The 72089-nt window shown below is 44.4% G+C and overlaps 1 protein-coding gene across 1 annotated transcript; it reads left to right on the top strand.

The window, feature by feature from the left end:
- Nucleotides 1–12399: 12399 nt before the first annotated feature.
- PRKCQ (protein kinase C theta) lies at nt 12400–58668 on the top strand (the record flags this gene model as incomplete). Its single annotated transcript, XM_082013466.1, has 17 exons — nt 12400–12517; nt 17837–18036; nt 19873–19933; nt 21672–21834; nt 22324–22355; nt 22448–22533; nt 23591–23720; nt 24422–24531; nt 26212–26335; nt 28348–28523; nt 30980–31153; nt 41134–41225; nt 43557–43619; nt 48259–48397; nt 54091–54279; nt 57033–57161; nt 58513–58668. 17 exons carry the CDS (start codon nt 12400–12402, stop codon nt 58666–58668), a joined length of 2142 nt encoding a protein of 713 aa, XP_081869592.1.
- Between the last annotated feature and the right edge of the window lie 13421 nt (nt 58669–72089).

Here is a 72089-nt window from a genome sequence, read left to right as displayed (position 1 = left end):
TGTTTACTTTCAGTGTGGAAGGTGAGGTCTCAAGAGATCCAGGTCAACTTAGTGAACCCAAATGTTCATCTTACGTAGCCCAAAACAAGTCCCGGTCCAAACTAAAACAATGATGCCTGGTCACACTCCCGCAGTGAATATTTCTTTTCCTTGCTGTCACATCTTTGGTGTTAAGCAAAGGACTGGGACCTGCTGCCTACTCTTTCCGGCTGCGCAGGAAAGCTCCACCTGATAATTGGTGTGAGCCACTGGACGTGCTTCTGAGAGCAAGCATGTCCCATTCTTCGTCGCATGTCCAGAGTGACTGGCTATGCTAACAAAATAACGGGGCTGAGCACTGTGCTGCAGTCAGCAAGACCATTTAAGTGTCAGCACAGTCCCATGTCTGGTTGTGACCTGTTTGAGCAGTGCTCTGGCAGGCACACTTTGAGCCATAACGTATGATAGGGACTGTTCTGTGTAGGCAGGATGGATGAGGATCTTTCAAGGAAGGGAAATACACCTAATGGATGGATGTCCATCCAAGGTATCTCGGTCCACTGGGTGTGGGACATGTGTGTCCATGCACTGCTGATCCCAACAGTATTGGCTTCACTTCACAAGATCAAAATGTCCAGTTTGGGTTTAGTAGGACTTTCATGACCTAGAATCACTTATAGCATATGTGCTGGTCACAGGACAGAAAGGAGATGGAAAGGATGTAGCCAGAAAGGGGTAATGAACCTAATGAATTGCCCTTGCATGCTGCGTATAGGAAGTTCTGGACCTCAGCAGAGAAGGTGAGAAGCAAGAACTCTCCCTGGTCACCAGCATGGACCTGCTCCTCACTGCTATGTCTGGGCCAAGTGTTGTGGACTAAATCATAGCCCTAAAAAGTCATCTATGAGGGCAAGGCTTTGATTCAATTCTTCTGTTTCTTACCTTGATAAAGGGATTTGAAAGATACAGTAACAGTACAGCAGACAACTTATAACCCAAACAATATTTCCAAGTCAAACATAGATACCTCTTCTGTTGTCACGCCTGGATATTTCCTTGCAGAGCAGCCACTCACCCAGGCCGGGAAGTGCAATTCCTCCCTCATCTGCCATTACAACACCTGTTTCCTGGAGAAGCAAATAAACCCAGTCCATCCCAATAAGCAGAAGGGCTGTCGCACTGCTATAAATGCAGGCATTTGCTGAGAGCGCGGATTTAATGTAGCTCATCTCGGGGCTGCAGGGACCCAGGGTGAAAGAGGATGTGTTCTCAAAGCAGACTGGCTGTAGGGCTTTGGCTGACTCGTTGTTTTGTGAAGTTATTCTGGTGTTTTGTGGGAAAAGAACCCCTCTAACAAATGTACTCATAACTTTGGACTGACAGTAAGGTTTTCTTGAGTTTGGTAGGTGTATACTTTGTCCCTGTCTGTCCTCACTGTTGCAGTAACCCAACACTTTGGACCCAGTTCTGTCCTTGGGACCAAACGTGCGGCAGCAGTACCCTCACTGTGAGCTAAATGTTTCTGTCTGAGAGGCCAAATTTAACTTGCAACCTAAATAAACTGGCCAGGTATGTGGCCCTAATTTTATTTTTTAATTAAAAAAAAAAAAAAAGAGAGAGAGAAATGCTAGTGGCAGCAGAATTATTTGCAAACACACACGTGTAGGGCTGGAGTAATTTTCCTGAAACCTACAGGCTTGTTGCAGCTTTGCCGTGCTACAAATGAAGTACTAATTCAGCTTGGTCTTTCAATGACCCCAGGATTTTGTGAAACAGAAGATAACAACCTACAGGGATACTCAGGGACACCACAGCCAGCAACAAGATGGCTGCCACATTAACGAAGAGGCCGACCTTTGGGGTCATCTAGCGCTGTAAATCCCCATGAACCTTGCTCCAGGCTTCTGCAAGTGCATTGGGAGCAGCAACTTACCTTCTATTTTGTTTCAAAACTAAACTTGCATATGATTAATTTTTCACTTGGATTCAAGCCTTTTCCTCTGAGGAGGTTTTTGATGTGGTCATCTGATTTTTCTGTGGAGTTTCTATGTGCCGGTGAGCGAGCTCCTCTTCTGATGTAAATCAGCAGTACAAGTCAGGAGTAGCTGTGGTGGGGGAAGAATCAGTCTGAGCGAAAGAGAAGGCATTTTGGGCCCGATGCGCTGGGAGCAGAAAGAACAGCTGAGGCTTATAGAGAGATTTGTTCTGGCTTGTGAATGGGATTTAGACAAGGTCGTACCCTACTTATCCACGGAAACCAGAGAGACAAACGCTGATGTGGGAGCCGCTGTTCTTTGTCTTGAAGGACTGTGTGCACGTTGAGAGCTGAATTTACCCAGGTTTTCCCCTCCCACCCTTGCAGTAACACTTGCTATTTATGTTTTGATTTAGAACATCGGTGAAATAGTAAAGAACGTGCATCCTCCAGCTTCCGTTTTCATCTCCCCTCCTCCCCCTCATACAAGGGGAGTGTGTTTGTCAGGGCAGCTACAGACTTTGTTATTAAAACATTTGAGCAAATTAGATAGAGAAAGTCTCTTGAAAACAGCTCTGTTTCTCCCTGTCCCCACCTCAACAAAGCAAGGTTGTTCTTTTTAACGTATTTTCTAGGGAAATCGGAAAGCATGGTGCTTTTACCAAACCTCATCATTAGAAAATTCAGTTATACAGCTTATGTCAGTTTTTCCAGTTCTTAGTTATTAGTATTGTCCTTCTACCTTATTTATAGAACAGATTCAAACCCCATAGAAAGTTAAATAAAGTTTTTAGTGAGATTTGGTTCAGAGTCTGTTGCACGTAGGCAAAACTGTAGACTATCATTGTGTCCTCAGCTTATTCGTCTCTCTGCACTACGTGTGTTCATTTGGGTTTCGATGCAGACAAACACCCATAAGCTGATAGCTGAATTTGCTTAACTGCTGGCTGGTGAGACACCACGGATGGGAGCCAGCCCCTCTCATCTCGGAAAACGAAATGTCAGACAGACATCTCCACCTGAACTAGCTGCCTGGTCTCTGTTTGTTGCCTGTGGGGAGAAAGAGGCATTTGAGGTCACCAGGCATTTGGCACATTTTAGTCAGCTACATGGGGATAATGGAAATTGAAAAGCCAGCAGGTCTCTTTCTGTCATTTATGAAGAGAGCCTGGGGTGAATAGTCCATATGCAGGTGTATACGAAATAGGTAGTAAAGTGAATTTCTAAAGTTAGGTGTCAGGAATCCCAGCTGTATATTGGTTTGTTTGGGCAAAGAGGGGAGGGAAGGGGACCTCCAGTACGCCAGGATCATAGATGGATGCATATCTATGTGGGAGAGGTGACCATAGGCTGGTTTCTGGGGACTGTGGACCCTTTTGGACAGAGAATCCCAATAGTGGAAGCATCACCAGCTACAGCCCCATCTGCTCAGGGGCCTCTCTTGCTAATGACACAGAGGGAGGCCACGGTGGTAGATGAGGAGTGAGCAGAGGACAGTCGCATGGTAGACAAGCGGGATGTGGTGCTAATTGAATGAGCTTACTGATGTAAGCCTCTGAGTTTGGTCCTTTCAGGGAATGCCATGTATGCCTGCTGAAGTCCTAGCAGCCACCAATATGCCTCTTCATGGTACAGCTCCCACTTGCACAACCCCTCTGAAAAAAACAGGCTGTGCGGTTCTACACTATAGAAAACAGCTATACCACCACCTCAGAAAAAGGGACTTTCTTCTTTTGGGGAGTGGTGAGGAAGGGGTGGTAACTGATTACAACCTTTGACATCTCTAGAGCAAAGTGCCGCCTTCATTTCTTTAGTCAACTCTTCCTTTTCTGATCATAGTAAAAGGGACCTCATTTGTCTAAAATAAACACTGTTGCGTCTTTGCACATGCTGCTATGGCTGTAACTCATACCATCGTTCAGAGGCGACACAACTTTTGAGCTAGTCCCTGTTTGGGATTTTGTGAGTGCACCAGAACTACCTGTGCTATTGCACCCGGATATCTGAGTGCATAACTGAGCTTTTCTCTGGCCAGTGGGGCGTGCAGGAGGTGCAGGCATCTTCCTTGCACCCTGTGCTGCTGAGCTGAGCCAGGAGAGTGATGCTGAGGTGAACCCTTCATGGTTCCTCGTGAGCCACAGTAGTCCCAGGATAGCTACTGTAGGATGGACTGAATATTTGTTTGCTTTGTGCGAGGCTACCTCCTGAACTCAGGGGACAGCATGAGCTCAGAGCTGAACCCATGGCTTGCTTAAGCAGCCAGAAGATGATTTAAAAAAACAAAAGCATCCCCCCCCCCCCCCCAAAAAAAAAAAAAAAAGGTTTCTCAGCACTTTGGGCTAAAATGAATTTTGACTGTGTTTTTACTTCATTATTCCACCCGCTCTGTGTCCTATATCCCCCCACTCAGGGAGATAACTAAGGGCAGAAACACAGAAAGCAGCTGGTGGACAAATGACCTCTCAGAGAATTGGTGTGAGCTAAATGGGAAGTGGGGTGGAAAGACATGAAGAGATAGAGATGGAAGGTCTCTCAGGAACTCACCTAGTAGGGCAAGCTCTGGACAAACATGGGACAATCGTAGATCAAAATCAGTTTCCTAAAATACATCTTCAAAGTCCTTTGTGTCACACAGAAGTAAGGTGTGGATGTCCAATGTGGACTCCAGTTACAATCTGAGGCTCCTTTGTGACAAGTTTGTTGATGTGTTTGAGGAGTATGTGGTAACACCAAGCACACAAGAAGCTTTGTTCCTGACAGATGGCTAGACAGATATGTCAAGGATGACGTAGACATAGTCTGCCAGGAGGCAGAGGGATGAGCAAAGCACTCTTTCCCAGCCCAATGTTTCCATGATTCTGGGTCCAAATACCTTTAGCAGATTTCCAGATTAAATAAAGACACCTCTACTGCTGAACAAGGTTAACCATAGGCATGAAACTGTGCCTGCAGAAGGAAGGATGTTAATATGTCCCATCATGGTCCTACCTGCCTCCCTGGGACTTTTTCTATTTTTCAAGGGAAAGTAAGTAAAAAATAGGTGCAGATGCTGGCACTGGCAGGAAGTTCATTGCATTAATGACGATCCTGATACAAGATGGTGAAGTATTTGAGGCAAACTCCACCTGTGTCATTTAAAAATAAACCACCAAAAAAAAAAAATAGAAGTCTGTGAACCAGTGCCAAAATCTTACAGAAATACAGGAACTGCTGGGCTAACGAACAAGAGGCCAAAGGAAAGGAGATACAGCAGCTATATCTCAGTTCAAGATATTTTTATTTCCCTTGTACATTGAAAAGCTCTTTGAAAATATTTTGTGTGCAGTGTTTGAAAAACTGGGCACTGTTGCTTCCAGTTTGTCCTCTGTTTTTTAGAAGGCAACTAAAACCTGAAAAGAGAAGCCAGTATCAAAACTTATAAATAAATACAATGGGGATAATTATATTGAAAACATTTCTTTTGAATTTGTGTGGCCCAAGTGTTGCAGAAATCGAATGATACAGAAAATCAAATTAACTAGAAGATCTCTAGGAAAAAAGAAAACAAAACCAACAAGTTGCCTTTAATAATCTGAACTCAAAGGGGAAAAAGTGCACAAAAAAGAAAAGATGTACGAAAGAGACTAAACTGAATAGTTGTGCTTTTTTCAGGTGGGACATGTAAGGGTGCAAGTTTGCTTTGTTTCAAGACCACAACATGACAAATGTTCATTAAATGTAAGGAAAAAAAGTTATGACGTATCTTCAGGGACAGGACCATATAGATTTGGTGGATCTGCCCTGCTTCCCATTCCAGTTTGCAGGAATAACAAGTGTTTTAGCTTTCAAACTTTTGCCATTCCAGAGGGAGGTAAATTCACATTGTTTACTGGAAAACAAAAGGCATTTCTGAAAGATTCTTCTTTGATGTGAGACTTTGGTTCCTTCTATATGAGCAAATTAAGAAGTGTCGAGGAGTGGCCCTGGGCACGGGACCCTCTTTCCATTTCCAGAGTGACTTTCAGAGCAGATGGCCCTGGGCAGGCAGGATGCGTGGGGTCCGCACCCAGCTATATTTCACTGTCTTTTCAAGCTATGGTAGCTGTCAGACATGAATGCATCTGCTCCAGATCAAACCCTGCACTCTGGGTCCTTTTCACTGGACATCAACAGCAGGACTGACTTACCTGATTTTGGCCACCTTTGGGGTAGGCGTAATCACCGTGGGGAAACAGCAATTCCAGAATGGGATTGGCTTAACCTGTTTTAGATGTCTTCTTCAGGATGGGGTGATGCACGCCCTACAAGTACTTAGATCTCTTTACTGGATATGACGGGAGCTGGGGTGACAGCTCATATGTGCTCTGCGGTTGTCTGCATTTATTCATCTGAATCCACCCTTAATCTCTTCACCGACAGCGAGGCCACAATTTCCCAGTCCCTTTATCCCAACCAAAATGCAGTTGCTGCATACCATCCCCCATGTCATCATTCCTGCTTAGTGCAGGCCCCCACATCCATGTCAGTCAAATCAGGAAATGGATGCGGCTGCAAACTTGCTTGTCCAGTAAAGGAAAGAAGAAGGGTTGCTTTTAGAGAACTCTGTTCCCTGATCCCATACCATACGCAGACATCAGACTCCTGGAAGAGGTTGGAAACCTGCAATCTGAGATGGGGTGGAAAGTTGAACCGTGTCTTTGGACGTAGCCTGAATTTAAATCAGCTTAAAGCAATTGTTATGTGGAGACCTAAGGCACAATTTCCCTGTTTTTAAGACCCAGCTACACATGTATCTGCTAGAATGGTTGTAGATCCCATCCTAGAGTCCATGATGACCACTGGCATTCTCAGCAGCAATTTTCTACAATTTCCTCAGTGGGATGGATACCAACCCTTTCACACCTGTAAGACTGTTCACCTGTGTTAATTCGACTGTAGCTGAATCCCTTACAAGATCTGAAAATAGACCTGAGGCTCTGGTCTTGTCTTGTGCACAACAAATGCAACAAGAAGAAACCTCGTGAACCCAGAAGAGATGAAACAGCCGTGTTTGTAGGCTATATATGAGACCAGGCCCTGTTACATGTGACTTGCTCTAAACACAGCATGGCAAGATGGCCCAGAGTCTTCTAAAGAGAAATGCCCATTCCTGTGCCTGCCATTGGCCCCAGAAAAGTCTGCAAGCCTCATTTCCACATGGCAGGAGAAATGCTTTGCCTGGCTCCACTGTGTCTGCAAGCAATGGGGAAGGGTTTGCATGGAGAGCATCACATATGTTTTGAAATCAAGTAGTTCCATGAAGTTTTGAGAGGCTCTTTAGTTGCACGGAGTCTGGTATTGTACCAATACCATGAGAGACTGCTGGTCCTGCCTTTCCTCTCCCTCTCCCTCCACTGCCTTTGTGAGATGCTGCAGATGGGGTGGGTGACCATGGAGAGACTCCTGTTTCCTACTGTATGGTTTGTGGGATATGAGGAGTCAGGGGGCAGAGATAGGGACCCCAGCCATCACTGATAGCGTTCAGTGTTGCTCTTGAAATCTGCAGGAAGACCTTGAGGTGTGTTGAGCTATGCTCACTATGCTCATGTGCAGGTCTCCACCAGCTATATAAACAGATCTTTGCAGGGTCAGGACCTGCCTTTTTGGCTGAGAGGTGCCTTTCAGGAGATGAAGGAAAGTTCATACCCTCCAGCTATAACTCCCAGTTCCTTTCCATCTTGGTGATGCTGATCCTCAGATTATGAATTCATTTTGTATGCACAGTTTTACCTCAAAAAGGGAAGAGCTGGAAATATTCCCTCTGACCTCTAGAAAATTAGTTTTGTGACATTAGGAAAGCAGGATCTCAAATCCAGAAATACTCCCCTTCCCCTCTGACTTGGCCTTCATTCAGGAAATTGCCATCTTCACTGCATCCTGCATGCATCCATTTTCTTTCAGCGAAACACAAAAGCATAAACCCCACTAAAGACGTCTGTCCTCAACACAGTTCTTCCACTGACTAGGAGCAGGAGCTCATTTCTTCCTCTCTCCCTAACCACAACTGATTAAGGCTATTAAAGAGTTTACTACTTCCTAGTATCATCCAAGAATGTTTTCCATATGTTGCATTATACTCCGGAGTGGGCAGAGCTCCCTTGTGCCAGCGAAGCAGGGTGAACTCCAATTACACTGTATTTGGAGTTTTATTGGAGGAGAGGTTGCAGGTGGCCCTTTATAGAAAGATGCATTTCATCCTCAGTTTTCAGATAGCTTATAGTATCCTTTCCACTGGGAAATTAAGCAGACACTCTGCATATCCATTGCAGCTGCTTCTAGTGTTAAATTAAACTGCTGCTATTACAGCGAGCTGTGGCTGGAGCCGATTTGTGTTGTTCCTTAATTGTTTATGGCTGTGGATTCAAGCCAAGTAGAAGCCTTGTAGTGGCAAACGCTGGAGATACGACCTGGAAAACAGATGTTTGGGACAAAGCCAAGGTGATTTCAGGAAAGACAGTGAGAGAGAAGCAGGAAACCAGTTATCTGTCTGATTTATTGGACAGGGTGAAGAAATTCATCCCAGGGTGGAGTGCTCACACAAGGCTGGTGCAAGAGAAAACTCTGATTTTAGCTAGCTTTTAGCCAGCCTTTGCAAGGCTTATATGAGCAGCTGTTGGTTTGCTAGTGCTAACACAAGGTATGCCAAACCTACATGCTTTGCAGCTGGGTAGAAAATTCTCGCCTGTTTGCTGGTGGCTGCAGAACATCTCACGCAATAGACTGCTTTAAGTGAAGTCCCAGCATAAGCCTTTTAGATCTGATACAATGCAGGGGATTTTTTGAAATTCAATGGCTTGGGGAATCTGATCAAAAATAGATCTCTACAGTGGAGGTGCGCCATGTGGACAGATCATCCCCAGGCATTCCCCTTTGCTCTCAAAGGAGAGAAACAAGTTCATCACATGCTAATAGAAGGGTCTAAAATGGGTCCAGTCCAGATCTGAGGGTGCCAGTTTCTCTCTGTTCCTTCTCTCAGGAGCCCAGGTAATTGCCTCACATGGAGACACCGATGCTGTAGACATCTAGAATTACATGAGATCTGTCCCACCCATGTTTTCACAGAATCACAGTCTGGTTGAGCTTGGAAGGGACCTCTAGAGGTCACAAGGACAGAGACTCCAAAACCTGCCTGGGAAACCTGCTTGATTGCACAGAGCCAAAATGGAGCATGGCACTGAGGGTGGGGAGGGCAGGGGATGTCCACCTTAGTTTTTCTCAGTCTTATATACCACTGTTTATGCAGCAGATCCACAGATCTGAACAGGTGTCTTTTAGCACATCAAACCACTGATTTTTGGAGCAGTGATTTAGCAGAACAAGATGCTTTCACAATTTTAACTATGTTGTAACTACATTGATTTCATTAAAATGTGATGAATGCCAGGCTCAAACTTTTAGCCCTGATTTTGTTTCGTTACAACTTGAGCCAATAGTGTTACAACATTTTAGTGCTGAGGAATCAGAAAACCTTTGGCTTCCTTTGGCAACACTCATGTTCTTAGATACCCAATATCTTGACTAGTAATTCTGGCTAGCACCCTGAGTTTTTCAAGGTGAGTTTTGAAAGTCCGGGTACGGGAGTCCTTACAGCCCTCTCTGTACTTCTTCTTCCTCCCGTCCATAGAACAAGGGTATGGGAACTGGGGATTTGGAAGAAGATGCATAATATTCTCTTGCCCAGCAGTCACCAGAGGTATTAGTGCAGTATGGCGGGGGCAGAAGGACTACATCTCCTTTCACACAGAAGTGCCTGATGCAGATGTTTTGACTGGGCCTTAGAGTTTGGGTCTTGTTAGCTTTCCATACTGATGCTACATTGCACAGACAGAACATGCAACTACTTGGATTTCCCTCCTGCCGTCAGAGACCCTTTGACTTGTTTCTCCTGTTGTCTTTAGACTAAGTAGGTTTCTTATTTTTTGAAACAAAGCAAATGTCTAAACAAATGTATATATAACAAACATATATAATATACATATATTTCTTCCTGTTAAAGAGATTTTTCATACCTAGTTTGATCAGATTTCTCTGCTTCTGTCAGTCCAGGCAGATATTTTAGCCTTTTTGTGCCACAGACCACGCATAAAACATTCACTGTACTATTGTGCAGTGCCACAAATCCCCCTCCTCACAGAGTTACCTGTGCTTGAATATCTAAAAGCAAGTGGCTTTCCAGAGCAAGTTCATCAGGCACTTGGCTATCATGTGTCTGAAACACCCTTCAAGAGAGATGTTGCTTTCACCCAGAGCAGCACAGGATTGTCCTAATCTCCTGCATCTAGCCCCAGGTTGTGCAATCCTTTCCCACTAGCTTCTGTAAAATTGCAAAAATGCTGATGTTTTCCCAGTTGAGGGCAATGCCACATGCAGAGGTCCTTGGACAGTCTTCAGAGGAGGTCTGGTAGCTGCTGGTGGCCCACAATCTGTGCATTCCTAGGGATACTGTAGACATGGATCACAGGATTTTTTTCTCTCTTTCTGTCCTATCCTGTCTTCCCCAGAAACCGGATGGTTTTCTTCTCTTTTAAGCACAGTATCCAAGAGGGTTTATGAGTCCTTGTTGTTTTCCTGAAAACTCAGCCCAGTTGTTAGGTAACGTACCCAGAGCTCAAATGGGAAGCAGAGTCTTTCCCTGCTGTCCGTTGTGTGGATTGGCCTTGTGTAAGGTAAGAAGTTTAGGGGAACCTCCTGGGAAGTCTCCCCTACCGAAATCTCTATCAGAGAGTAACTGCAGTTTGCTGCATGGCCAGCTGTTTGCGAAAGTGTCAGAAAGTGTCGCAGTATGAGCGCTCAGTACTTGTGGAATATTCGGGACAGAATAGTTAATGTTTCAGTCCCAGCGCTAACTATAGCTGTTTCTCTTCGTTTTATAAAACAGGAAGAAGGAGAAGATCTCACCATATCCAGGACACCAGCAAAACAACAATCTGCTGCGAGCTGGCCACGCGCTAACAGAAAGTTGTTCTGAATTTTACAGTCGCCCTAGACTTTTGCACAGGGGGCTGATGGAAACTCATTGCTCCACACTGCTGGGTAAGAGAGAAGACACTCGAGCAAGGGGCTGCGTCTTGGTTTCTCAAGTTTTCTTGTCTCCTTGACGGTCTTGCCTCCTGTCTCCTTGAACAGAGAGTCCAAGTTTTAAAGTCAGCCCAGCCAGAGGAGCAGTTATCCTCATTCTTTCAGCTGAGAAAATCCTTTCCATGTTGTCCACAACTGTGATGAAAAGAGAAGCCCCTCTAGCCAGAGACTGAACTTGTCTATCAGGAAAATACCATTTACAGGTAAGAAAATGCCATTCCCAGCAATGAATCTGGATCTTCTTGTGAAGCTGAAGAAGCTGCCCTTGGGATAGAGCATTTTATGTATAAAAAGGAGAAGAGACTTGGGATGCATCCCACACCACAAGTCATTCAAATTTTTGCTGTTGTAGTCGAACAATATATTGTCAATATATTTGACAAGTAACAGCTGGTGATAGGACTCATGTCGTTTAACTTTGGTGGTCCAAGACATAAACATCTGCAGCTGAGCTCGAAGTGCCTCTTGCTCCCCATTGACTAGATGGGGAGCCAGGAATGACAAGCTCAGAAGTTGCCACAAAATTTGGGTAGTAAATCCCAATCCTTGGGCTCAGATGGACGATGGGCATCAGCTACAGCAGTTAATAATTTCTGGCTTCACTAAATCTTCTCTCTGGAAGCTCTGAAAGATTCTACAGAGAAGACCAACCCAAAGGCTTTCTAGTGTTTCCTGGCATCCTGCTTTTATCTGTTTCTGCTTTCAGCTGTTTAAAATTATACTGAGATTTTTTTTTTTTTGATCCACTCTCAACACAGTGTGGTTCATATGAGCTGAATTTTCTCTTTATAGCTTCACTTATGAATACGGGTCAGCACCCAGGCAGTTGAATGCCCGAGATCATTTCCATGCTGTATATAAATAGGACGCAGTTATTTCACAGTTTCATGTTCAGCTTGCACGCTTCCAACAGCCTTGTATTCCCGAAACCCTTTCTATTCTCATAACATTCGAGTTCTTGAACGCGTGACTCGACATAAATTACAACAGAGGTTTTCGCAACCAAGAAAGTCCTGATTTGGCTGCTGTGTATTGTCATTCTCATTCCTGACGGCTGGCGTCGAGTCACTAGTACTCAAAGCTGCTGTTGCGGGTCTTCCAGCCCTGTGATGAGTTCAGCTACGCGGTTAAGCCGACAGCTGAGTTATGCTACCTTATGCACGTTAAGCGGTGCTTGGTCAGTCCATCATCTCGCTAGACACTGGAGGAAGTCAGAGAGTCCCCAGTCGGATGGATAACTAACGGCCGGCGTACCCCTGTCTGACGGAGATAAGAGGCTGGTTAAAACCAAGGGAATTTTTAGACTTTTCCCAAATATCGCCTGTCTTTTGTTTGACACAGGACTTGTCATGTCTCCCTTTCTGCGTATTGGTTTATCCAACTACGACAGTGGCCCTTACCTGCCATCCCAGGGGGAGGTGATTAACCCTTACTGTGCTGTGATGGTTAAAGAAGCCGTGGAGTCAGGTAAGCGGGGAGTTATTAAACATGCATGTGAGCTTTTTAAAGACACGTCCGTGTCTTACTGTGTCATTTCTGGTGTGTAGGAAGCACACTGGTAAATCTTCATAAGGGTCTGTGAAGTGCTTTTTGTGTCTCAGCACCGTGCAAGTTTGGGTTTGGCATGGATTTGCCTGCAAGGCAATCTGATTTTAAGATGATGCCCAACAAATACGTGTCTTCAGTTCGAGGTTATTATCAACTGAATTGCAGGTCCTAGCATGTGACAGAGCAGATGAGCTCAGCTGTATTTCATTTCACTTTTCTATAAGCAGCTGTTGGTTTGTCAGTGGGACTCCAGACAGATGAAATCTGGGTGTCCTAGAAGTATCCTGAGAGGGTTGTCTTTGTTTATCTTATTTTTTTGAGGAGCTAACAGGAGCAGAAACTTTCATAATTTAAAAAAAAAAAACAAATCTCTCAGCCGCAGTCTTTGGAGAGAGAGTTAATTTCTCTGCGTAATTGCTGAACTATGTAAAATGTTTGAAAGTGAAATTTCCCGCTAAGCTGTTTTCTGTGTCTGGATATACGTATTGTTGCACACTTTTCCTGATTGAACAACAGCGATGAGTTCTCATTCAAAAAACATTTCTTATATGTCTTGTGCATGAAAATAATCCCCATGAGAGGATGAAAGGTTCTTCAGTTCTGCTTTTCAAGAATCATGAAGATTAAGACCTTCAGTGTTAGAGAATTCCTCATATTGGCTGTTATTTATCTTAAATCTTTGATAAATTCCTAACCTGGCTGCTGTGATTCCTTAAAAAATTAAATCAACTCAGAAATCCCTTTCTATACCTTGAGAAACCCCCAGGACTCCAATCTCCAGAGGATGTTACAGTAGTTTGAACAAAAGAAGTTTTAAAATTTTAAAATAATTCAGTATTTCACTGGGGGGGTGGGTATTGGTTGTTTGTTTTAAGAGTCCGTATTTATCACACTGAACTTTAGCTTGGCTTAAACGATACTTTAAATGATTCTGGAAGATGTGGTGACTGGTAAATTCAAAAGGAAATACTGCATAACAAGATATCCCTAAGATCTCATTTTTTACTGAAAATATGTCCTGTTTCAGGTCTGTGTGGGGCCTGGCTGTTTGCTTCAAATTGAAGTCTCTGTCAGTTCAGAAGTGAATAAAATCAATTTGGTCAGAACAGACCTATATTTATGGGTCTTACACAGAGCTGAAAGCATCTTCTGGCATCTACCAAACACAAATCTACTAAGGGATATAATTTTTGTACTCCTGAGAGTAAATAATAATAATAATAATAATAATAGTAATAATACCTCTACCAACAAGAAATTAAAAAGCATGTTTGGGGGAACTTTTCTCTATTATTGAACATAGGAAAAACGGTGTCCTTCTGTCAGAAGATATCTGTTTGCTGGGGTGTAATTGTAACATCTAGCTGTTGCGCAGGGATGGTGGGGCAGCCAGGCGAACTCCTCATCATGTCAGCAATAGCAGCGGAACCTCCTGAGATTGATTCATCTCAGAGTCCCCTCTTAGGGTGGGTTGAACCAGCCTTTGGAGGTGTTAATCTGCTGCTGGTGGAGGGTGTCCAAATGTGTAGATGGCTAACCTTACCGTAAGGTGACTAAGCCAAGATGAGGCCACGGTGGGATTCATCTCCCCTGTAATTCCAATATTCTGCAAGAATATCGATATCTGAGCAAGTCAGTTACTCTTGCATTACAGCCCAGGGGAACAAGCAGGGATTTCTGTGGTGGGATTCATCTTGTCTTGAGGAAGACATCCATAATGGTCCTGATGAATCACGCCCTAGAAAAGCCCAAGGCTTTTCTGACTCCAAGGCTAGTCCTCTCAGAGGTACATGTCTGAAGTTCAGTGAGATGAGCCTGACTCTAAGTGCCAGAAATGCTCTCAACATGACCATCCCGAGGAGCTGTCATGCTCAAACAGGCTCAGAAAAGGCGAAAGGCAATGAAGGTCTCAGGACAAACATTATCTGAGTATATTTGAAATAGCTGCATCCCTGCTTTCTGATTTTTTTAATCATGGTTTGCTCTCCAGCTCCCTGGTTTCACAAAGCACTCGCTGCTCAATGGTAATGGGATTCAACAAAAATTTATATCGGTGCCCTAATACCAAATTTTTGCCGAAGTGGCAAATCCAAGGAGCAGGAGTGAATCAGCTGCAAAGCTGGTAAGAGATGGAAACAATCCTGACTCCCAGCCTTGTGCTCTGACACGTGGCCATTAAGATTTCTTCAGGGAAAATGATTGCTCTCTAACAGGGAGCGCAGAATGCAGGGCAGGACATGCCTAAACCCAAAGCTGAATCCAGGACAGACCCAGTCCCAAATTCCTGCAAGCTCGTGCTGGACCTGTTTGGGTAGATGACTCTGCTCGGACTTTTGAAATGTCCTATTATGGATCAGATATATACCATGTGTAGTATTAGCAAAGCGTGAGGCGTTTGAGTGTTTTTTTGTTCTTTTGCTTGTTTGTTTTTGCAAACGGGGCAGTGATAGATGGCAAATATGTTTGGTTCCCAAAAAAAGGGAGTTTGAGTCTGACTTTGGGTTCATGCTAAAGGCTGTCCCTTGTTGACCAGCCATGATGAACAGGTCATAGGGATGGAGGTCTCCAGGGTTCTGGGAGTAATGCACATCATCTGTGACGCAGGGGTGTCGCAGCAAAGCCAGCCTCAAAAATTTCAGAAGCTCGGGAAAGATCTTGGGCAGCCTTTCTGTTTTTTCCACTTGTTTATTTTGTAAAAGTAACCCTGGTATTTTATGATATAATCTTTAAAAAACAAAAAACCACACACCTCCACATAGTTAAAAGTTTTATAACAAGTTATTAATGATGACAAAACATTTCAGAGATCATAGGCACCTCTGAGATATAAAAAAATCTGCCCTTTAAAAATGGCTTCTGCCTTCACGAGCCTCCTGGCCCAGTGTCATTTTACCACCTGTCTTGGTGACATTTGCTTCGTGAAAGATCCTGCTCTGTTTTTGAACTCAGCAAGCCTCCAGGAAAAGTTCTCCCAGCTACAGTGGAAGCTGCTGCCCGGGAAAGACAGTTGTTGTTTTATTTTTCAGGAAGCCAGGGTTAGGTTAATCCCTGGCAGAATTCCACAGACGTCAGCGGGGATGTGCTGGGGGTGACTGATCCCATATATTGGCCAGTTCATTCACATTCCAGGGTTTGTTTATTTAAGCCATATGTTTTGGAGTGCAATGCAAACAAAAGCACTTGTTTTGCAAGTGCTGTGTTTCACGTCTGTGGAGATTCACTGATGTGGCAAAGAAATAACGGTCCTTTCTGAGGTTTCTGTTCTCTGTGATGCTGGGAAGTTCTTGTCTCATTTTTATGTCTCATTGTGCTTTTGTTGAAAGAGTGCGTTGGACATATATCTGCAAGCTTGACAGGAATGAATTAAGCCTGCAGACATTGAGCCTAGTATGTGATTGCCTAAATCTGCATGCGTGAAAAGTCAACCTCACTTAGCTGGTAGAGGTGGATTCACCATAGGTTGGGGTGCTCTAAATTTGGGGGAAACTGAATTTGAACCTAAGATTTAGCTGCACAACCGCTTGTCATACGGGGCAGGACAAGGGTGAGGAGTGATTTTACGCTGCAGGAATGATCTCCGCTCAGTTTTGCGGTGCAGACCAGTGCTGATGGTCCGAGCAGCCTGCAGCTCAAATCAAGCTTATGTGATCAAACCAAGCGTAAAACCACTTTGTGAGAGCCAGGTGTTGGGTCGCGGAGTGAGCCAACAAGTTGATATTGGTTGCAGGATCCTGCACACCTCTCCTCAGGAAGCTACTTTCTCAACTTAAATTTATCCAGTGACTATAGTTTACAACAGTGGCTCTGGCAGACGTTTCCCCTTTGCTAGGAAACCAGTGTGTGTACAGGGTGGTGAAGGGAGATTTTTGTCATAATCTCACAGCCCTGATATTTGTTCTCTCCCCAGTAAGCATTCTCTCATTTCCTGAGATGAATATTACACAATCAGGAATACCTGCGTCCTTTTATTCTCCTTCTCTCCTGCCTCCAGTAACTTTGGAGCTTGTTTACCATTTTTAATCCATCCTGAATACAAGCCTCAGAGTTCCTGCTTGTGTAAATCAAAGCTGAGCAGAGGACAGAAACCTAAATTAGTCCTCCCATCTAGGGAAGGATTTTCTCCAGCACATGTCATACTCCAGGCTGTCAGCTGCATATGCTTTTCCAGCTGGATAGGATGAGGGAAAGGCTGGGATTATTGGAAATAGGAGCAGGGTCTTTAGGAGGCAGGAGTGACAAGTCTGCTGCTCACTTAACTGCTTTTTATTCTCTTATTCCACCAGCTTTGGCATCTGATGGGTTGAAAACTTGCAGGGGGTAACTGTGAAATAGAATTTACCTTGAGTAAAGCATTCAAGCCATTTACAGGGCTATATGAAATAAAATAAGCTGCATGAAATAAATAAAGCTGGCTGAGACTCTTTTGAAAGAGAACTAAAGAGGTAACTCTCTGCCAGCTAAAGCTAGATCTCAGAGATACCCTTCACCATTCCTTCCTATGAAGGAAGAGGAATTAATGCATGCAGAGGAGGTGCAGGAAAAGTTTGCTAGGTTGAAAATTATACTTTGCTGTGGATACGATTGCAGGTCTGCAAGACAGTTCATGTATAAACATCCCTGAGTTAACTGAGAGGTACCAACTGACTGGACATGTGCTCCAGCTGAACCTAACCACAAAAGTGCATCCAGCTTTTGGGTGGATTGAAGCAAACCTGTTTAATTTTGCATTGCCATGGGACAGATGATACATGGAGCTGGTTATCTGTGATGAGATTCACCTGATTAGAAGTGGGTATCTATAGAGTCAGAGTCTACATTTGAGGTCTGCTCAATAGAGTCAATGGAGTCAAGGGTGGAAATTATCTTTTCTAAGGTAGATGTCTGTATTTGTTCAAATGAACACACCCTAACTCCATTTATTTATATTGATTATATTCTCTTCACTGGCTCTGAATGGAGCCAATGTTCAGACAGCTCAGATATGGGCATACACATTGTAGACACCTGAAGTTAAGTGAGATGAATCCCATCCCAAGTTTCACTTCACGCAATAAAATCCTAAGATACTCCAACATCCATTACATACCCTGCTAGGAGAGACGACCTAAAATGAGACGACCTGTTATTTACCCCTGAAGTGGGTAAATAACACAGATCTGTCTCAGGGACTGTAGAGATGGTGGCCTTAGTGCAGATGAGAATCAAGTCCAGTCAATTCAAACCACTTCTTCTTGACAGAAAACGGCCAAGTGTACGTGCAGAAGAAGCCCACCATGTACCCACCCTGGAACAGCACTTTCGATGCCCACATCAACAACGGCAGGGTCATGCACATCGTCGTCAAAGACAAAAGTGCTGAAATGGTTTCAGAGACCACAGTAGAACTCAAGGTGCTGGCAGAGAGGTGCAAAAAGAGCAACGGGAAGACGGAGATATGGGTGAGCATCATTACCTCTTCTTGCAGGATGTGATGGGGAGCTGCTGTGGGGTAGGGGAATGCCTTGTGACCATGCCAGGCTGTGACTGTAACCAGCAGGGCAACAGGAACTGCCTGCCATCCAAAGAATAATGTTTTGAGTCTACTTGGGTATAACTTAAAGGAAAGACTTCCATGCATATCAGACAAAAAAGAGCGTGGCAGGTTTATGTTACCTGCTGCTGTTATACTGAAACATCCGCCCTCTGTTAGCAAGGATTCTGGTTCATATGAGCCACGCTCACGTATTAATCTTCACTTAGGAAACCCATTAGGGACAAATGGTGATATGAGTGGCTAAATGTGAATTATTTTATGTGCTCTGGGGAAACAGCTTTAAAAATTTAATCTAATATCAAGTACCTGGTTCACAGTTGCCTGACTTAAGAGTTATGCCAGAGGAACTCCTTTAAAATCACTGGAGTTATAGCCAAGTAAATTTGAAGTAACAGTCTTCATAAGGCTGCTAAACATAAGATTGTGTTCCCTGGTAGTCCAAGCAAGAAAGTTCTTGATAATAGTCTTTAACATGGAGTATTCTGTAGCCATGTCATGAATAACAATGAAGTGGAAAGACATTTGGAGAGAAACTTATTTCCTGAATATTTTTGTTGTTGTTGTTGTTTTATTTCTCATGCCAGTGCTCAGGCTAAGCTGCTTGGATTAAGCAGAAAATAAAAAAGTCAAAAAGACCTTGGTCACTTAAGAGACTTAAGAGCAAGATTTGGTAGAAATGTGCACATTTAACACATAACTTGGAAGAAATTGAGATACTTAGGGACAGGATTGAAAAACTCAGCATCACACCAACTCCAGGCTTCAAAGCCATGGGAGGTAGTAGCCTGGTAAGGAGGAAAAGGGGGCACATAAGCTGGGGTGCTGCTTTCTTGCAGAAAGTGTAACAGACCCAAGATCAAGCGGAGTTGGGAGACCCAGGTCCTGTTGTGTCCCAGCTCAGTAACAGCTCCTGAGATCTTCTCTGCACTCACTCCCAATACAAGTCACAACCTAGAGAGGGTGGTCCCAGATATCTCACCCTGCAAGGATCATGAGGGGAGAGAATAAAATTTTTCTCACTTTTATGTGCATGGGAAGTGCTTCGCTTGGAAGGTGAAGGTAACCTTGCTCAGGCTGTGCTGGAGGTGGGTGAGGAAGGCACAGTTGTGGTTCTCAGGCTGAAGAAATCCTTGAATGTAGGTCTCCATACTCCTAGGCAAGTGGATCCAGATTTACAAAGGCACCTCTGGACAGAGGTTCAGATAGGTGGGCATTTCCAGGTCCAGTGGGAAGGCCCAAAAAATGCCTGAGTAAGCTTGTAGTATCACTCACATTGACTATAATGGAAGTTAGACTTGCAGAACCAAGCTTCTAAAAGTTTTCAGCATCTATGAAATACCTGTCTAAGTTGGCTGTTGTTTTTTTCCAAGGTACTCCCACTTCCCCCTTGCAAGATCCACTGGGAATGACAAGTTGTCTCTATAGATAATGCTGGCCCTGAAATGGGGTCTAAAAACCTGCATACAGCTTCTGTAGTTTAGTCACATTTATCTCTTCTATCATGCCACTCCAGGAGTTTGATAAGTGGTGATCTACCCTCCCCTCTCTATGGTTGCTCCTACCCTGCCTTATTGCCCCACATGGATATGAGCAACCCAAAAATTAGCATTCATTGGCATTCATCAGTTCCCACTGGGAAAAGGAGATAGCTTGAGTCATCTGAAATGATTGTTGCTTCTTTGAATGACTGTTTAATTATTGCATTGGTCTTTTTTTCTTGTTTTTCACTTTTCTCAACCAGCTAGAACTGAAACCTCAAGGCCGAATGCTGATGAATGCAAGATACTTCCTGGAAATAAGTGGCAAGTGATTTTGTTTGTTAATTGATAGATGTGACTTCTGGTTATGTGAGGCAGACACGGTGTCTTCGCTGAAAGCAGTGCCTATGTTGTAAACTGATTTATTCACAGGAACTTTCATAACAGTTTGAAATGAACCTTCCAGAAAAGCAATTTTTATTGTATGGTGGGGATGAAGATTGACTGTTCTTCTGTGATTTGCAAGGCAGATTTTTAGCAGGTTTACCACTAAAATGGTAGATTTTCTCATTACACTAAAGCAGACAGAATAGATACATAAGGAGACAGCTCCCTCTGAAATGATTCTACTTGTATATATGCACGCAACGTGTGCCGTGATGTGCGTTATAGTGCAGATGTAAAGGTTGGGATACAATTTTCTGGTTGAAACACCGAAGTACACATGTTAGTTGGGATTTTAAGATCAAGAGCAATCTAGGCAAAACAGGAAAAGAACCTGAAGAGTGATTCATCTGATGAAATGCAGGTTTCTGCTGCAAGGTGAGCCGAGTCATTCACTGGGCTCCATTGCTCCGTCCAGCTAGACCTCCAGGGATGTGGCAGCAGCTTAGTCACCCTGGACAGGAGACATATCATCATTCACGTGCCTTCACCGGGAACCAAATCCCACCTGCAGAGTTTGATGTCCGTGTGAAATGCTTTTTGCTTTGTTGAAGAAAATGGGTTGCAACCCAAATGCTCAGTCTTACTCTTTGATGCCAAGGCTCTCGCTGCCTTTCACAGATGTGGGACGAAGCTGTAAGGTGTAGATATCTAGAAGGACCTTCCACTTACAGAAACATAGAAGTACTAAAAGCAGCTACCAGCGTGTCCATACTGATAGTTTCTTCATCCATTCCTACCTTTAATATAGAATAGACTACTATTCCCTCCTTGTATGTTACAAGACATCAGAGAGGCCAAAGCATAGAAGATGCAGGCTGTGTTTGTATTACAAATAGCAGGATCAGCATCAGCTCACACAGGGGGCCAGTTTCCACAGAATACCTGTGTAACTTGCTGTGTAATGTATGAGTAAAACAAAACAGAGATCGAGTGAGATACTGTGTGCATATCTAGATTTGTAGACACAAGCACATATATTGAAGTGCACATGTGTATACGCATGTGTAGACAGAATTGGTTTGTTTGCTGTTCTAAGAAGTTTAAATGTGAACTGTGAATAATGGCATGGACACAGAAAAGAGCAAAGCAATTGCTGGCATGGGAAAATAACATGAAAAAAAATATCCTAGGAACATACACACATGCTTACTCACACACATGTACATGCACACAAAAAGGCTTCAGTTAAATACCCAAACACATATACACACACGTGTGTTTTTGTGCATATATAGATAGTTATTATTTTTATGTAATTCCATCTTTTTTAGGGCATGGTTCTTCAGTGCTATAGAAAGTTAGAATTTTGTGTTTAACAGCAAATGATGTCTCCTTGGGGAATTTCTGGTCTATATTTCAAAAGCAGCATTATGAATATTCAAGGGAGCTCAGAGTCCCAGTTTTAAAGTCGTTTTAGTGTCCCTGTAGGAATAGGAGAAAAAAAACATCCAAAGGACCCTTATGTGGGTTTCAGAAAACAGTATTTCTTAAAAATATTAATTCAAATGGGTCAATCATAAGCTTCAGTCATTTAGTGTTTTGGCAGCTAGATTTTCTCAAGGCGCCTGATCAGGACAGGGTGCCCTAATAAATCTTCTGTTTCCTTTCTCCCCAGATGCAAAGGACCTGGCTGACTGTGAGACTGAAGGCTTCTTCTCCTTGCATCAGCGCAGGGGAGCCATCAAACAGGCCAAAATCCATAATGTCAAGTGTCATGAGTTCACAGCCACCTTCTTTCCACAACCCACCTTCTGCTCTGTCTGTCATGAGTTTGTATGGTAAACGAAAATAGATCTATGCTTTTTCCCTTTTTAACTCTATGGACCAGTTCTGCTTCTCCAGTGAATATCTGTGCTCCTGCTGTCAGTACAGGCAGCAGGATTGGACCCTTGACATCTTACCTGGAGAGTTATTACATCACTTCAAGGATGCGATTCACAGTTGTAATTCCAACTGTGAAAATTCCCTTAATTTTTTAGTTCATTTTTTATAAATATTTTTGTCTTGGACCAAATGCACAGACATTTCTCATCAGCCTGGCTTGCTATTTGGATATCGTGAAATTCAGAATGTGAATATGTGTTAAAAAGGCTGTGAAAACCATAGAGAATCACTCCAGAGCTAGACTGAATGAAGATATTTAAATTAGAGAAGCTCTATAAAGACTGATAAAAAGCAAAGCTCTTTTATTCTGTTTCTTTCATAAATATTGCTCTCCTTCCTTCTGTGGAGGCTTTCAGAATTAACCATTTCTCTGTTTATTTCAGGGGTCTGAATAAACAAGGCTATCAATGCAGACGTAAGAAAGTTTTTATTTGGTTACTCTCATTTTTACTTGATCTTTTCTTAAGGCATTTTGTCATTAACACCGTGACACACTTGTTGTTTCAGAATGTAACGCTGCCATTCATAAGAAGTGCATTGACAAAGTAATAGCCAAGTGTACGGGATCAGCAATCAACAGTAGAGAAACAATGGTATGTGTTATTATTTGGCTGCTTTTTAAGAACTTGGACACCATTCATCTCTCTCCTACATTGCTGTAAAACAACTTCCGATGAAACAGAAGGTGCTACTGAACTAAAGGCTGTGTGATCTGACCTGTGCCCTTTGTTTTTTACGTTCCCAGTGGGAACTGGGAACTGTACTCAAATGGAGCCGCTGAATAAGCAGTTGCTGAATCAGGACTGACGTTTTTCTAATGTATGAAGTACAGCTCAGAAGGAAGTCGTGGCCATGAGGTGGAGATCTACTGGAGGAAATTCCTCACTACATGATGTTAGGCAGGACGTCACACTGAATTTTCAGAGCAGTATTTTAACATCCCACTCTGTGTTCGCTGAGATTTCCAAACAGTCAGTGGAAGATCTAGCATCTCCACTATTAATTTTATTTTCCTCATATCAGTTTATAATAAACCTTCTTTTCTCGTGTGCAAAAATGGAACTTAAACTCTTGATACGTCTATTCCCTTTTTCTTAATTGTGTCCTACAGCTTCTGTTGGCTTCCAGTCCTACACTGGCTCCTGTTCTCCCTTTACAGTCTTTAGAAATGAGATTCATCTCACCTGTCTTCTGACATCTCCAGGGTAGATGTAGCCAACTTTGTCATCACCTTTGACTCCTTATAAACTCAAAGAAGAAAAATAGGCTCTTCCGAAGAGTGATTCATGAGAACAAATGTAGACATCCATTTCAAGATCGGATCAATCATTTTTAGAAGTACCCTTGTTTTTCCATTGAGCATTAAGGGAGTCTGGGTACGCAGCTGAGATGCAAGCTATCTGGTCAGATAAATCAAGCCCAGGGATTAAATTACCCAGTTCCCACTGAATTGCACAGGTATTTTGTACCAAAATTTAGCTTTGTATATCTGAATGTTAGTTACATATAGTTTCTTCTTGGTGGTCATACTCAAGGATAAAGGGTCAGTAGACATTCCAACTTCTGTGGTACAAGCCTGGGTGCTATTGGTTTTCCATGAAGAGCTGCGGTGGAGCAGGGTGAGGTGCCAACACGGCTTTTCTCTTGCAGTTCCATAAAGAGCGGTTCAAGATCGACATGCCTCACCGTTTCAAAGTCTACAACTACAAGAGCCCGACTTTTTGTGAGCACTGCGGCACACTCCTCTGGGGCCTTGCACGACAAGGATTGAAGTGTGATGGTGAGTCCTTGATGTATGTGGCACGAGCTGAGCGTGGGAGTGGGATGTTGCTTTTAGAGAGTTGCAGTGTAAAGACCCAAATCTCATTTATCGCATTTCTCTATGAGACCTGTATGTGATGGTGTCCAGGGTGGTGAAGGAGTGGTTAAGAGGACCATCCTTCAAGGAGAATCATTCTTCAAGGAGGAAGAACACTGTCAGCATATAGAAAGATATGTGGTCCACGAGGCTGAAGAGTCATTTCCCAGAGAAACAAAGAACATCTCAGTGACACTGCTGATCTTCCAAAATCACTCCCAGTACCAACTTTCATGGTCTATTTCCATTATCAGACAGACTCAACACATTTCACCATCTTTGTGATCTCATACCAACGGGGACATCCTGTTCTGTGATTACGGTTTAGCTATGAACTGATACACTGTGGAGTTTTGGTAGCCTGTAGCTGCAATAGCTGATAGATGTGGAAAGCAACGTTTCACCCAGAAGAAGATATAAAAAAAGTTTGTCTCCATAGAGGACCAAAAAACGACCTGAGTGCCATCTCATGAGACATAAATGGTGCCCAGGCTTTGAGCTGTTTATGTGGCTGGTCTCTGCCCTTGGCCAACAGCAGCTTATGTTCCTGCCCAACCGAATGTCAGACCCTTTACAGCCTAGCTATCCTTTGTTGTCCTGACAACTCTTGTTCTTTCTTTCAGCATGTGGCATGAACGTTCATCACAAGTGCCAGACAAAAGTAGCAAACCTTTGTGGTGTTAACCAGAAACTAATGGCCGAAGCTCTGGCAATGATAGAGAGCACCCAGCAGGTAAATACTTTTAAGCTGTGAGTGATCTGGAGAAAGGAGGGTCAATTATTCAATGTTTGTTTCAGTGCAAGAAATAAGGGCATTGAGTGGAGCACTGTGGGTAACAAGTTCAAAGCAAAGAATAGGAAATAGGTCCTTCATGGAACAGGTAGTTAAACTCATCACAGCAATTTCTGGAGTCCAAAAATTTTCATGGGTTCAAGTGACAATCTCCAGTGCTCATGGAAGAGAAATCCATTGAAGATTAATAGAATGATTAATTCTGTTAATAGAAAAACACTGCCTTTGGATCAGGAAATCTCTGAGATGCATATCTCTGGACATAGGGAGAATATTCTCAGGATATGATTTTGCCTGCCTCCACTCTTCTTATATGTTTATCTGGTATCTACTTGACTTCTGTTGCTGACAAGACCTGGATGGACTTTCGCCCTGGCTCGGTAAAGCTGTAGTTACACTATGTTCATAACTGAGGTTGTGTAACAGGGTCCAAGGCAGAGTCAGAGGAACTTGGTTTGGGTCCTTTTACTGTCACTAACTTGCTCCATGGTTGTTACTTAGCAATTTCTCCTGTGACTCTCTGATCTGTGTGGAATGAAACTCCCCAGGTCAGGGACTCTCATCAAGAGACATAGGCCCCGGGGAGAGGACCTAGATACTACCATCATTTAAACAGTGTATGAACACAGAAAATTGAATTAAAAAGGAGGAAAAATAGCTTGTCACAAGCCCAAAACCATAAAAAGATTTAGAGACACTAGTTCAAAACCAGGATTGTTAGGACACCTCTCTGCTCTTGAGTAACCTCAAAGAGACACAAAATCCATAGGTACCCAGTCCTTCAAATTTAGATTTCTCAAGTATCCTAATACAACATCTTCATCAATACAGCAGGTGTTTTTCCATATATACCTTCCTGAGGGCTATCTACCAGGTTTAGCTCTACATATTTCTCACCTTTATGCAATAGGTGGTGCTGCCAAACCTCCAAAGAGGAGGTTTTTTTCTGCTCTTGCTTCTCTATTTCCTACCTGCTGTCTCTCTACAGCTCCTTGCACTGTATTCTTTGGGTGACCTCTGAGTGGTGAAGAGGGCAAACACTAGATACTTTCCCCAAAATACTCTTTTAATCTCCAGAAATGTGAGGCTTTGAGGACTTCTTGAGTCATAGTGTTTAGTAGCCCTCAGAAGATTTATCTTTCATGCTTTTGTCTCATCACCCCTGAATCCAGACAAACTCTTACCATCTGCAACATCCTGGCACAAGGATTTCATCAGAGTGATGTCCAGACACTGTACAGGAGTGAGGCTACAACACGATCCAGCCTCTAGTATTTCTCCATATTACCCTTCAAAGAGAACTATTAGGAAGGAAGTTGTTAGTTAAAATGTGTGGATAACCAGGGACTCAGACCCCTGTGCAAAATAGGGGATCTCTATATTGACAGTACAAACACCCGTTAACACCCAACCACATCTCATAAGAAGCCTTGCTGAAGGCTGTGGGTTCCTCTTGGTTACCAAACCCCTAAAAGTTAGGTACAGAGATCCTCTTCTCATAAGCCAAGATCTAGAAGAGGTCTTTGCTTATCTGACAGTCACACTTAAGAAGCCACAGTGTCCGTAAACTCAGAACGTGATATTTGGCTTAAAAGTCATTTGCTGTTTTCTGTAATCCAGGCTCGCTGTCAGCGTGACACTGAACAGATCTCCAGGGATGGACCTCTTGAAATTGGCTTCCCAGTTCCTGTGAAGGAGGTAACACCGCTTCAGGCATTGCCAGCATCTACAACAGGAAAAAAAGGTAGTTTCCCCTAGTGGTATGGGATGGCAGGCTTTGGTAATGTTTTGTTTTGTACATGGTTGGGTGGAGGTGACAAGGGCGGGGAATTTATTAGCCAGTGAATCTTTCATGCATCTTTCCAGCCTAGAGCAAGACATACCCTTTCTCATGCCAAGATATCAACAGCTCTTCCCAGCCACATCACTTGGGCATGGCAGATACCCTGGATCCCAGCCTGGTTCCTTTCTTCTCTATAAACCTGCACTTCTCCCATGCCATTCCAACCTCTGGTGACATGTGACACCAACTGCCACTCATTCAACTAAACCCTAAACTCTCTTGCTGACCTGGTACTTGAGCATACCTCATACCTCCACTGGCAATAATGTGTTTATTCTCTTCTTGGGACTCATAGACTGTAAAATCTGAGAACATTAAAGAGAAAGCAAGCTCTAAAGAGGAGTTTGGGAGTCCTTCTGATCACCACGGCCAATTCTCTTTCTGATTTCATATTTCTGGGTGGGGTTTGACATCCAGTTGACATCCATCCTTTGAAACCACTGACAGATCCCCACTTCATTCATTCAGGAGCTGATCTAGGTGTCACGGCCCTCTGTGCTACAAGAGCAGATGTAAATGTGAAAAGGGTGAATGAAAGATTGGGGAAGAGCGTTGATTAACAGACCTTGGACAAAGCTACTAGGCGCTCAGTGGCCCAAAACAAAAATTACAGTCTCCTGGGGAGATGCCTTGTTTGTCTGCTTTGTGTTTGAGTCACAGAGCTCTGGATGTTAGGAGCAAAAATGTCACCATCTTTCATTAGACTCATGTGGCCCACGTAAAAGGTCATTTCAGGACGCCTCCACCTTCACGGTTCATGGTGCCCCTCCAAGCACTGTACTACAACTGCAGCAGACCTATGGTGACACTGACACAATGTTTTTCTGCCTCCCACAAGATTTAAAATGCATCTACCAGAAAGGAAAGGGAAAAAAAGAGTACAAGTGAATCAAGGACTGGGACAGTAGGTCCTCGACTCCAACCCTAACCAAAGGTCAAGCTGAGAGCGCAGGCCACACCCTCATCCACTTTCTAAATGAAGGTTAAAACTGCCCTGTGTGGAGATAATATCGTAGAAACTGGACCTAGAGCAAAATGTCCGAAGGCACGGGTTAAAGCATGGCAGACCCACATTATACCAGTGCTCTGGGTTTGATACTGGGCAGCAGCAGGCTATCAAGCCTCAGAGGCTGGTTTTGGTACCATCTGAGCTAAGGGGACAGTGCCCTTTGGCCCCCAAAGGAAAATAAATATTGTCCCCATCTGAGTTTACTTTCTTTTCTACAAGTAGAACTGACTATGCTGACGTGAATCAGCAAAGCCCCAAATGGTTTCACATCTGGTTTACCAGTGGGTCTGTTTGTCTGCTGAGTAGTGTTCAGCAATTTAGGACAGTACAGCAAATGCGCATTTGAATGCATGGAATAAATCCAGTAAGGGACAGGATCTCTTAGAAGCTCATGTACATGCAAGTGAATGAAGTATTGAAGAAACTCAGTAATTCCACTCCAGGACAGCTGGAGGACTTGAGTAGAGCTTCGCATCCAGAGTAAGGACCCAACAGGAAAATACTGCTCCACCTTTTCACATGCTAGCTTTGCCAAGGGTCTTGAAAAGGCCTTGAAAAAATGGGACCACGTCTTAATGGAAACTAGCAAGAAGGAATGAAGAGCACAGGTGGCCAGAAATGAAGGATTTGGTCATGTTTTGCTGCCATAAAACAGGAAGACAGATGAAGGAGTTTGTAAAGTGGGAGTAATGCCACTGAAGAAGGTGGAGTTACACCAGAGTAAAATTTCCTCTGGGGAGAAAGCAAAGTGGGAGCAGAGCCAATCTACTTAGCAGATGTGGCCACCACATTTCCATTTATTTGAAATACCCTTTTAAGACTCTAAACACAATACGTGTAACTGTTCTGGGGATTTTCTACTCATTTCCAGGAGTTTATTTGAATGTTTTGATGTGTGTTTCAGAGCCACAGGGCGTCTCGTGGGAGACTCCGGTGGAGGGCACAATGAAGGGGGAGACTCTGATAGAGTCAGACTTGGGAGAACAGCCACACGAGCAGCAAGAGCACCAAGTGCAGCTAAAACTAACCATCGAAGATTTTATCCTGCACAAGATGCTGGGGAAGGGCAGTTTCGGCAAGGTAAGCATCAGGGGACTAGACACCACTGCATAGGTTGCATATTGCCTATTATGGCACTAAGTATCATGCGGTTTGAAGGCCACTTAGGAAAAAACATCTCCAAGCCCTCAAAGAACCCTTGCTCTGGCATGGCTGAGCCTTGAACCCACTCTTCTTCTTGCCTAAGAGAAATATTCTCCTTGCCCTTCCCTCTGCCCCCCTAGTTTGCTGTCTCATGAGCACCCATGACAAGAGAGGAAAGCAGGTGAGTAAAGCTGCATCTTCCCCTTCTGTGCAGGTTTACAGGACCTGTGCATCCCTCCTGCCCGCTTAGCTGAGCGAGCTCAGAGGGAGGTGGAAGCATTAGCTAAAAAGGCGAGTGTGGAACCTCCCCTCTCCAGAGCAGCAGCTCCCCAGCTGGGAGTGCTAACTGCTCTTTCCCAGCTGCAGTCTGTGCCAGAGTGTAAAGCAAATTTTGTAACAGCCAAGAATTTGTGTTTTTGAAACAAGAACCACCTGTTTTCAGTGGATTCATTAGTCTTGATGAGTTGTGGATTGTTCCTCCTTCTTGCAGATGTCCCCTGGAAGGAGGTTGGTGTTACTCAGTGCCAGCACAGAGCTGCATGAAGTAATTTCAGGGGAACTCACCATTGTGTTTTCACAGCCAATAAGGAGAATGAGCATCATTATGTATTGCGTTGCTCAGATCCAAAATGTTTCCAAGGTGGAAACTGCCTTAAAGAAGGGCTGCTTTTTGCCTGCTAAGTGAGCTGGAGCAATTGCTACAGCCAATTCTTAAACTGGTGAAATATTTGCTATGTTTGCTCTCCAATACTTGAAAACACTTGGCATGTCTGCACTTTGCATGGGAAGCAGAGCTGAGACATCTGAGTTAGAGCTAAGCCAAAATACCCCAAACTCCACAGCCCAGACTAACCTGGACTCAAGAGCATAGATATCATAGAAACATTTACATTGGAAGGAAGGGACCTTTGGAGGTCATCTAATCCAACCTGCTGCTCAAAACAGGTCTTGATTAGATAAGGTTTCTCAAGGGCTTGTCTAGTCAAGTCTTGAATACCTCCAAGGAAGCAGATTCTATACCTTGCTTCAGCCCCCTGGGTTAACAAGGACTCTCCAAGCTTGCAAACGTCTGCATCTCTCTGCAGCGCACCATGTGGGTGGGGAGGAGATGGGCTATTTCATACCCTTCTGCAACAAACCTCACCCACAAGTTTCCTGTGTAGGTGTTGCTCCTGGTGCCCTTATTTGCTTGGAGCAAGATTCACTTCCCTATAGAGAGGACAGGGTGTGCAGATCTCAGTGCCTGAGGGGTCTCTCCAGCGCTGCGTGGACGAGGGAGACTGAGGGCCAGACCCATGAGCAAGACCCCTCTGCTTGAGGTCTAGCATTGCTTACTTGCACCTTGGAAGTCACAGCACAAGTCACAAATGTACTGTGTTCCCCCGTTTCCCCAGGAGAGCAGTGCCCTGCACAAAAACGGGGTAAAACGGGTGCCTGCAGCATCAGCACTGTTAGCATTTCTGGTCATTCACTGCAGAGACAGAGGGAGGCTCTAGGCTCTACTCTCTGTCTAGTGCTACAAAGTGAAATGCAGCAGTAGCCAAAAAGGTAAATAAAACTTTTGTCAGGGCTAAAACATGTCTGAGCTTACTCAATAAATAGTGTCTGGTAGAGAACTTCAAACACCTTTTTGATGAATCTTACATATTTATTCAGTCTATGGGAAACAATGTCGACAGGCTGTTAGCATAAAGGTCAGGACTGGCACTGCTTTCCAGCGGAGATTCCTTTGCTCTACAGTCTCTAGAAAACCCTTCTCTGCTGCTCCGTGTCTCAGTTTTCCTGCCCATAAAAATAGATGGAAGTCCTAGCTCCGCTGGGATGTGTTTTGCTCTTCTGAGAGAAGTCCTGCAGAAGCATGGGGGACCCAGTCTGTTCGCTCAGGCCTCCTGCTACCTGGGAGGAAGGGGAGAAAGTCACACCTGATATAGATCAATCGAAGTACTGGTGGACATCAGTTTACACCTGCTGAGGATCTGGTGCGGGGCATTTGCATTTCACATGTTGACAAAGCAACATTCTGTGTTTTGTTATTTAAAGTCACAACACAGGAAATGTATCTCATGAGCATTTGCATAAATATGGTTTCTGTTATCAGAAGTGTTTGGCTCTCTGACATGTCCTGTCCATATGGGCATGTAGTCCTTGCTCTTGTAATCACCAAGACCTTCCCATCTTTCCCCAGGGTTCAGCTTCATAAAACTATTCTGGGTGGGGGGAACAAACTCAAAGTCTACAAAGTCTTAATGGCAGAATTGGGGAATTGGGCCTTAAACATCAGTGTTTTTAAGGTCTACCCTGGTGAATTCCCCAGAGCTCAGCTCCCAACCTTGCACGGCTGTGTTGCCAGCTCTAAGAGCATCACTCTTTCTGAGGAGCTGTTTCCACCCTAGGTGTTCCTTGCTGAACTGAAGAGCACAGACCAGTATTTTGCCGTGAAAGCTCTGAAGAAGGATGTGGTGCTGATGGATGATGACGTTGAATGTACTATGGTGGAGAAGAGAGTCCTCTCCTTAGCTTGGGAGCACCCATTCCTGACTCATGTCTTCTGTACGTTCCAGACCAAGGTAAGACAAGGATCTGTCACATTCCTCCACGGGCTGAGGACGCTTTGCTGAGATACAGATACTTGGTGAAGTGCTTAAGTCTCCTAGATGTTAGGGAACAGCTTGGACATGAGGTGGTGCTAAGGGAAGGGCTCTTCAGGTTAACCACTTTGGAAATGGCTCTAGAAATTTCATCTGCCTTCCTCACATTAACCTGGGGGGTGCATTTGAGGATTATGGCACCCAAGACTGACTGAGGTGGCTATGCAGAGACCCACTATTAAAGTGGCCACATCCACAGCCAGGGTGCAGATGTGCCCACACTGGTGTTATCTGAACCTCTTGGACCATGAAGCAGTATGCTGCAGCGACTAGCCTGGATCAGAGCTAACTCAAGAAACTCTGGTTATGGAGAATAAATATGGTGTCATTCACTTTGGGAATCTTCTTTGCCCCCAGCTACTGTTAAATTGCATCAGACTCTTCCTAATTCATGGATGACCACTGGTGGTTAAGGCTGCAGTTCAGAGGGGCAGCGCAAAACATCATCATCTGAAATCCGTCCTAGGACTCCAAACCAAAACTGAAGTGATATATAAGTAATTTATATACCTCGTGGCCCTACATGCCCATGAACCACCAACTGATTAGCTTTCCAGAGCCTTTTCTACAGCCACAACCAATCTTCTTAACACTAAAGCACACACAAGGCATAGAAAAAAATTCTGTAAGGAAATTTGAGAAATTGTTTTGTCTGTCTAACCTACCCAAACCACTCCTGAGAGGTTTTGCTATCCCAAAGCTCAAATTCAGAGGAACATCACTCTTTCAAGGCTGCTTGTTCAGGGTTTTGTTAGGATGCTCCCAGTCCCTGCTCAGTCCCAGGATTTAGTGATACAAAATACTGCTCGGTGTGAGGTTAGGACCTGCTCAGCAAGAGGCTTGCTGCTTCTGCAGGGTCAGGAGAAACAAATATAACCTCTGCAGTATATCCCAGTCACCCATGGGATGCGGCACCTGTTTAAAGAGAGATTACATTTATAACAGGGAATGTCTGCGAACTGCTGTAGGCGATGTGACACTAAGCCCAGGCATTCATGTTTAACCCCTTCAGGACTGTCAGTGAGGACAACATGTCCTGGGAATGGGTCCTTGCCTGGAGAGGAAAGGAATAAATTCCCTTTTATCTGAGGCTAGATTTCAGAGGAAAATATGAACGACCCAACTCCAAAAGCAAAGAAAATAAAGACTTAGTTAAAAAGACAAAATATTCACAGCTGTCACAGCTCTACAAGGGAGCTTATACTCCACGGAGAGCTGCTTGTGCTGCCTCTAACTCCAGGTGCCCAAGGAGAGGTTGACTAACGCCGGCGGCTGACTTGCACGCAGCAGCAGAACCGTGTTGTCTGTGGTCCAGCCTGGTCCAACCCTGGTCTGGAAGCTGGAGATCAGGTTCAGGATGGATACAGCAGTGGCAGTCTGCAGCTCTGGTTTCAGGCAGTGCATGCCTGCAAGTGTCCACTTCTCTTATGAGACCACAGCAAAAAGATGAGAGACCAAACGGAGTCATGTCAGGAGCCAGGTGGGATTTCCTGACCATTGAAGGGAGAGACTGCTTCCAGCTGTGGCTGAGGCAAGGAAAACCTGCAGGATGGGAAAGCAATGAGTGCCTGAAAAGTTCCTGGGTGCCAGGCTCAAAACCCAAGTGGTCTTTTCCTACACTCTCTTATGGGCAACGTTACCGTATCGCCCTCTTGACATGTAGAAAGAATCTCCGTCCACTTCATCCCGAGTCAACATTGCCACTTTAAAGTTATTTGATCTTTCCTTCTTGCCCTCAAGTCCACAGATACAGAAGCTGGAATGTGGCTGCTCAGGCCAAAGCTGTGGGCTGTGATTGATTTCTAGCTTATGTTTTTCTCCTCTGACCTTTGCAAGCCAAGCGGCCATCGCTCAACATGTGGAAGTCATTCAGAACAGGAGAGCTGTGACAAGCCATGGATGGTCTTTCCTGGCTCAAAGGACAGCACGGTTCAGTCATAGTATCTTTTAGAGCAATCATTTTAGAAGCCAGGGCACTGCTGTGTAGTCCCTCTCTGGACTTTAATATTGAAAACTTGAATTTTCAACTGAAAAATTAATTTTTTTTAAGGTTTCACTGCATAGATAAGTAGTTTCAAACAGAAATGCCCATGTCAATGCCACTCTGAATCTCTAATGCTTTGACTCACAAGGTTTCTGAGCTGCTTTAGGTACGGAGTGTCTCTGCAAAGGACAATTAAAATAGCAATGTTCCTACACTGAAAGAAGAACCTCAGTAGTCCCCAATTCTCCAGAGGGAAAAACAGTCATATAATCTGTTGACAGTTCTCTGAGCTCTGGGATGAGTTTCTTCCTGGCTTCAACCCAGGTAATCAGTGAATGCTGAACTATATAAAGCTTGACAGCCCTTCAGACAGGTTTTTGTAGGCACCAGGCACCTAGTGCTCCTTTTTATTCCTGCAGAGGCTGAATGATCAGTGCTTTCGAAACTGAGAATACTTGTCATGTTTTGCTGCATGAGAATAAATTCAAACACATGGGGGTTTTTTTTCCCAATCTGTTTTTGAACTTGACTCTTTTATTTTACTGCAGTAATCTTTGCATCCAGATATTCAGCTGACATAATTATATGGTGTGAATTTTAACAACAAGCTCAGAGAGCTATTCTGTTGTGTTAGATTTAAAGGGACACTGTTATGTTAAAGAGGAAGAAAAACATGTTTATAATTCTGTGAAATCCCAAAATTAGTAATGCCAAAACAGTGACCAGCATCCCAGTGCTTATGTTTTATTATTCTTTTTGCATTTCACTGATGTTCTTGTGATAAAAATAGGCTTTCCCTTTTTGAAAGTCACTTTTGTTCAAACTGTTTCTTTACCTCATTGATCAAATTTTTATTCACACCCTTTACCTAAATGCAAATTAAGTCCTTAGGCATTTTGGCTTGTAGCACAAAATAGCAACACAGAAAACTATCTCAACCCCAAAAAAAAGTAATCTTTATTGCAATTTAAAAGGAAATGTTACAGAAACATTTCTTTTCTGCTTTACTAATGTATTATACCTTTTTAAAATCCTGGTGGAGAGCCATTTTCACACACTCTGTTGTTTTAATGTGCTTAATAATGTTTTTAAAATCTTTTACATTGGCAGGAAGGAGAAAGGAATTGTAAATAAGGAATGTGATCCTAATTTAAAAATTCTTAGGCTCTGAAGTGTTTTCCGTAAGTATTTTCTCATTAAAATATCTCCTCGGAGGAAATTGGCAATTCCTGCAAAATTTTCCAAGGGCAATTTCGGTTTTCTTCTATCTTTGTCTTGCTGTTAGAGGGACGGGGCTAATTATTTGACCGGAGTCAGAGCGTGTAGATTGGCACATGCGCCTTTCACACCCGTTCCATGTTCAGCTCCATTGCCTGGCTGTGCCGTGGACCTTCTGAGCATCCCTGGATCAGGCCCACATGCCCTCCCCAGGCAATGCAGAATGGCTGCAGGATGCTAATGCATTGCAGGAGAAGGCATCCTGCAGGGAGGTGAGGTTGCAAGCCTTGACTTCCAGCACTGCTGAACCACTGAAACACAGCAAAATATTGGATGGACTAAACTAAAGACACAACAAAAATCTTGGTCACAAGATGAGGCATCCCATGAAGTCAGACCAGGTATCTTTCTAGCCAGCATCCAGTTTTTGGCATTGACCAGCAAGGAAGGATAAGGAAGAAAGTACAGGGCAACGCAGTGATTTTTCCCTTGCACAAACCATCCCATGCCTTGGTGTTCAGCCATCTGGGAGACGTGAACTTGAAATTTCAAGGTTTCTAGGTCTCCATCCTCCTAGTACTTTGTTGAGGATAAGTCGGCCTGGAAACATCTGATTCAAGGCTAACTGGACAAATTTGAGACAGCTAGAAATTCCCATTCTGCCCAGATGGGAAAGTTGTGGAATGACTGGGAAGCTTAAGGAGGCTTTGGGGATTTTTACCTCTTGCAACCAGCAGGCAGGAAAACTGGCAAGGTCTTATTCAGTCCTGGCTAAAATTTCAACATGGTTCAATAGAAATAGCAGCATCTCAGCAGAGCTTTGGGATTTCAGCAAGGTGCTGCCAGAGAAGGTATGAGCAGCTGTAATTCTAAGATCAAAAATATAAGGTCTTTACAAGACACTTCTAGGTGGTGTCAGCCGATGTGGTATGAACATGTGTAGTGCATTGGCAAGGAAGAGAGGGGGTCAGCTCGCAAGCATAGTTTTTTTAAGTGATAGGTGATCAATATATTAAATATACACATTTTAATTGCCTTCCTGTTGTTCAGCTCTGAGGAAAATCAGCCCAAAATGCAGTCAGCTTAGCCTGAGATTTCTAAAAGCCTGCAGTGTAGCTGCTCTTTGTTGTGAAAAAAAGTTGACTTCTTAAAATAAAAGCAATTTTTAAAAAAATTCTCCCCCCCAAAAAAAACAATTCCCCCTCCCATATTTTTCAGCTGATAAAATATTTATGTTTCATAAATGTGACTATTTTTCTTTAGTTTTTGGTCTGGTGATTTTTTAATCCTCATGTTTTCACAGAAACTTTTTTTCTAACCTTGAGAAAATTAGTGTCTTTCCAAGATCCCACCCAATACTGATAGGGAAAGCCACTTCCTCTTGCAAGACAAGGCTGATTGATAGTAACTCAGTTTACCGCTGTGACTCAGTTGGAAGGAGCTATTGCCAGCCATGTCTGCACCCTTATGTATACGTGTGTATTTTTATAGATGTGTATAAATATAGTCATATGCCTTGTACCAAGTAGATGGGCACACAAAGCTAAGCATCCCAAATGAGCAGTTGAACACGCAGTCAAAAATGCTGACAATGCAAACATTAGAACAAAAAATCATGAGATCAGGGACTGGACTGAATTATTTGGCAGCTGTAAGAAATGCTGCCATCTCCAGAAGATAGACTGATATTACACAAGAGGGAAATACTTTGTGTTTAAACCAGAGAACAAAATTAAACCTGGGGTTGCTTTAATTTGTAAGAAATTGGCTCTGCTTGTGTGCAGATGGTGCAAATAGCAATGTTAATACCTGCTCTGGTCACCTATTAACAATGGGTGACCCTGTGTTAGCTGTTCCTCATGGGAGCAGACGCAGTGAAGAGTGCATGCATTGCTCACTTTCCCACTGGACGGTGTTCCCACTGGATGAGGTGGCAACACTCACTGGGTGGTGTGGTGGAGAAGGGCTGAGAGACCTGTGGCTCCCATCTATCCCATGAAATAATCCCATGAAATAAATCCCATTAAATATCCCAGGGTCCTGTACCTGGATTGGGGCAACCCCCAGTATCAGCACAGGCTGGGGGATGGAGAGCAGCCCCATGGAGAAGAACTTGGGGGTACTGGTAGGTGAAAAGCTGGACAGGAGCCGGCAATGTGCGCTCCCAGCCCAGAAGGCAACCGTATCCTGGGTTCCACCCAAAGCCGCGTGGCCAGCAGGGCGAGGGAGGGGATTCTGTCCCTCTGCCCCGCTCTGGGGAGACCCCCCTGCAGTGCTGCGTCCAGCTCTGGAGCCCTCGGCACAGGAGAGACATGGACCTGCTGGAGCGGGGCCAGAGGAGGCCCCAGCAACGCTCCGAGGGCTGGAACAGCTCTGCTGGGAGGACAGGCTGGGAGAGCTGGGGGGGCTCAGCCTGGAGCAGAGAAGGCTCCTGGGAGACCTTCCTGCAGCTGCCAGGGCTGAGAGGGGGCTTGGAAGAAAGATGGGAATGGACTTTTAGCAGGGCCTGTTGCCATAGGACAAGGGGTGATGGTTTTAAACTAAAAGAGGACAGATTTAGACTAGATAGAAGGAAGAAATTTTTCGCACTGAGGGTGGTGAACCCCTGGCCCAGGTTGTCCTGAGAGGTGGTAGATGCACCATCCCAGGTCAGGTTGGATGGGGCTCTGAGCAACCTGCTCTAGTTGAAGATGTCCCTGCTCATGGCAGGGGGTTGGACTAGATGGCCTTGAAAGGTCCCTTCCAACCCAAACTTTTCTATGATTTTATAAAATAGATCCAAAACATGGATGAGCATCCAGACTGGGCTGGGATGATCTGCATGAAAATGTGAGACAAGAACCAGCTGCAGGAACTGCAGGATGTCAAACCTTTCTCTTGGCAAGGGCCAACCTAATTCAATGGGCATGCGGTGGGGTTAGGCCATTTAATATGCATTGTGGCACCTTCTCCACATGGAGCTATTTACTACAGTAACTGCTCTAAATAAGGGTAAATCCACGCTGTCCTGCAGCATTAATTATTCCGATATTCATCCCCCTGGGAGCCCTGGGAAGAAGAATTTTTCCTCTTCAGTAAATGGTGTTAAATCGTGTATTTGTATGTATGCAAGTGCTTTCAAATGCAAAGAAAACAAAATCTGAAAGTCTCTGCACAGAAGTGCTCTGGAGGGCTTCCAGCTGGTTTGAGGATTTTAAGAGCCTGTTGTAGGATGTACCTTCAAAAAAGATCAATTTAAATGCTGCCTGCTTTATCCTCATTGTTTGTAAAGTTGAAAGCATCTCTGATAGTGACTATTCATTCTCACAACAGTTGCATGCAGAACAGAAGCAGGTCAGTTTAACTCCATCCCTGCCGTGTCCTGGAGAGGCAGGTGGCTCTGCAGGGAGGAGCTCAGCTCAGCACAAGGCACTGAGGGACTGATAGGGCAAGAAATTGAGTTCTTGCAGTAATGAAGCCTTTCAGCACCTGGCAGGGTTGAGTTGACTGGGGAACCATGTTATTTTGAGTGCAGGATGCAAACCTGTATGTGTCTAACTGTGTGCTGTACAACATCACGTTGTACAGTTCTGTCTGCTGTGGGAGCTTTGTCCACCCGCAGAGGGGTTTGTCGTGCTCCCTCTGCTGCAATGGAGAAGGCCCTGAAAGATGATCTAGAAGTAGGGAATGGCTGATATGTGGATATCCACAAGACAACTAGTGCTGACTATCCTGGGGCAGCGTCCATTGCCGAGTCCTCCTTGAGCAATGTGGTTGTAAAAGATGGCCCCAAACTCTGCTGAGAGACCAGACTTGTTCTGTTCCATTGTGCGAGTCTGGAACTGTGACCAGAAGTTTGACCTGAGTGTTTGCTACCAAGGATGCTCTCACGGCGGGTCAGCAAGTCGTTTATCATCTGTCTGCAAGGCAGACAGGTAGGGTGAAGGTGATGGGCTCTTCCTAAGTCACCTTCAGAGTTGTGTGGGTCTCATCACTGAAGAACAGCATTCCTGTTTGTTTGCTTAGTATCCCTGAGCTAGGCCGATCGCAGGGGTTAAGGGCATGATAAAGTCATGCCATCCCAGCTGCCACGTCTTGAGAAATACCCACTTAACCCACTCTTGCCTGCTCCAGGTGCTGACGGAATGCAGAGCCTGGCAGTAGCAGACAGGAGCCATCAGATAACGTTCCCAAGACGAGAGGAAGTGTAGGTCAGAGCCTGTCTGCAAGTCCTCCGTGCTGTTCTCACCCTTTAACCTCTAGCACATTGTTGAATTTTTGGTGGTTTCAAGCATGGCTTTTGCCGCTTCCCATTTTTAGTATGTTCTATGGCTTTGTAGATCTCAGGCTTAGGAAGCTGTTTCCAGTAATTTGTTGCAGCTTGCACTGCTTGGTGACTCATTGTTACTCATAATGATGTACTTAGGGCTGACCTCAAGCAATTTTTCTCCATGGGCTGTTCCAGACAATGGACCTTTTTAAGAAGCAAGGGGAACTTCCAAGTCTCAGAGCAGAAAACTCAGAGTGATGCCGTCTTTCTTGTCAACAGCATTTATGTACCACTCTGTAGCTCCTGGTAGACCATGAACTTCGGTATTAATCATGCCTAAGTCAAGTTTGTAGTCTTCAGCTTCACAGCTTTAGACAGTTGAGCGACTGAGTTATAATGATCTTTAGGTGCCAATTAATCTGAGAGGTTACCAACCTTTTCTTTCCTCAGATGGCAGAAGAATGCTGCCAAAGTCCCCAGTTTCAAGTTAGAGTCCCCAGTTCAATTGAATAAGTGCACCAGATGGTTGCTCAAATCCATGAGCAAGCAGAGCACGACTGTTGAATAAATGTGGACTTCAAGTTATGCTTAAAGATGTGTGATAAGGTGTAGCCAAACTTAGTGGACTTTCCAGGGAAATCCAGGTGTTTTCTCCTTTCCAGTCCACTGAAGCTGAGTCTGGCCCATTTGAAGACTCATGAGGTTTCTTCTGTCCCGGTGTGACACAAGTGAGTGCTGCTCTGTTCTTGGGTAAAGCTCATCACATCCCTGTGTACCCTCACGAAGAGCACCCGATCGAAGCGTTTTCTTAAGCTCACATTGCTTCCCTAATTTATGCATTTCTATACCAAATTGCCCATCTCCATTTGGCCTTCTTACTTGCTTAAACTGACTTATGTGCACAGACCTCTGCAGATGCAAGACCTTCAAACTGAGAACATGCACCAATTTGGTTTAGTGGCAGAATTTGTATTCTTTCCCTGGGAGGCCAGATCTGGCCCTGTGCTTGCTGGATGACAGGTGGGATTTCCAGCCAGACATCCATTTAAATAAGAGTACTCTAATTAAAAGGATCTGGCTAATGAAATTGCACAAATTAGAGCAGACAGCTGTTATTTGAAAGGAACAAACACTGTGGGTTGGTTTTTTTTTTTAATAACTAGATCTTGGCTTGCTGCCAGAGATGCTTACATTAGATCTTATAGATAAAAATCTTCATTTGACTGCTAAAAATATACGGGAAAAGAACTCTATTTCCCTCCCCAAAAAATTGTGATGGGCAATAGGCAACAAAGCGAAGATATTAATAAACTTTAACATAGCCTGGAGATGACTAACTTCAGATGTGTACAAAACAGAGAGAGGCTTTTGAGAAAAAAAATTACTGCATCCATTTTATTTTATCGATGCATTTATGCACAAAAGCTAAGATTCCTGAAACAGAAATTTAAACTGGGAGCATAACTTATTGCACAGATACTTTTCTTCCAGAAAAAGGCACCCCTCCTGCTTTGTAGGTGCAATTCCCTTGTGGGAAAATTCCAGTGTGGAAGGGATTGCCCTGAATCAGCCTCCAGCTTCTGTGGGGGCCTGGTAGTGAAGTTATGGCTCATGAAGCAGCAAGGGCATCAACATGGTGTAGGAAACCTTGATGATCTGTTCTGCTCTTTATTCAGTACGGAGATTACTCCCATCTTTCCTAGGTACCAGAAGGAGAGTTTTGTGCTGCGCTGGTAGAACAGCTGATGGTTGCATGCAACTAGGAACAAGGACTGGATCTTTTCCAAGTCTCCTCTGACATGCGAGCACTCAGTGGGCATCCAGAAATATGATTAATTCATGAATCTTCCCACTAGCAAGTTACATTCTGCCTCATTTGACAGTGCAGCTCCCAGGCTTAAAATCAAGCTTAAACCTGTGCTTAAAACAGGTTGCAGCATCTGGCCAGTGTCTCTGATGAAAAGGTCAGACCCATGTACCTCCTCAAAAGATGTGCAGGAATGCAGGTAACACCAGCTTGAGATGACTCCACTGGATGGATAATGCCCTGGGCTGGGGACCAGAGGAGACCTGGGATTTACTTCTGCCTCTTCCGTGAGTCCCCCAGGAAGCTTGTCCATCTGTCCTTCTTTTACACAGGCACTGTAGAGTCACTCATCCCCTTCTAGTGAGCCTTGAGGTCTACTGGTAAAAATCAATGGCACCAGCTGGTTATTAAGTGGATTTGCAATGTTTGCTAATGCTATTTATACAAATCAGAGCAGAGGGGGTGAGTATGGGCTTAGAGAACAAAGGAGAAATGAGGAATCTGAAAAAGAAACTGCTTTCTTTCCAAAGCCCTCAATGTAATCTTTTCCTTCCTCTTTCTGAGTGCTTTCTGGGTGGGGTTTTTTTTCAATGTTATCTCACCCTTCCCCACCCCTTGTTGTCATTTGTCTCATTCTCTAGGAAAACCTCTTTTTTGTGATGGAATACCTCAATGGAGGAGACCTCATGTTCCATATCCAGAGCTGTCATAAGTTTGACCTTCCCAGAGCAACGTAAGATGTTATTATTACTTTTTGGCTTGCAGGTCACACACACGATAAAAGCAAAGGCAGCAGCTGGAGACACCAGGGATCTTCATTTTATTCCCAGCTCTGCTACTCTCCTATAGAGGAAACCTTAGGCAAATCATTTGACCTCTCTGCACCTTACCCAGCTGCAAAGTGGGGATAATGCTTGTGCTGGAAGCAAAATCACTCTCTATCCTAGCTCTCTCCAAACTGAGCAAAACAGACCTGCAGGTCATCACCCTGACTCAACGATGGACTCGGAGCAAGTCACTTCCTCTCCCTGTCCTCTTTCTCCTCCCACAGAAGGCTTTTTAGAGCCCATCCACACAGTTGATTTCAGTCAGACGTGACCTTGCTTTGCATTCGTGGTCAACCAGGGAAGCTATTTCTGTCTGGAAGTGTTACAGATGCTGCTACACCCTCATCAACATTGCATCTGCCTGCAGGCTTATCCTTTAGCCTGCAAACCAGGGACCTCCTTCCAGCCTGTGATCTGGCTCCTGTATTTTGCGCTAACCTCAGCATAGTCCCACAAATATTTGTTCAGAGCAGAGACCTGAACTGGACAGAAGCTGTCCCTTAGGCTGCCCTGCTTGCTGGATCAGTCCCTTTCCCAGGACTGCGGTCCCTCAGAGAGAGGATCCAAAGGGACCATTCAATCCACCTGAGATCTTACCTCTGGAAGTTCCTCCAGTGTCTATAAGCAGCCCCAAGCTTGCCTAAGACCTTATTTACCTGGGCCATGGATGAGGGTCATTTTAAAGCAACCTACAGGTGTCTACTGTGAAGTACAGCAGCCCTGGGGTTGCCCTTTGTTGTACTCATTGAGTTTTTGCTCAGGACATAATTGGATGCCCCAGTAATGACATTGTGGACTCCCCAGATTTATCACCATCAAAGAAATCCCACAGATGCTTCAGCCATCTGTGGAGCCAAATATCTTGTTCTTTACAGCACTGGGTGGCCTGTAGCCAAGCTGCAGGACCTGCTTAAGCTGAGGTTCCCGGTCCAGTGATCAGAGGTGAAGCTGTTGTTCGTTAGAAGTAATGGTATTTTTCCTTTTTCCCTTTAAGGTTTGGGGAAGGGGGAAAGAGATAAAACCTATCAAAAGGGCAAAAGGTAAATTTAAATACAAAATTAATAGACCAAAAGGGAGTTAAAAATTTATTTCACTTTGATTAAAGTAAATAGAAGAATTAGAATAGATGAAAGGTGCTTTTAATCCTTCTGTGAGCCAAAGGTATTTTAAGAGTCAATATTGAAACCACTATAGGAATTAATTTTCATTTAATAATTAAAAAAAAACAAACCCTCATTTAAATCAGTGTTTAATTTGTTGATTTTTTCAAAAGCATTTGAATGTTCAGAATTAAGGGCCAATGCATTGAAGACTGAGGGAGCAGAGCTGTACAACACTGGAGGGGCATACGATCCTGCGGTTACTCTCCCTTTGGGGCGAGCACTTCCATCGTGCAACGGTGCTTCAGCCTTATGCTGCCTCTTGGCAGCAGGATGTGGTGGTGTCCTTTAGACAGCACTGTCTGGAGAACAAAGTTCTCAAACTCGAAAAGACTCCAGAGAAGGGCCACCAAGCTGCTAACTAGTTCACATCTTGGGTAAAATTTCAAAAGCAAGTCGAAAAGCTGAGCAGTGAAGAGGTCTGTTTGAAAAGCCAAGTTTGTAGTCCCCAAACCCAGATGCCCAACTGCCTGTCCCCTTGCCGGGACCACTCCAGTGTTTGTGCAGCAGCTACTGAACATGGCAAATTATAGCTGCTCTTTTGATGTGCGAGGCATTAACTATAATTTGCAGTTTGCAGTCTGGTGCATCACTGTAAATCATTGATTAACTTTAAATATGTAAATGAGGGAGAGGCACGGATACCACCCAGTCTGCCGCCTTCACAATAGGGACCATATCTTCAGGAAGGGTAGGCAGTAGGAGCTGGGCAGTGTTTTTTTGTTCCTCAGCTGATGTGAAGACATCCTTGGGCACTGAAGGACATGTCCTCAGAGTCAGTTACACATTTAAAAAAAAGGTGGCTAGCCATACAGTGTGGTCAAATCCCTACCATTTCGCAAAGCGATTTCAGTGGGAGTGGGGCTGCTAGCCATGTGGCCTGCTTTTGGGAATCTCACATCATCCATCAGTTACCTGTAAAAGCCAGTTACCCCGAGCCTTCTGGAGACACTCCAAGCCTTCTGGGAACTTAAGGAAATTTTGGCTTCTGTGGAGACAAAATTTTCTTCTTTTTGGGTCTAGTTGAAAGTGCTTGTTTGGAAACATCTGTTCTAACTTGTGCCTTCTGTCACTCAGGTTTTATGCTGCTGAAATCATATGCGGGCTCCAGTTCCTCCATTCCAAGGGCATAATATACAGGTAATTTTACTCTTCAGTGTCTTAACACGCTACACCTCTTCTTCTTTCCCTGCAGGCAGTAATGGTAACAGAGAGGCAGTTGCTTGGATGTATTTATTGGTATTGCATTTCTATGCAGATTTCCTTTTTACAGAATCTGGCTGTTTTATTTTGAAGAGATAGTGTAGAAAAGGCAGCTTTGAGCCCTTTTTCAGAATCCAGTCCTATTTCAGTTAACATTAAAACAAGCCTTTTGATATTGAATGACCCCAAGTCATTCATATAGCACCCAGCACAGGCACCCAGTTTAAGCTTTCCATAGAACTATAGAATCACAGAATCTTGGGGTTGACAGGGACCTTTCAAGGCCATCTAGTTCCAACCCCCCTGCCATGAGCAGGGACATCTTCAACTAGAGCAGGTTGCTCAGAGCCCCGTCCAACCTGACCTGGGATGTTGCCAGGGATGGGGCATCTATCACCTCTCAGGACAACCTGGGCCAGGGGTTCACCACCCTCATTGTCAAAAATTTCTTCCTTACATCTAGTCTAAATCTGCCCTCTTTCGGTTTAAAACCATCACCCCTTGTCCTATGGTAACAGGCCCTGCTAAATGTTTGTCCTCATCTTTCTTCCAAGCCCCCTCTCAGCTCTGGCAGCTGCACTAAGGTCTCCCCGGAGCCTTTTCTGCTCCAGGCTGAGCCCCCCCAGCTCTCCCAGCCTGTCCTCCCAGCAGAGCTGTTCCAGCCCTCAGAGCATCACTGGTGCCTCCTCTGGCCCCGCTCCAGCAGGTCCATGTCTCTCCTGTGCCGAGGGCTCCAGAGCTGGACGCAGCACTGCAGGGGGGTCTCCCCAGAGCGGGGCAGAGGGGCAGAATCCTCTCCCTCTCCCTGCTGGCCACACGGCTTTGGGGGCAGCCCAGGACACGGTTGGCCTTCTGGGCTGCGAGCACACATGCTGGCTCCTGTCCAGCTTTTGACCCCCAGTACCCCCAAGTCCTTCTGGGCAGGGCTACTCTCCATCCCTCCATCCCCCAGCCTGTGCTGATACCGGGGGTTGCCCTGACCCAGGTGCAGTTCCACTGCCTTGTGAAACCTCAGGAGGTTCACATGGACCCATTCCTCGAGTTTGTCCAGGTCCCTCTGGATGGCATCCTGTCCCTCAGGTGTGTCAACTGCTCCACTCAGCTTGGTATCATCTGCAAACCTCTTGAGGGTGCACTCGATCCCACGGTCCATGTCACTGATGAAGATATTAAACTGTACTGGTCTCAGTACGGACCCCTGAGGGACACCACTCATCACCCATCTCCATTTGGACATCGAGTCATTGATGACTACCCTCTGTATGAAGGTGTTTAAGTTTAAGCTAGCCATGAGAAATATGGTATATCTGCTGTGCTGGTTACCCTGGGACAGTGGGACAAGCACAGCTCAAGTAATAACAGCATGGAGACAGTGACATACCTTAATTTTTGAGTTATTAACAGGTATGCTGTGCACATTTCCATGGGGAGATGGGATTCATCTCACCTACCATCATGAATCTAAGCTAGCCACCCAAGCTCTTCTTGTAGTGAACAGAGAGGAGTGGGCTTTTTTAGGCTCATCAAACCTGTGTTAAAGTGTGGGTGAGAAGTGCCCGTTTTTACCAGCAGGCTCTACAGGGGGCTGATGGGAACTAGGTGGGACACTGCAGGCAGCTGCACCCAAACAGGAGAGTCCTCTCCCAAAGTTACTGGTATGAACTTGGTCCACAATGCATCAATATATCAAATCCTGAGGAGGAGAAGTCCTCTACTGCAAAATTGTCCACTCCAGCTTCTGCTTGAGCTCCCTAGGGGCTTCAAAGTTTTGCATGGATGCTTTGATCTAATGCACAAGTGTTGTGCTTCAGACCTATATAAAAGGACAGAGACAAGATGGGAGCAAGAAGGGCTGCAGAGATCAGGCCACAGTCTGCTTTCCCATGGCTGAAAGGAGGAACCGAATTTCTGGGGAGCTCCAGTCCAGCTTATCTTCGTGTCAAAAGTTAGTTGCTACACTGCAGCATTCTGTAAAAGCAGGAAGCAAATAGCTTGTCACAAACAAATGAGAAAGCTCACTAAAACAACGATGTTTGTTGAAACCAAAATGAGCTTATTTCAATGTTTGTCATGTAGTGTGATCATTAGAACAAATGCTAAAAGCGAAAGGCTTGTTTACAACACACTCTCCCATTAAAATGCAAGCTTTGACTCATATAAACTGGCCTTATTATTCATTATTAGTACTCATGTGGGAGCCATTTATAGTCTTTATTGACCAACGATAGTGATTGCGTAAATATGAGATCAATATCAATGACATTAAGCTAAGATGATCTCTGGGGTCTCAGCAAGTTTCTGGCTCTAATTATTTTTCTGGATGACTGACAGGAAACATTTTCTGAAAGTGCCTGAATCACTTAGCCATGTTTGTCATTTTTAATCAGACTTCTCAAAAAATTTGATTAAAAATATCTGCAGGACATTGTGAGTTTGTGGCAGGACTGTTAATGCTGACATTTTGTTTATAATTCACATTTTTATTTGGAATTGCTTCACCAGTAGTGAGTCAGGCTTTGGGATCCATTTCCTTATGAAAGGAGAGGGATGTTTAGAGTCTGGAACCTTGGGAAACATGGGCAAATTGGGATAGCTAGACACTGGGTAGCATGGTGATAGGAAGAAATAGCTCATTCCCAGGAGCTGGTGCAGCATTGTTTTGGGTATCAAGCTTTGAGAGAAAAGATTTAACGAGTCCTACTCCTTTTTCCTTTTTTCACTGAAGACGATGACAATGAGGTCAGTTGAGAACACACAGCCATCAGTATCTCAGTCAGAGCTAACTAAGCACTTAGAACAGTGAATAGAAATCATTCTTGAAACTACATCACTTGCGATGTAGTAAGAATAATGAATCCAGCTGTTCTGTCTCATGTACCCATGTTTGGAATTGTTGGCTTAAATTTTAATGAATGAGCCAAGGCTCTTTTGGCAGAAACTCCAATCCCTGGATTCAATGAGTTTGAGACTCATCAAAATAATGAAAGCGAACTGTAGGTGATAGGGTTTTTGTTTTGCTTTGATCTACCAGATGAATAAAAGCAGTGCTGGCAGCCAGAGATTGATCCCAATGGTGTAATTAAAATAAGTCATTCCAGCTGGAAATTGTGACAACATGAGTGTCTGACACTTGGAAGGCAAACGTCTCGGTTGTCTCTATATTTCTTCTTGATTGATGACTCCCACTTCTTCTTGGGCCATATTCTAGCAGCAACGAACGATTGCCCCATGACAACAATTTAGTGTGTAGACACTACGAGGTCCTCCACGCTGACTGGGACCTGGCCGAAGCAAAACAAGGATCTTTGCACAGAGGGAGGCTGAGCAGCCATCTTCCCTGCAATTGTAGGCGATCATCTCAGGAACATTATGCATTAGCAATTACCTTCTTTGAGGGAGTCAAAGCCATTTCTGAAAAAAACATGTTGTAAAACAGTTGTGACCAGGCGGGTAGCCATATAGCAGCCTTGTGGTTAGGACTGTGTCTAGGCTGTGAATCAGCAGAGGTTGGAAAATACCAATCGTATTCTCAGCTGTGTGCATAAGCAAAAGTTGTGTCTGAGTGTTTTGGGAGCCCTGAGAAGGAGCAGTGATTGATAGCACAGGATAGGCAGTGCAGGAATGTGTGTGCTCTGAGACCAGGTAACCCAAATTCTACCTACATCCCAGATGAAGTGCAACATCACTGATCCAAACATCTCCCTCAGTCATTATTTCAATGACAAGCAAAACCTTTTGGGTAAGATATAAATATGTAACATAGAAGCCATGCCAGCGTTCTTTTCTTTCTGTCTTTTTCTTTCTTTCTTTCTTTCTTTCCATGCTTTTCTCTCCATGCTTGTTCCCACATCAGGATTTCTTTGTTCTCTGTCAATGGCCATGATTCATCTGCTCAATTGCTTTTATTTCCTTCTCTGTGCATCACTTCTTTTTCTCTCTCTGAGCTCTTTGCTTCCCACAGTAGCTCAGGGCCTGAAACCTCTGACAGCAGCTTGGCAGATATGTATGAAGGGTTTTGTAAATCTATGGGGCTCAGATAGTGCAGGCCAGCAGTGAAAAGGTGGCGGGTGTTCTGCTGATGTCTGGGATTATTCTGACCCTCTGCAAGCCATGCGGGACTTCTGGGTCCTTACCTCTTCCAACATTTGTAGAGCCTGCAACGGAATGGAGAGCTGGCAGCAGCTTCAGAGACGGTACTGAGACTCCCAGGGAAGGAGAAAATGAGTGTTAGCCAGTCCCTTCTTGCTCACTTTCTCCAGGCTGTGTTAGGACAGAAGCACCAGCTGTCGAAAAGCTCTTTTTAGCTTCACTATTGTGCATCCTCAAAGGAGGAAGCTTTTAGAAGATGTCTTGGGTAAAGTCTTCTCCAGCAAATGAATCAGTGCTGGGACAGGAGGAGTGAGGAAGAGGGATATTGAAATCCAAGAGAGCAGTTCCGCATTTGGCCCTCAGCCTTCCTTTGTAATTGCAACATGTGGGCACTACATAGAGGCAGATAGCAATTTAATAAGTGTAACCTGCTAAAATAACTTGTGTGGCTCTGTAACAGGAGGGGTTTCCTGCTCTTCCTCCACAGAGACTTGAAGCTAGACAATGTCCTCTTGGACAATGAGGGTCACATCAAAATTGCTGACTTTGGGATGTGCAAGGAGAACATGTTTGGAGATGCGAAGACAAGTACTTTCTGTGGGACTCCTGACTATATCGCTCCTGAGGTAGGTGTGGGGTCCGGGGAGGTCAGAAAGCTGCTGTGGGACAGAGAACGTGTCTTAAGACATGACTGTAGGTCAGTGGTGGAGGGTGCAGAGAGTAATAAACTGCTTTTGAGCAGTTCCAGGCTAAGAACTGGATTTCAGTTTGACTTGGAGTCTGCATTGGTGTCTGGCATTGCATATTTTTGTGGCTAATCCATTTTTTGTGCAAATGGGCCTGGGAAGCAAGTTCTGATTGGCTTAACCAAGAAACAGAATGCTGGAAATACAGTTTGGGCCATGGCAGAAGAAGCTCCAAAAGGTAAGTCCTGCAATTCAGAGACAGAAACAACATGAGGAATGGGAAACTTGTTCCCTAGCTAGCTAACACTAGGCTTCCATGGCTGTACAGGCTCCTTGATAGCTAGTAGGGAGCTATGGGCACTTCCAAGGGATGATGTTCGTCACAATCTAAGAGACAAAATAGAGAAAGGTGGGGCAAAATGCCCACCTGGAGCTGATTCTCCCTCCTCACTTATCAACCACCTTTTAGATAGAGAAGAGAGGTTGGGTCCATGATAAAGCAGGGACTGGGGTTCACCTTCCTTCTGGGATACACTCTGCTGCTTGAATAGGGACGGCAGCTGTAAGCTTGGACTTCCCTCTTATTCAGACAGGTTCTTCGCTGGCTGTAAAACACAGCCTGCATCATGAGCATCCTCCCAGAGCTGAACAAAGCACTATATGCTCTGAAAAGGCTCTGCCATCAGAGACATAAACTTAAAACTGAGCACAGGCTTGAAGGTCTGTCTAGATAAAAAACAACCAATAGCTGCTTCTAGAAGGGACTGAGATGCTTGGAGACATAAGCATGAGAGTGGTCATACATCCTGATTTTCCTCCTCCAAATGCCAGAGGTGATGTGCATAAAGACAGTCTCCAAGCTCCACGCAAAAACATATCAACAGTTCCTCTATTCTTTCTGTAGTTGATATCTACTGATACTTGGTGGAGAAAAGCTGAACCTGGCCTACATGTGTCCATGCAATAAAAATGGATGGTCACAGACACCAGACTGCAGCTTGCCCATAGCGAGATCCTTTGCCCTTCCCCTTATTTCTTTCCATTTTTTTCCCAGACAGAGTCTTTGGGCTTTTTTTTCCTAGTAGATTTAGATATTTTGGACTAGATCCCTCCAGAAGAGAGGAAGCTCCCTTAACCTGGTGACTTCACACAATGACAGATTTTACTATGGAGAGGCTTTGACTAATTAGGTGGTAAATTGGGGCCAAAGAAAACATTTTTCATCTTAGGGAAGAACCTACGAGTCATCCATGCATCATGTCCTACATCACTCTGAAATCCATTTATTTGCCTTTCAAGATCACATTTCCTGATTTTAGTGTTTTCATGATGGATATTGGTACTTTCCAAATAGCTTTTAAAGCTTTTGGTTTTTTTCCCTCCACTATAATTCTTTGATCTTTTCCTGTGCACCATGGGCTTGATTCTTATCTAGGTTACACCACTGCTGACACAAAGGCTTGTCTCCTCAAATCAATTGGCTTTGTATTGCCTAAGAGCAGGTGTAAGTGTGCTCTGCAGCCAAGCTGCAATTGTCTTTTATTCCACTTTGATATGCCTTTATTTAGGAAAAAAAAGCTATTTTCTGGTCCTAAAAAAAAAGAGCGCCAAGTGATAATCCATTATCTGTTATTTTACTTCATAGAAGAGAGAAAGACTAAAATAGCTCAGAGGTTTATTTCTGCACCATCATTTATTTTAGAGATACGAGTGCATATAAAACATTTTACCTCTAAATTGAAAGCACTGCTAGAGTTTATGGATCATCTCTCCCGCCAGAGGCCGGAACAATGGACATTTTGTCAGTATTTCAGTGTGGCTGCTAGCACTGTAATTTGTTACAGACCCAGCACCTTGGCTACAGCCGTGCAAATAAGGGGACTTTGGGTCAGTAGACAAGCAATTTTTTATTTCAAAATATATTTAAAAAAAAAAAAAAAGACTTAACCTGAAATGAAATTTCTGAGTGTGTTTATTTTTTCCAGAGAATTGCAAAGCTAATAATTCGTTTCCTTGATTGCCATAAAATATTTAATTTCATTCTCCAGACATTTTTTACTTTAAAAGGTAAAGCCTTATAAAAACAATGTGTCTTTTCAGAAGGAAATGTTGGGGTGATTTTGTTTATAAGTGACTCAGAATAAATATATTTGGGAGTCCTTCCTTTTTTTTGACTATGAGTGAAACATGTTGTATATATTGCCTTATATTCAAATAGGATTTTTTGTCCTTTTTGCATCTCCTCTTTTGCATTTTTGGAGACTGATCTGTTTGTCATGAACACTCTATATCAGCTTGGGTTTAGACTTCTGATATTAAGGTCCTGCTTTGCTAGTTGCCACTGGTACATTAAAAGGGGATTCTTCACACTTAACGTCAAAAAATTCTTCTAAAAGTGAAGCATCTGATGGTACTTTATAGTGTTGTAGGAGGGCAAACAACCCGAAGACAAGTAATCCCTTCCTACCTTAATAAATCACCATTTTTCCTCCATTAAGCTAGTCTAGGCTAGGCTAGGCTAGGTTAATGCTAGGCTAGGTGAAGAGAAGAGAGAATATTTCAGTTGGAAGGGACCTACAATGATCATCTAGTCCAACTGCCTGACCACTTCAGGGCTGACCAAACGTTAAATCATGTTATTAAGGATATTGTCCAAATGCCTCTTAAAGGTTGACAGGCATGGGACATTGACCATCCCTCTAGGAAGCCTGTTCCGGTATTTGACCACCCTCTCAGTAAAGATATTCTTCCTAATGTCCAGTCTAAACCTCTCCTGGTGCAGAGGCTCAGGATAACTAAATTAATGAGGCACATAACCTTTAGGCAATAAGATTAATCTGAGCCCAAGTGGCAATTTACAAGCAACGCAGACAAGGTATGAAAACAGTGAAGAAATTGCTCACCTACTTGCACTGTACCTCAGTTGAAAAATCATAATTTTTCAACTGTCAGCAGTTTCACACAGAATCACAGAATCACTAGGTTGGAAAGGACCTTCAGGATCATCAAGTCCAACCTTAATCCAGCGCCACCATGTCCCCTAAACCATGTCCTGAAGCGCCACATCCACACGTTTTTTGAACACTTCAGAGATGGCAACTCCACCACCTCCCTGGGCAGCCTATTCCAATGCCTGACCACTCTCTCAGTGAAGAAATTTTTCCTAATATCCAATCTAAACCTCCCCTGGCACAACTTGAGGCCATTTCCTCTTGTCCTATCACTAGTTACTTGGGAGAAGAGGCCAACACCCTCGTCGCCACAACCCCCTTTCAAGTAGTTGTAGAGAGCGACAAGGTCTCCTCTCAGCCTCCTCTTCTCCAGACTAAACAACCCCATTTCCCTCAGCCACTCCTCATAAGACTTGTGCTCCAGACCCCTCACCAGCGTCGTTGCCCTTCTCTGGACACGCTCCAGCACCTCAATGTCCTCTTGTAGTGAGGGGCCCAAAACTGAACACAGTATTCAAGGTGCGGCCTCACCAGTGCCGAGTACAGGGGCACAATCACTTCCCTACTCCTGCTGGCCACACTATTGCTGATACAGGCCAGGACGCTGTTGGCCTTCTTGGCCACCTGGGCACACTGCTGGCTCATGTTCAGCCGGCTGTCAACCAGCACCCCCAGGTCCTTTTCTGCCAGGCAGCTCTCCAGCCACTCCTCCCCAAGCCTGGAGCGTTGCATGGGGTTGTTGTGGCCGAAGTGCAGGACCCTGCACTTGGCCTTATTAAACCTCATACAGTTGATCTCCATGCATCGATCCAGCCTGTCCAGATCCCTCTGCAGAGCCCTCCTACCCTCCAGCAGATCAACACTCCCACCCAACTTAGTGTCATCTGCAAACTTACTGAGGGAGCACTCGATCCCCTCATCCAGATCATCGATAAAGGTGCTGAACAAGACTGGCCCCAGAACCGAGCCCTGGGGAACACCGCTTGTGACCGGCCGCAAGCCGGCTTTAACATCATTTACCACAAGTCTCTGGGCTTGGCCATCCAGCCAGTTCCTCACCCAGCAAAGAGTAAACCTGTCTAAGCCACGAGCCACCAGTTTCTCCAGGAGAATGCTGTGGGAGACGCTGTCAAAGGCTTTACTAAAGTCCAGGTAGACAACGTCCACAGCCTTTCCCTCATCCACTAGGCGGGTCACCTGGTCATAGAAGGAGATCAGGTTGGTCAAGCAGGACGTGCCTGGGCCTGATCCCTTGGTTGTCCTGCAGATGCCCTGTGAGCACTCTCAAGACCAACCGCTCCATGATCTTCCCCGGTACAGAGGTCAGGCTGACAGGCCTGTAGTTCCCAGGATCCTCCTTCCGGCCTTTCTTGTAGACGGGCGTCACATTGGCAAGCCTCCAGTCTTCTGGGACCTCCCCTGTTAATCAGCACTGCTGATAAATGATGGAGAGTGGCTTGAAGGCTCCTCCGCCAGCTCTCTCAGTACTCTCGGGTGGATCCCATCAGGCCCCATAGACTTGTGGGTGTCCAGGTGGTTTAGCATGTCCTTGACTGCTTCCTCCTGGATTATGAGGAGTATATTGTGCTCTCCATCCCCATCTTCCAGCTCAGGGGGCTGAATACCCCGTGGATATCTGGACTGGCTATTAAAGACTGAGGCAAAGAAGGCATTAAGTACCTCAGCCTTGTCCTCGTCCTTGGAGACAATGTTCCCCGCCATATCCAGTAGGGGATGGAGATTCTCCTTGCCTCTCTTCTTGTTGTTAATATATTTGTAAAAACATTTTTTATTATCCTTTACGACTGTGGCCAGACTGAGCTCTAGCTGGGCTTTTACCTTTCTAATTTTGTCCCTGCTTGACCTAACGAGATCCTTGTAGTCTTCGTGAGTTGCCTGCCCCTTCTTCCAGAGGTGATAAACTCTCCTCGAGAGTTTCATATGTACTGATCTGGATAGTTGTTTTCAATGCTATTAAGCTGTCTCCATAGGTTGTCATTGATACCCACTCTGCACCTATAGTATAGGGGATCACATGTGCAACCGGGCTGTGGGCTCAAGAGTAAAGATTATGCCTTAAAATGAATTATTCCCCTCTCCAGCCCTAAAATCCTGATGCGTAGACATCACATGTATGTTTAGACATCTGCAATGTAAATATCTATATATAAGCAAGTTGTCTAGGCTCCTTGATAACCAAAGGAGTCAAGTAGGGGGTTGTATTTTACAGCAGGTAGATACTTAACTGGATGTTTAAAATTGGGCTAATTCTCTTCCTGGACTATAAAAGGAGCTAATGATAACTGATTCAGCTATAGGTATCGCCATAACAGATATCTAAAGGCAGGTGAGATTAATTTTGATTCCTCAGAGGGGAAGTTTGAGACCTTGGGGGTGTCTGACCAGGTTTGTAAGGGAAGAAAATGCCACATTCCTTCTTAGAGGAGGTCATCACTCCAGCTGACCCTCCCTGGCCCGCACACACTGGATGTAGCCTTCACTTTACAGCTGACACAGAAAGGCACAAACCGATGGACTGACTGAAAACAAATTCCCATTCCTCTACTATCCCACTCAGTGCAAAGTAGCTGTTGAAAGGCCAGGGTCTGGCCACATTTCTGAAGTCACAATACTGATGTCAAACATTTTGCGACTGTCTTTGTCACTCCTCTCTTTGCGCAGATATTGCTGGGACAGAAGTACAACACTTCCGTTGACTGGTGGTCCTTTGGTGTCCTCCTGTATGAGATGCTTATTGGCCAGTCTCCTTTCCATGGTCAAGATGAAGAGGAGCTTTTCCAGTCTATCCGTATGGATAACCCGTTCTACCCTCGCTGGCTTGACAAGGATGCCAAGGACATTTTAGTGAAGGTAAGATTTACCACACATTGAACAAAAGTCTTCTTGCCAGAACCGTCATATTTGATTTGTGCATCTTCAGCTGTTGTTCAGAGAAACATGTTTAGTGTGATAGGACCAGAGGGAGTCACTTTCTTGTCTGTGGACCTCGAAGCACACCTGACCTAGGTCATAAGTCCATCTTTGTGTCTTCTTTCTCCTGAGTTGTGATGATGGCTTCTCCCATTCAGTGAGTAGGATCACAGGGTATCAGATCCAAGCAGAGATCAGTTTCTTTGCAGAGCAATCTTCTAGGTGTAAGGCACGTTAACTCCTGGAAAAGGCATTCTGCCAGGCTTCAAACTAAGGGTTACAGTGACTTCCTTGAAAATTATGTCTTTGAAGCAGTTCTTGTGCCTCAGAGATATGAGGACATCTAGGGTAGATTGCTTTGGTGTTCAGCTTGATTTTCAGTAGGGAATATTTTGCACCTTTGCACTGAGCTAAAGAGCAGGAAAACAAAGCCTGAGCTGTGTCCTGAAGTGGTGGGCCTACTGAAGCTAGTAGCACCATGTCATCTGGAGTTTTGGCCTTTTCAATCTCCTACCTAGCATGTGCCTTCTTCTCAGCCCCATGCCATTTAGCACTGTAACCTTTCTGGCTTGGGATGCAAATTACTCTAGAGTTGCAAGATAGAAATGCAGTGAAGTTACAATTAGTCTAGTAAGTTACCTTCCTTCAGTCAGGCCTTGTACTAATGTTGAACATGATCTAAGCTAAGGCATTTTACCTTGAAATGCAGCATGGTGAGAGAGCATGAGAAGGTTATAATGGCTCAGCTGATATGAGGTAACTTGTTCATCACTGGTTGATTTTAATTTTGGTCAAATTTGACATTTTCTCATCCCAAATCCAAGACATAGCCTCACACTAACTTCTATGAAGAGAATTAACTCTATCCCAGCTGAAGCCAAGTCAAGTCCCTACCTTGACTTTGGCATTTACAAAGCGACGGGGCAATACACAGCATTCTACTACAAAAAATGGAGAACAGGAGATTATTTTAGCACCTGTGTTGGGCCCAGATGTTTAGATATCACTATAAAATTATAATAATGAAAACATTCAAAAGCAGTTTTTCAGGAAGACATATCATAGCAGACTGAGATTTTGAACATCTATTTCTGGGACATTCGCTGCCATCCTTCTGCACAAACAACTTGTATTTTTATCAGGATTAGAGATGGCAATCATCTCTATACCAATCAATAAACTTCCTTGCTTAGGAAAAAAAAAACTTTTCTCCACTATGGGCTACTCTCATTGCCACTGACTCTGCTTAATGCCTGTGTTATCAGCACAGAATTTGACCTGTAGAGTCTGCACTGCTGTGTAATCAGTTGCCTGTAGGACACTTCAGTTTTGGTGAGGCTTTGCCCACAATGTTCACCAAAACCCAATGCTTGGGTTTTTTTTTTAAACAGACCCTCAATTGTCCATATATCAGATTCTTCTGCTTCCACTTTTGGCATTAGATATTTCTATTTGTTCTTTGCTGATGGTATCTATCGTATGCTCACTGTTAGCCAAATAGGGTAGCAAGAAACTTCTATCATATGTAAACCAAGTCCATTTTGAGATGACCTTCAACAGCAAAGTGCTTTTGAAAATTTGCCCTTACCTCTGAAGTAGGACATACTGGCTGTATTCAGGTCACCTGTTATCAAGTGTTGCCACCATTCCTCTCCATTGACTTTAGAAGCATCTAGGATCTGGCATGCTATGGACCAGCAGCCCAGAGGGCCCAGACATTTTACTACAGATGCAAAGATAAATTTTCAAGTATTGATACCCACCTTTACAGCAATATTTCAGCACTACATGCTGCTCACGAATGTTGAGAGGAGCTCTGAAGCGTTTAGCACTGCTGAAACTCTCCCCCAGAAACACTTCAGCTGCTCCCAGAGCCAAATGACTTCTGCATCACCATAAAAACATCTATGACAAAACAGGCTGTGTTTACACTTAACTGAAGAGTGGACTCAGACCAGCACATAGCTGATGGTGAAAAGATATGCCCCCAGTTCTAGTTTTTTCCTACCTTCTGCAGAATTAGTCATCCACAGGACTTGTAGCCTGCAGTGTGCAACAAACACAAGCTATATGAATTGGAAGTCTTTTGACAGAGTAGACAGTTGTCAGCATCTGAGCTAATCAGTGGAAAGAAACAAGTACTTCCAGGGTGTCTTTTATCTCATCTTTAAGTGTGTAAAGGAGATCAGATGATTCGCACCTAAGTTGTCTGTTTTCCTCCATTAATTACAAAGGGTCAAATACTGACACTCCAGGTGTCCAAAGGTGTAGGAGGTGCATGCAACCCCACATAGGCCAGACTAGTATTTTCAGAAAATATGTTTATATTTCAAGCATTTCAACTTCTGATAAAAAGAAATTGTCCAGACAAAAGCTTGCAAGTGCAATCCAGATATTTCACCCATGAAGCTGCGTATTTGCATGCTCAGATACATGTTTTGTGGCCACTGTAGCAAATTTGTCCTCTCTCTCCTGCAAAGGAAAAATATGACCAAGGACTCTCAGTTTTAGCATATTAGGCTAAGAATCCAAACTGGTTCCCCAAATAGAAATTTAGTAAGTTAAAAGAATCTTCACATTCTCACCAAGCATGCTTGAGTTTGAAGTCCGAGACCCTATCTCGTAGGACTGTCCTAATGAATATGCTGTTATTGATGAAAGACTAGGGTATTTATCTTTCTTCAACATTCTAGCTTTTTGTGAGAGAACCTGAGAGGAGACTGGGAGCAAGAGGTAACATCCGCCAGCATGCCTTCTTCCGAGAAATAAACTGGGAAGCTTTAGAAGAAAGAAGGATGGAGCCTCCTTTCAAACCAAGAGTTGTAAGGATGCATCTTCTTTTATTTTCAGTTGTCTCATAGAATCATAGAATGGATTATCTCATTCCAGCTTTTCATGAATTGTTCATTCCCCAAATATTTAGACCTTCTAGCCCGTGCTAGCAATAAACCAAAGCCAGGACCCACAGTAATGATATAAACCCATTTATTTAGCATCTCTCTCCAAAATCTTCATACATGGGTCTTTAATGCCGGAGGTCTCAAAGCTTGTTTACGTTCGTGGAGTCAGCATTTTAAAGGTGGATAAATATCTGCTTCATGCTGGAAATAACAGTTTCAGGCATCAAGTTAAGGCTTTCAAAAAGCCCTCAAACTTTCAGGGTTGTCTTCTGGGGTTGCTCTGCACGTGTAGCCTCTCTGTCTAAAAGTAAATGGAGTACCTTGGTCTTAGGTAGTCAGATGGAAAGTGTTGACTCTTACTTAAAGGTGTAAATGCAGATTAAATTGTTCGTAGGCTGTCTGGTATGCTGTGTACTTCAGATACAAGCAGCTGAAACCATCAACAGTTTGGATCTGCCATAGCATCCAGTCATCGGAAAGATAATTGTGAACTATGTACCTCTATTGGCTGGGCTACCTGGCTTGATCATCATGACTACTCCTTTCTGATGGCTATAAGCCCAAGTCTGGCATGCCCAGACCTGAGAAACCATAAATTACTTGTCAATTCCTCAGTTACTATGGCAGGAGTCTGCATGCCACTTAAAGCATGTTCCCTTAACCACACAAGTACAGCCCATTCTGTAGGGATTATTTTTCATTGCACTGCAGAAGGTAAAGAAGGAAAAGCAGTTCAGGTAACCAGGTGGTCACGTAAATCAGGGTGGTCTTGACTATCAATAACAGTCCTATTAACCTACTGATAATAATAATATAATTTAATTTGACACTTGCATAGTACTTTCATTTTGCAGTCCTTCACAAGTCTTATTTAATTGATGGGTCCAGTCTGCCATGTTAGACAGCTGTAACATCGCTTCCTGGAAGAATTCATGGATCACAGGCTCAGTGCCTCCTATATAATATTTATTCCCATTACTACTTCAATAGTATGGTAATAAGCAAGTTATTAGTGCTGACTGCTGGGTATCAAGAGCTCAGACAGAAGTCTTCTGCAGTTTGACATGTTACTGTGCATCATTTGGGCTGGAGTAAATAATCATTGTGCAAAAGGCCAAGACCAAATGCATTGCAGGTTCCCCGGTTGAGCTGAGCTTGCTCCCAACTAGTTGATCTGAGTCCATAAGAAGCAGCCTGATAGGGCCAGTACTGTTGTAATCAAGATCTGACTATTAGTGATTTGACATTCTCTTTTTTTTTCCTTTTCTTGAAGAAATCTCCGAGTGACTGTAGCAACTTCGACAAGGAATTTCTAAATGAAAAACCTAGACTGTCCTGTGCCGACAGAGCACTGATTAACAGCATGGACCAAAATATGTTCAGCAACTTTTCTTTTGTGAACCCTAAAATGGAGAAAATATTTTCCTGAGATCTTCCTTACTGAAGGAATTTTCTGTAATGGTTTGAGTAACACTTTTTCAACTGAAGACTGTGCGTGGTTATTTTTATCAAGAACCCACCAGAAAAACACCTCAGTGAAAGTTTTGACCACACCTGGAGGCTTCCAGCTTATTCCAGTCTGTAGCAGATGCCAGCCACTCTAATGGTGAAGTTTCTTCGTGGTATCTTTTGGTCTCTCTTCTCTCCTTTCCCAATGTTCTTGAAGTTGAGAGCATCTGAAAATGAGGAGGTGTCAAAACTTGTTCCCCACTACTTGTACACACAGCCAATGAGTGTCTCTGTAAGAAAAAACAGGTATATTTGAGCTTCTGGTGATGTCAGTGCCCATTTCTGCAATTCTCACTTAGGCCCGACTCCTTCTTAAGGACAAGTGGTTTGCTCAAGGTCTGAGGGCATCTGTGAAGACTTCAGGCTAGGTGCTTTGGTAACCTCCACTTGTACATGTGCAGAATTTTGCATGTGTGCAGAGGAGATTTGAAGAAGTAACTTAACTCCCTACACACTTTAAAAATGATGTTCACAGAAGTTAGGATTCAATTTTGCTCCACTGGGACAAAGAGATTTTGCAGGTGCCCGTTCCAGCATTCATACATCTCAATCAGAAGTCCTGGAGCTAAGGACTCAACCCCAAAGGAGGATCATTGCTATGGCAAGTGTCAAGATCAATACACAGGACCAGTGGTTTACACTTAGTACTTGATCAGAAAGGGTGGGAAGTTGCAGTCCATCAGAAAGCCTCAAGAAGCCCTGTTCTAAAGCTTTAACTGTCCTTGCACATGCCAGGCCCAGAGCAAAATCTGGACTGGGCTTTCTGGAGTTTTATCCTATAACTGCTTGAGAAAGGTGGAAGAGGTTTCCTCAAACCATGGTTTAAGCATTGTAAAACTGGCCTTCCAGTCACAGCATTGGCATATTTTACTTGGAAGGTAGTAATCAGTCCTTGCAAAGGCTGATATCTTTCCTATTGCTCTAAATGATGTCCCAGCTCCTTGGCATGCATTGCAGACACAGGTCAACAAGCTGCACCCAACAGTCACAGGGAAGGACAGCACGTCGGGTGAGGGTGGTCCTCTCGTTCACCTCGTGACATTTTGCTGTGTGTTCTATCCCCTCACAGTCTGTGGAAATGTAGATGGGTTAAAACAAATCTTTTCTGTGATCCTTTCATCATGGGATCCTTTTAAATAAAGATGCACGGTTTTCTGAGGTTGGAGAGATGTAGAACCACACAGTTACTGCCTGTCACTGAGACACCAATTAAAAACTGGGTCAAAATTAAGCCAAAGCCCAGATAGAGGATTCTGTAGTAGTTTAGATTTAGGCAGTCAGCCAGCTGGTGTTAGGCTCTAATTGAAGTGTATACATTTGGAGCTTCATTGCAGGAACTCCTCCCGTCCATGGAGAAGAGAAGCTGTAGAAGGTGAGTCACCCCAAAATCAGATTCCCTTCAGAGGTGCCTTTCTGGCTCTGCTGGACCAGGCTCTCAGCTTGGACCTCCCGACAGAATGAATGCAGCCTTGCAGGCAGTGCTGGGGTACCGCTGGCAGCGACTGCAGGCACCGAATCCTGCAGGACCAAGAGCAGAAGTGCCTGATATTGACAAGAAAAGCAAAGTGCCCTGAAAAAGGTTTCAGTCCAGTGACTCTCGTGAAATCCTGGTTTGTGCTGTATGAAATGTAAGGGGCATCTGTGCTCACAGTTTGTGCAGCTGGTCATCATGTTTAATTAGAACAGTTAACATGAATTTTTTAAATGCCAGTGCTGTTTGTACAGTTTAATAAAATGTTGTGTACAATTGTGTCGTGGAAAACAGGCATTGAAGTGATTAAATAGGGATAAAGAACAGAGGTGCTTAGAAAAGTCATTAAAATGGCTTTGCACTTTCTGGATGATGTCCCCCACGGGAAATTCAACCCGTAAATACACAGGATCAGCAAGCATTTGAACAACTGTAACTACTTCACGGATGAGTATCTAAAACAAGGATTTGGCACCATGCAAAGGTATCAAAGAAGAGAGTAAAATGTTCCTTTTCGCTACCAGAAGGCAACACATCTGTAAATGGGGTCCGGTATCTCAAAGGGGTTGCGGAGCCAGATGTGCAGAGGTCATTGCTATTAGGGGGTGATTCAGGCCATCTTCCTCTGACACCTGAATGAGGCCGGATCAGCCAAGTCCTGGGAGGGCCTGGCTCTGTCCACATGCTGTGGATAGAGTCTGGATGGCCTGATCCAGACTAGAGAACGCCTTTCTAAGCATTTGAAGACTGGCAGTATCGCACTCTAAATGACTGTTAGGAACGCTTCCTTTGCAACGGCACAGCCGTTTGCGTTTGACACCAATGCAGGGACACCCCAAGAGCCTAGACTAAGGAAGGAAGGTGCTGAATAACCCCTTGTAGTTAAGTAACTGAAAAGCAAGGAGGTTTAACACCTCTCTGACCAGAGCCAGGGCTCTCTGCACTCCAGCTGTGGTCCCATATAGCTAAAGCAGCCAAATATAAGAGTGACTTGTACAGGAGCACGTTTGAGCAACTGCTAGAGCAGACACGGTGTTAAGCTTACTGTAGGGCTTGTGATGCAAACCACAAGAAGAAGTGCCTGCTTCTCTCTTCAGCTTAAAAACCAAAGAAACCCATTGAGGATGGGGGGAGGGAGATGGGGAGAGGTGGGTACGAGCCACCACGAACGTGCGTGCTGTGAGTCTCACCGGTGCCACAGCCTGAAAACCCTCCCAGCTGTGCCTGTGGTGTGCAAAGAGTGACACGGTAAGCAGCAAGCATTTTCCTGTGGTGGCGGCGATTGAGAGATAGGAGCTGGTGAGGGCTGAAAGCCAAACACCCACACGGAAACGAGCAGGAGCCCAGGTACTCACAGAGATGCTCCTTTGCCTTGGCTAAACCTGGCACCTCCGTGCGCATCTTGACTTTTCTTCTTTTTTTTTTTAATTTCCTCTCCTCAATAAGATGTTCATTTCATGGTGTAGTAAATGGGGCTTGCCAGGTTTGGTTATTCATTTGCTGAAGGCCCAGTCCTGTTCGGGAGCCCTATGGGATCACAGCACTGCTGTAGGTGCGTGGCACTTGCAAACATCAGGGTCTGACCTCCAGCACCACCTGCTTCAGCTCAAGTTTTGAGAGTCCTCACCACCCAACTGCTCCTTCCCCAGTCTTGCTGCTTCACTTGGCAGGTGTATGAATTCCTACTTGTCACCAAACTAAACCTGAGGCTGATAAACAGGTCAGGATGAGCGGGAGTCACCGGTGGGCAACAGTCCTGATTTCAGTCCTCCTGCAAAGACCACCCAGGTGCTTTCCAGAGGAGGTTGGTTGGTCTCACAGCTCCCCAGCATGCAGCCCAGGGGTATGGCTGCCTATCCTACAGGGAAGGACGAGCTCTATCCTGCACCCCACCATGTTCTTTGCTGCCCCTGCAGAAGGAAAAAGCAACTTTGCCCAGTGGTTACCAGGCACATCTTGCAGTGCAGAAGTATCACCAAAACTCCCTTTCTGCCAGTACAGCTCCAAACAGTGGGTACTGCAAGTAGGTATGCTCCTCCTTTTACTATTGTATTTGTGCCTTAGACACTCAAACCCCAAGAAAGAAATGACAGCTGGTTTCTGAACTTCTCTCTCACTCCAAGAGGTGCTAGCCCAGCCAGCCTATCACCTACAACAGCTAAGATCATAACCAACATGCAGCCCAAAGCGTGCCTTGCGGTGTTGTGAAGCCAGCAGAGGTCTCAATGAAGACCACAGGAAGCTTTTCTACCTTCCTTACTTCTAAAGAAGTTTTATCTTTGCTGTATCACAGCAGCCAAGGCAGCACATGCAGAGCTGGTGAAATACAGGAATTAATGTATTTCTGGCTCTTCTGTAAGTGGCACTGGCGCAAGCCAGTGGTGTTGTAGAGCTCAGTGACTGTACCTGACATGCTGGGGTCCAGTCTACTGTTTGGTAACAGGCACGATGGAGTCCTTTATCAGCTATATTACCTTAATGTTTTTATACACAAGGATATGAAGTAATGCAAAACTAAAAGGAAAGTGAAAGAAGGAAAAAACATCAGTGAGTTGTGGAAGACTAAACACGCACAAAAAAGGAAAGTAGGAAAGAAGGGAGGGATCCAGGTTGGTATAACCTTATGCAACACTTGCTTTCACTCAGAGGTTTCAATTACAGCTCTGTTGTTTTTCTTCAAAGCTACCAGTACCATCCTAGAGTTGTTTTGGTAGCTGAACCACAGGATTTTTGGAGATTTCAGAGGGTGGGAGAGCCTGAGCTTAGAGCAGATGAATGGCTCTAATCTGGCCTCCTGGGTGACACAGAGCAGCCACTCCTACCCTGACATCTCCCCCCAGAAATCCAAGTATTTCTGTCCTGAATCTGAATTTAGGTCCCAATTCAAATAATTGAATTCAGCTGTCTATGCCATAGAAATGCAGTTTAACTGCTCACCTTTAGTGATGCAGCATCGCTGAGACACCCTGGGGTATCCCAGAAGACTTCCATTGAACATGGATCTCTCCTACAACCTGTGGCATATCCCACAGCCCTCTTACCCCAAAGCACCCCCAATAGCAGTGGATACCTCTGCATAAGCAGTTGAATCAAGCCCGGAGACTGAGTTCACCCTACAGCAGACACTGCACTTAACCAGCCGAGTCACTCCTTGTGGTGGGGATGGCATGCCACAGCTCGACACGTACGATTGTTTTGGGGGTTTTTCTCATTTGCCTCTGGGTTTCAAAAATACCATCTCCTTGACTCATGTCCTGAAAAGCATCAGAAACAAATAGCCTTTGTCATGGTGCTCAGCAGCTTCCCAGCCAGAGGAAGCCTGCAGCTGCTGGCAGCAAACAGTGTGGGCCCCATGGGAGGCAGACTGGATCTACACAGGTGTGCTGAGTGACTGGTGCTGAGTGACTATGCTGTGAGCCTCATAGTACTCTGGTCGCTGTTGTGGCACCCTGGTTTGGTAACTAGAGCTAGGAACAGTCAAGGAGCTGATCCACCTCACCGTCCACCTAGTTAGCCTAGACTTCATCAGTTTGTCTATTAGACTGTCATGGACTGTGTTGACAGCTTTGCTAAACTCAGAAAAACAGCATCAGCTGCTCTCCTCTCTTTCACCAAGCTAATAATTTTATTGTAGAAGGCTTTTCTGCAGACATGGTTACCCCTTTATAAATCCATGCTGACTACTCCCAACCACCTTCGTGTCCATAACAAATTTGGAAATCTCTTCCCAGAGGATTTTCTCAATCAACTTCTCAGGGGTGGAAGTGAGGCTGACCAGCTTATAGACTCCTTAGCCTCCTTCTTGCCCTTCTTGAAAATAAGACTGACATTTTCTTTCTTCTGTTCTGCACACCAGTGGAAGACCAGGCTCATGATACAAGCCTTAATCCCTTCAAGACAAGCAACTCCTGCACGTCTGTTGATAAGGCTGGGTATAGCCCGGTTGTAGCCTGCCTGCAGCTTAGCTTAGAAAGTCCCAGCTACTAAGCCACATAAATTTCTCACAGTCCATTGCCATAAAGGAGCTGAAGCCCTTTTAGGAGTATTTGGTGAGGACCTGGGATGGCCACTGGTGGGTTGGGATGGGATCTATCAAGACTCTGCCCATATGTGCCTTTCCTGAACAGAGCCTGGGTCCATGCTAACATGGTGGGTGTGCTTGGGCTCTCCAGCTTCGGTGCAGCTCAACCTGCAACTTCACCCAAGGGTGACTGTGGGTAGTAAGTAAGTGATGCGCTGGTCCTTAAAGCCACCCAGGACCCCAATGTAAACAATATGTAGTACCTTGGAGTATGGTCTATCACTTAGCCTGAGATTCCTCATCAAAACAGTGATGTTGCCTCTAAAACTCAAGTAGGTTGAAAGCTCAGCTAAATAATTTGAGTATCATAGGAGAAGCTGAGTTAAGACAAACCTACAGAAACGTTTAAGGGCACAGGCTCTTTCTCTTTCTACTTTTTCACATGTTTTAAGTTAAAAAAACCCCTCAACCTCTGTTCCAAGAGGCAACTGGATTCTGGCTGCCTGGGACCCAGCTATCACTCAATCCATGCTGCTCGGCCTAAACAAAAACCTGCCAGTATACAGCAACTGGGGAGGTGAACCATTATGTTAATAATCACGTAGAGGAAAACATGCTGTTTGAGTGGAGGGAAAATAAGAATTAAGCATTACATTTAATTCACGATGTGGCCCTTTATTTTAAAGGAACATCAGGCACCAAGGGGAGAATCTCAGCTTTCACTTCTAAATTTTTTATTGCTGTTGTTAGCCTCCCAGTAGCAAAGGAAATGAGTTCTCCAGTAATCATTTCCATTTAATTTTCAGCTCCTTTCTGTTGATAGCATTGTGTATAAACTTTTTTCTAACAGTTACTTTAAATTTTGTACCTTGATATTCCATTCAGATGGTGGGGAAAGAAAAATTAGTTCTAAAAAAGCCATTTTATCTCTGCTGTTCATGAGCTCAGCAGGGTAATGTGATATCTCAGAGAGTATATTTATTTTAAATCATTGGTATTTTCCACCAGGGTGAAATTGTTCAAGATATAACCTCTCGTTGCCTCCCTCCTTCCCCTCCAAAATGTCATGGGGCCAAAGCAGTGAAGAAAAAGGGACAAAATAGCAACCCTCATTCAAAAGAAACAGTAATCCACCCAGCAAATCAACTCAGTTCTGGTCATACTAGGCATAATGAAGAGAGTGAAAAAACTGACAAAATGGGAAAAATGGAGCACACCATTATCGTAAGGATAATAAATCCCAGACCACAATAGCATTTTTGAGATAGTGAGGTAGGAGTCAGCAGTGACACAAAGTGACCTTTCTTGAAAAAGATGATGTTAAAACTTAATAATGCGTTTTAGTTCAGCAGGAGATCCGGTGACACTGGAATACAGATGGGAAGAGGAACATCCGCTGTTTCTTTGTCTTGGGCTGTCTCCACACCAAATCATGCATTTGCTTCTCTTTCTTTGGGTAGACAAAAAATAAATTAATAAATAGAAAGTCTCCACAAAACACCTTAGCAGATTTGGCTGAAAAACAGCTGTCTTTGGACCAAAAGCAGGGCTTGAACCTGCTAATATGAGCCATTGCCTTAAGATTTCAATTAAATGCCTTGGCTGAAAAGCAGCAACACTTCCATCCGCATTCCTGGGCTGCCCCCAAAGCCGCGTGGCCAGCAGGGCGAGGGAGGGGGTTCTGCCCCTCTGCCCCGCTCTGGGGAGACCCCCCTGCAGTGCTGCGTCCAGCTCTGGAGCCCTCAGCACAGGAGAGACATGGACCTGCTGGAGCGGGGCCAGAGGAGGCACCAGCGATGCTCCGAGGGCTGGAACAGCTCTGCTGGGAGGACAGGTTGGGAGAGCTGGGGGGGTTCAGCCTGGAGCAGAGAAGCTCCGGGGAGACCTTCCTGCAGCTGCCAGGGCTGAGAGGGGGCTTGGAAGAAAGATGGGGACAGAATTTTAGCAGGGCCTGTTGCCATAGGAAAGGGGTGATGGTTTTAAACTAAAAGAGGGCAGATTCAGACTAGATGTAAGGAAGAAATTTTTGACAATGAGGGTGGTGAAACGCTGGCCCAGGTTGCCCAGAGAGGTGGTCGATGCCCCATCCCTGGCAACATCCCAGGTCAGGTTGGACGGGACTCTGAGCAACCTGCTCTAGCTGCAGATGTCCCTGCTCATGGCAGGGGGGTTGGACTAGATGGCCTTTAAAGGTCATTGCCAGCCCATTCTGTGATGCTACGGTTCTGTGTGGACTAAGCACTAAAGGGAGACAGCTGCATCAGCTCAAGCCACTCTTTTTAGCTGCAGCAGCAGTCGCCTTGATGCTGCTCTCATCTTCCAAATGGAGGGTCTTCAGTGGACTTTCTGGGAACTGTATCAACACAGGAGCATACAGAAGAATAAAATCTTCTGCACCCAAATTCTGCCAAAATTTTGGGTCTAGACATAGCTGAGAAGTTGACTAGGAAAGTTCAAGATACAGGCTGGGGCTGCAAAGGACCACAGCAACAGAAAAAACAAATTTGTTCTTGGTATAAAAAAGTAAGTAAACAAGTGTGATTCCTGTGGTGTAGCTCTCTGAAACATACATTTCTTCCTTGCCATCAGTGCTCAACCAAACACTGATCCTGAACAGTGGTGAAACTATGATCAAGCTCTTCAATTTTGGAAGAAATAACTAAGTATTCAGAGCGCTCCAGCTTTCTACCATGTCTTACCACAGGTATAGCTCTTAGTGTTCCTAATATGATACCAAACTTACACCGGGAAATCAGATCCAAACAGCTGCCTGTTCATTTGAGTAGAGATTTTTGATTAATCTTCTGCTTCTTCAATTGAGGGTGCTGTTACAGATTGCCCTTGGCCAGACACTAAAACAAAAAGGCAGAAGAGCATTCTGGAAAGTGTTTCTATTTGAGTGTGGCTCTGAAGGCAGTGCAAACCTTGCCTAACATAGTGAAGATCCCTTTTCTTCAGGGTCTGCAGACCTGAGTTCAATGGTATGTCCTTGGAATCCATTTTCCATGATCCCAGAATCATTAAAGTTGGAAAAGACCTTTAAGATCATCAAGTCTTAATGACGGCACAAGCCGTATTTCTCTAATCTGACTTTAGCAATTGGGATGTTAGGGTCTAGTATACCAGGTCAGGTAGGTTCCCCTGCCGTCAGTGGAGGCACATGTAGAGGGAAGTTTATCCCATGACCTCACCCAAAAACTTCAGTGTTGTTATTCCGTATTTATATCACTGTAAATTAAGCCAGAATCCTTTGGTCCTCATCATTTTGGGTACCATCTCCTGAGGCCTTGACAATGGTGGGGCAGCAATGAACTGGGACCTCTTCCCTTTGTATCACCCATCTGTGCTTCTGCATCCCTCTGCACACACGGATATTCATCCTCCTCTCACCTTTCACCATATAGAGGGGTGATTTCATTTAGTCAAAACAGTTTCAGAAGTTACTTTGTGCCAGCCATGCAGCAGAGGGCCTGGAAATGCCCAGGTGAGGTGCTCCAGAGCAAAGTCCTGGAAATGCCCAGGTGAGGTCCCTTGGTCTGCTCCAGAGCAAAGTCCAAAAACCTCCAGAAGTCTCAATAAATTAATTCAAAAGAAATCTCATTCAAGCAGCTTTAATGGCTATCAAAACATTCTTCTTGTCAGGGATAGACGTCGCTTCAATCTACTCCCAGGCATAGCATCTTCCTTCAATGCTCTCAGCAATGTCCTCAGCAAGTTTAGGACTTGGATCCACAATTCCTGATTGCCTGGCTGCCTTTGGACATGGAGATTTAGTTCATATCAGTCCTACTTGGGCTCTTTTTCTCTCATTCACTCATTGTGTTTAAATTATTCCTTCCTTTTTACTCAGCAGAGAATTGAAATTTGCTGATGTCAGGATCTCTGAACAGATGGGAGCACAGTATTGATTATGCAGTGGAGAGTAGGACATAAATAGCTTGTTAAAAGTAAATAATAATAGTTTAAATGCTGTGTACAAACCTTTATAAAACCTAGTGAAGCAAATCAAATAATCCTTCCAGAAATCTATCTGAATTTTTAACAAGACTATGAAATCCAAAAGCTTTTTTCACTTACTTATGTTAGTGCTGATATAAGAACTGATTGAATTAACAGTTTGGAACTGCTAGAGATGAGCCTGTCTTCAACATCCCAGCCAAATTAGATGTTTGCAGCTGATGTGTGAAAGGGAAAAGAGAACTGATGAGGGAGAGCAGGAGGACGGGAGCTGCAGAGTGCAAGCCAGTTTTTGTTCAGAATAGAGAGGGGAATGTATTTTTCGTTATAAATTCAGAGTCTGGGCCCAAACTCACTCTGTTGTGTGTGACATTCAAATTGGCGTCTAAGGCAGGGCATGGTATAAAGCCCTGGATGAAATGTGTCCTTATTGATTTTGATTCATGTTTGGTACGTATAAAGTCCTTCTGAAGCGAGAGCGTTGTGAAGTCCATGGTCAAAATCCATGTCACTCCATCCACTAACTGCACAGTACCCAGATACTCAAAATGGTGATGACTCTAATGGTTGTGTTAGGTAGAAAAGTAGATTTAAATTTTAAGGTTCGGCAACAAAGAGGAGATCTGGGGAAAGAAAAACTATTTCGAACTTGGGCTGCTATTACCATCGGTGTAAATGCAATGCTTTCTCCATTTACGTCTATGCCAAGCAGTCAGAATCAGGACAAGGTCTGAAGCAGAGACTGAGTTACTCATAGAATCATAGAATGGTTTGGGTGGAAAGGGACCTTTAAAGGCCATCTAGTCCAACCCCCCTGCCATGAGCAGGGACATCTCCAACTAGATCAGGTTGCTCAGAGCCCTGTCCAACCTGACCTGGGTTGTTCCCAGGGATGGGTTCCTTCTGGGCTGGGAGCGCACATTGCCGGCTCTTGTCCAGCTTTTCATCCCCCAGTACCTCCAAGTCCTTCTGGGCAGGGCTGCTCTCCATCCCTCCATCCCCCAGCCTATGCTGATACCAGGGGTTGCCCTGACCCAGATGCAGGACTCTGCCCTTGACCTTGTTGAACCTCATGAGATTCACATGGGCCCATTCCTCAAGCTTGTCCAGGTCCCTCTGGATGGCATTCCGTCCCTCAGGCGTGTCAACTGCACCACTCAGCTTGGTGTCATCTGCAGACTTGCTGAGGGTGCATTTGATCCCATGGTCCATGAGGAGCTGTGGCGGACCAATATGCAGTTTCTGTCTTAAACATTTCACGGTTCTGAGGAACTCACACCTTTTTCTTGGTACAAAAGCTTGAACATGCCTCAATACGGGATGGACCCCAGAAAAGACCAAGATAAGGCGCCTTTGCCTAGTTGAATACCGGGAGGAGACACCAAGAGGTGCCATTGCCTGATTGAATCAGCCTGCACAATGACCGGGAGGAGACACCAAGGTCTGCAGAGGTGCCACTGCCTGATTGAACCAGTCTGTTGCATATTCATGCAGACGGAGATTGTGGGACTGGGACTGTATAAAAAGGACGCCATCAGAAGCAAAAAAGGGGGACCCCCACCACCAAGGAGCATCAAGAGGACCAACGGAACGCCACTGGATCCACGGGTGGTGATATCTTCTTTGCTGCCTTTCTCTCTTTCTCTTCTCTCTCTCCCTCTTTCTCTCTCCTCTCTTTGTTGAAGTGTAAAAGATGTGCTGGAGGGGATTTGTTTGTTTAGTTGAATTACTTAGAGTAGTTGCCATTGAGTCATTTTATGTAAACTCATGCCTTGCATTTTATATTATTAAATTGATAAATTTGTTGGCTGGTGTCGTTTCACCTTAATTCAGTCCAGGGGGATCACGAACTTGGTCGTTGGTCTCATGGGGAAGAAGGTCGTCCTAAACGACTCCTTTCGGGCCACGACAGGAGTGTTCAAAATTATTATGATAACTCAAGCTGGGGAACATGGTATTTTTATAAAAAAGTGTTCTTGCAAACTATTCATTTGGGAGAAGACAGAATTTTCCTGGAGACCTGTTCCCTGTTGTTTTCACATTAACCTATTTTAGCTCCATCTCAACCCATAACCAAGAGGCGATTCAGCAGGGCAGCCACGTTCAAAAACACTCAAGCAGGCGCACAAGGAGATGCACCCACACACCCACACTGATGGCAGGGCTGGCCCTTTCCCCTGAAGTGCTGGAGATGCCGCCTCCACAAGGATGTTGCTTCCCTCAAGTGTTCATCACTGCGGCTGCAGAAGGAACTATGCTGGGATCATACTACCTTCACCTGCCCAGAGACAACTGCCTGCACAGAGCAGGGATCCAAAGCGTACCAGGCTCCCCTAATTGCTGAACAATCTGAGCCATTTCTCCCGAGCCCTGATTTTCATCCACGATGTGGCGTTGGGCACTGTGAAGAAGCCGCCTGTTTCTTCCCACCCTGATGCGATGAGCTGGGAGGAAACTCTACCCTTTGCTCCCATGGCATTTTGAAAGTTTTCAGCGACTGGTTTCAGAGAAGCTGAAATACTGTAAACAGATTCTGTCAAGATGTTTTCAGCTGAAATTTCTTGCAGATTCAAGGTGTTTTGGAAAAGCCCCCATTTAAAGAAAAAATTAAAAGCCATCCCAAAGACTAGCTTTTTAAGCAGATTTAACTTTTCAATGCAGAGGTAAATATCTGGCCTCAGGACTTACAGCAGAAGCTACAACATGGGAATCTGAGATATGGACAGACTGGAATACAGATCAGTGCGGTGAACTAAAAGTTCCTCTTACAAGCAGGAAAAAAACATCAGTTACAAAAACTGAAATAATAACTTTGCATGCAATGAATAACTAACCTGTGGAACTCGTTGCTGAAGAATAGTACTGAGTTTAACAGCAGGATTTTAAAAAAATCATGAGAAAACTCATAGCTGGGTCGGATCTATAGCCCCCGTGGTGCACAAACATCTCTCCAACAGTGGTGAGAAGTCCCTGCACAGGGAAAAAGTCTAAGAACAGAGTGATCCTCCCAATTTTTCCTCCCTTTCAGCTCCAAAGCATAAAGTAAAGAAAGAATAGGACAATCCACGAAAGAAAATGTTTTTTGTGACAGTGGCAATACGGGAGGGATTTGTGTAAAATTCCATTTCCCAGATTTGCCAGAGATCTCCACGGTGCTCTTAGCAAAGGGCAAATATTACTTCTGCACTTCTCCTTTCCTATAAAAAAGTGATGACAAGTCTTCTTTAAAAAAGAGGTGTGGGAAGTATAGAACCACAGCACTTTGGAGATGTCTGAAAATAACAATAAAGGAAAAGTTATTTAAGTCGTGTTACTCCTGGTTCACATCAGAAAAAGAGGGAAATTCCCACAATGAAGAATTTTCCTTTGGAGCAGAGGGATGCTGTATAACAACACTAAAGCATCACACCAGTATTAAAGGGAATTGCTGCTATAAACAAGTTATTTGATAAATTGAGAATCTTTTGTTTGTTTGGCTTAATTATTCACAAACAGGTGGTAGTTTTACTAATTTGCTTTTTATTCAAAATAGCTGGTATAAACATATTTTTGTCTCTCTGATAACAGGGCATAGTGTCCTCATGACCTCCTTCCTGGTTATTTGTGCCACATGTTGGATATTAAATCACACAACAGCGATGATGACTGTGCCACTACAGCATCAGCTGTCTCTAAAAAACATAAAAGGAGGAAAAAAAAAAACTTTCTTTTTTTTTAATGGGCAAATTATCTGCAAAAAGCCCAGCGTTGTTTGAATAATAAAAAAGCTTTTACAGATGGCCACAGAAGTGTTTGCAACGAGAGTATTCTCATGAATATTTATTCTCACCGGTTCTCCTGACAACTTAACTTCCACAGACATTCTTACGAGTAAACACTCAGTCTCAAAAAA

The sequence above is a fragment of the Phaethon aethereus genome (assembly GCF_964289735.1).
Source record: "Phaethon aethereus genome assembly, chromosome: 1".
In the NCBI taxonomy this organism is placed as follows: Eukaryota; Metazoa; Chordata; class Aves; order Phaethontiformes; family Phaethontidae; genus Phaethon; species Phaethon aethereus.
This window is presented reverse-complemented; position numbering and strand designations above follow the sequence as displayed.